Raw genomic sequence first — 72,089 nt, 5'->3', positions numbered from 1 at the left:
TCTATTTAATTGACAATATTTGTTTTAATTTAGCTTTACCAGACATGCAGTCCTCCCCGTGCTGCAAATATTTATGATTACATTTATTATCGTTATTACTATATAATATTATTTTTCGCACTGGCATTTTTATGAAATGAAACACATTTTTTTTATCTGTAAAGTTTCAGAAAACATATCTAAATACCCCTACACAGCATTGTCGTACTGAAATGCATAAACTGGCCATGACATTATTTTACTACCTGATGGAGGCTTGTTAAGAGAACATTGCGCCTGCAACACAAACAACATGTTGTCCATTACTCACTGGACTACAGGAGATCTAGTCTTGTTTGTCAGATAATGTCGTCCTACCTAAACCCTGAAATTTCTTTTTAAATACTTTTCATCTGAACATTTAAAACAATAACTTATTTTTAAGTAACAAAAGCCTAAAAAACAACATGGAAGGCAATAGAGAAGCAATTCCATTAAAAAAGAAAATTAAGATTCCCTTGTTGGCTTTGCATTTGTGCATCTCTACCGCGGTCTATTCCTGTCACATATCACTCATTGGTTTGTAGGCTTCTTTTTTTAATCCTAACATTGATTGACCTTTTGATACTTTAAGGCTTTGGATCTCTTAGTGATGTGTAAGGGATTGCTTGGGCTGATAACCAGAAGGTACTCTTTAATCCCACTGGGTCACAGGCAATACATACATCTGTCACTCAAATTGAACACGTTATTTAATTTAAATGAATGAGTCACCTTGTAATTAACCCTCATACAATTGTCATGAAGGAAAAAAGATTCAAGGAAATTTAAAGAAGATCAGACATTGTACAACAGCTGCTGTGAGACAGGCATAAAAATATGAAGAAAATAACAGATTTCTACAGTTCATATCACTGACATGAATAGCAGCATTTCAGAGAAGTCTTAAGGGAGTTTCTTAAGCTGTATACATTTCAGTTCATAACATGGTTATTTTCAAACTCTTTTACACCCTTCTTCAGTCATGCTCTCCGGCTCTTTGTCAGTAAGTTACTGAAATCATACAGTCTGAAAAATAGCCTCTCTGTTCATCTCTGGATTCAGAAACAACAAGCTTGAGGTGGCACTTGCAATACTAAATAAATTCAAAGATGAAAATATATCTGTATACACACACATATGCCGTCTTGGTCAAAAGTTCAACATTTGTTTCACGGATTATAAAGAGGGATTCCCCACTGTATCCCACAGTGTGGACATGTGGAAGAGAGCACACCTTTCTCAGAGTGATTTATGAACGACTGCAGGCCCAGATGTGGCTCTGTCGACGCTGGCAACCTGAAGGGAGGCAGACGTCTATGTATCAAAGGGAGGAGCTGAAGCAAGCTGCACCCGGGGAGACTCACCATTTTCACATCAATAGCTCAGTGTGGACGGCACTTTAAAGACACGTCAAGTCTTAAAAACTAGGGCTTGGACTTTCATGTTCTGCAGAATTTATTTGCTTCACTATCTTCGGTTTATGTGGTTCAGTTTCTAACCTTCACTTGCTGTGCAATAAGATGGTGTTCTGCAAAAATACTTGGTGTTGCAATATGAGGGCTCTTATGGCTATGTTTAAAAATGGTGTAAAAGCTTTGTTTTGTAGAGGCTGCTCTGTGTTATGAAGTATTTTCCTGATGGATTGCTTTTCTTTTTTTGCAGGTGTGGTTCCAGAATCGCAGAGCCAAGTGGAGGAAGCGAGAACGTTTCGGCCAGATGCAACAGGTTCGCACGCACTTCTCAACTGCCTATGAATTGCCTCTACTGACTCGGCCTGAGAACTATGCACAGGTACAGTAACATTACTGTCAACCTGCAGTAATGCAGTGGTTTTGAAGTTGCCCTGTTCATTGCCTTGAGAAATATTGCAGCAAACACATGCTATCAAAGTGTTTTACAAAGTGAATGCACGCCTGCATTCTGTCTGTTGTGTTTTCTTGTTTTTAATCAAAGACAGATATTTGCCAGCAAGAGAAGGTGTTATCTAAACAAAAAGAGAAAGCAGTATAAAAATGATGACCATGTGCCTGATAAAAGTGTATAGTTGACATACAATGTAGACCATAATCTTCTGAGAGGTGGTCCTCCATGCAGTAAGTCTCTGCTAGGGTCTAATCTTGTGTATTTTATTCTCATGAATAAATTATTTCAGCTGAAAGTCACTATAGATCTCATCAGTCATGGGTTGATTGGGTTTGATGGTACTTCGTTACTTAACCACTATCTAAATACACTATGACATGAGAAATGACAGTGATTTAGGACATAATCCCTGCTCTTGTCCAGATCCAGAATCCATCGTGGATTGGGAGCAGCAGCGGAGCATCTCCAGTGCCAGGCTGCGTTGTTCCTTGCGATTCCGTTCCCTCCTGCATGCCCCCTCACCCTCATGGTCCTGGAGGCGTCTCTGACTTCCTGGGTGTGCCCAGTCCAGGGAGCAGCCACATGGGACAGACACATATGGGCAGCCTGTTTGGGGGTGCAGGGATCAGTGGGGGAATCAATGGCTATGATCTCAATGTTGATCCAGACCGCAAGTCCTCCAGCATAGCTGCACTGCGTATGAAAGCCAAGGAACACAGTGCAGCCATCTCCTGGGCTACATGATGTCCCACCGTGGTTCCACCCTGCCCCCATATGGCCCCATCTCCGGAGCAGCCATCAGCAAGCACTGAGGGGGAGGAGAGGGTTTTCCTGAGAGCACTAATGATAACACAGGTCAAATGATCAGGGAGAGACTGTGGAGATAAGAGAAGCCTTAATAGCGGCCAATGCAAGCAAGATAGATGTGACTGACAATCAGCAGATGCTGAAAGTAAGAAAAATATCCCTGATTCCTTGATCTATCAGGTCTCAGTGCAAAATATGGGTTTTGACTCCAATAAACTGGGTAACATTTGTAATTATGAAAGGTTTCAGAAAAATATAAGAGAGAAAGCACCAGCATTGGTAACAAAATATCCTCATTAAAATTTATGACCTCTTTGCCAAAATCAGCCATATCATAAATTATCCGCATTTATAGCAATTAGCATAAATAGCATTATTTGACCTCCATACAGTCATGGTTTTTAAATTACCCATTCAGCCACAATCATGTCATTATGCGACTGCTACACTTTACAAATGCATAACGTGTTCGCATTGTGTTATTTGTCTTAAACAAGTCGACTCACTGTGAGCAATCCCAGATGCATACAAAAGGCTGAGCGTTTACTTTGTGTCACTTTCTATTGCAAACTACAGTCATGACAAGAAACAACTATTTTGTCTCAACATGTTGAAGGTAGTTTATGTCTCTGTAAACAGAGGCAGAAGTTTATTGCAATAAGTGAACCTAATCGAGCGAGAACACATTTGCTGAACCTATTTAGTCTGGGTAGCAGGCAGGTACTGGATTGGCAGTAATTTCAAACCAACTTGTCATTTCCCCTCCAGCAGCAGCCTCCACAGGTTCCTACGGCTAGGCTATGGCTTCAGGTTACAGGAAATGGTGTCTCCACTGGCAGACATGGTCCAGCGATGCACAGCAGCAACCTTCAACAAGCAACTAACCATGCCAGCTTCAATCAGCAGCCTACAGGAATAGACAAACTTAATTAGCATCAACGTGAGCCGCCTCTCCCTGTGAGCACCACAGTAAATCACAAGGTACATGGTGAGAACATTCTGCACTTGTACCTAAATAATCAATTTATTTTAATACATCAGTTTAGCAAGGATCGGTTTGTGATTTGTCACTTACTCAAAGAATGTGCCCATGACTGCAGGTTAAGTCAGCGGCCCTCCTGAAATATTTGAGTAACTTGAGGACATTTAAAACGGGATTGCAGGAATGTAGTGAGTGTGCTCAATGATCACAAGGGTATCTTTGCATGTTACCCCACGGCAGAAGTTTCTAACCAGAGCTGGGTTCCAGGATGGGGCTAGAGGCAAACTTGATTTGTCATTTTGGGTGATCTTGCTATGATGCCTGCTGGACTACATATCGGTTGGCCGTGGCAGGAAAACCCAACGTAATCTTTTCAGAAGTCTCACTGCCACAAGATCCAAAGATATCTAGTTTCTTACAACAAAAGATTAGAAAAAAAATAATGTGAGAGGTTTACTATCTAAAAACTAATTTTCTATTTTGCCATTTCTTCATCTCAACAGCATGAAAGCTTCTGACAGTTAGACAACCGAATGTTTAAATGAAGATCTTTCACTGAGTAACATATGCAATGACATGATTAATTCGTTCCTTACGTTCTACACAATGGATTCTTTGAAAGAGCTCAAACAAATATCATAAAATGAAAAAAAAAAGGCCAGTTAAAATGACTAAAAAACCAAAACATTCCCATCAAACAGATAAACAGGATGTGGGTGAAATAAATTTATGCCTGATTTCAGTTGTGATTCAGTTTTTCTCTGTCATGTTCACTGTGTCTCTCTGGTCCTTCCTCAGTGCTCTTCTCCTTTGCAGCTCCATTTACGTTGATACTACTGAAATAAAGCAATTAATAACGCGATAAATCCATGTTTATGATGTCATGTTGTATGAAGGGGAACAATGTAATGGACATTGTTCCTCTGCTTGTGCATTTCTTTTGCTTTTCTGCCAAATAATGGACCTCCAGTGATAAACCAAGTAAGTATTCCATTAATATTGCCAAGGAATGTAAAGCTCAGTGTGCTATTCTAAAAAGTAGCCCAATGACTTTTACCAAGAAAATTTCTTTTAAATGTTTAATTTTTATGGCTTTAAAACAGCATTTTGTTTATTAATCAAGTATTTCTGCTATTGATTGTGCCAAAATAAGCAATAAGTTATTGCACTTGTGTCCTTTTTTTAACATGTACTTGGACAGTTTTTCTAAAGTCTGAGGGTACACCGGTTTTATTCCCGGTGTTCAAGAACTGTTTTTTAAGCCCGTCCATATTTAGTACCACAAACAGCATCACTGAGGTTGCCTCAGGTGCTATGTTTTGTACAAAGTTAACTTGTTGTTTCTGTCTATGTTGGTTTTGAGTCAATTTTGAAATAAATGGATTTTAATTGACTGAATGACTGTGGACATTTTTTGTGTTTAATGATCCTGAAAGATTTTCCACTCGCTTTGCAATCAGTGGAATTTTAAATAATAGGACTTGTTTCAGTCGCAGCTGGGATATTTAGTTGCAGACCTCTTTCTGTAATGAACAGTGTGGGAACCAGGTGGGAAAAATGCCACATGCTTTCAGTGCACCAGAGGTAATTAAGCAACATTGGAAGATTCACTTTTACACTTAATAGTCTGTATTTGATTTTTGGTCAGGACCAGATAATTCTGATGAAACCACACCCACACAGAACTGTGAAATTGTATATATCCAAATTTACTTCACAATGGTCACTTCACTGACATCTACAGTAAGTATTTCTGTCATTTTCTCCTTGCAATATTGCAGGTTTCACAGTGCCACCTTTCACAAGAAAAAGTTCAAATGAACCTAACACAACTTTGTTTCTGCTGGATATTTATTTAGCTGTCATCCTTTCATGGCACTGACTGTTGAATAAATAACAAGAGAACATTTTAGAGTAACAGTGGCATTTTTCCTCATGACCTCTCATTTATCTGCAACTGTGTTAAAACAGTGTACTGATACTTTAATTGTCACTCAAATCTTTACTGTTTTTGTTTCAGAGATAGCTCCAAAAAATGTGTTTTTTGATGTGAGGACAAACTTACACGTTTTGGTTTCTTAAAGATGAGTGACGTTGCAGCAGTGGATGCAGTTTGGTTTTTCTGGCTAGCAAATTTGTGCAAATGTTAGGATTTGTTCACTACACTTCGTGTTTTTATGAATAGGTCCCAGTACGATGCTGGCTTTGCGGGAAGAGTGAAGATGAAAGTCAAAGCGGTTCTAACACTGAAAGGACATGAAGTCTAAACCTCAAGTGGTAAGGGAAACTGAGAAGTGTGTTGTGTTGGCAGTAGAGGGCATTTTAGAGCAAACATCATGGGTAAGTAAAAAGGGCTGAGGGAGATAACAGTACTTTCAGCAAATGCATTTATGTTCAGGGCAAGTAAAAGTATCCATTTGATTCTAAAACTGCTAAGACAGATAAAGTTACTCAAAGCAACAAGAGTTTGCATTTAACGACCTTCACACCTCACACAATTTTTACAAAGAACAGATATTAGCGGCTTATATGGGAGTGTGTACGTATCTTTCCCTTTCTGGTCCAGGACTAATCACTTAAAAGTGATACTGTTCAGATCCTGCCTATGAGCCTAAACAAAGACTAAAGAACAAATACAAAATCATATAACATTGAGGCAATGTGTTTTTTAATCCAAATTATATTTTCACGTAACTCTAAAATATATGACAACAAACACTTACATAGGATTTTCTAGATGTTCTCTTCAAGCTGGTACATTCAGTGTTAAGCCTAACATGTGCCGTACAGGTAACAATCAATCTGCACTTCAGTACCAGACAGCACATAAGATAGTTTTACTCAGGTGGCCCCTCTTTCTGACATAGCAACATCCATATTTCCAAAGAAATTTTGCAGAAAGCACTTAAGATATTTCATAGGATAGAGAAAAATGTTTGTGTGTGTGTATGTTGGGTGTGGGTGTGTATGTGTGTCGCAGGGCTGTCAAACTCCAGTCCTCAAGGGCCGATATCTGGCAGGTTTTTGTTGTTTCCCTCCACCAACTGATTCAAATCAAATGGATCCAGCAGCTTCTTATCGACCTATTTATGAATTTTGGTCAGGTGTGTTGGAGCATGTAGACAACAAAAGCCCTGTGGGATGCCGGTCCTCCAGAACTGGAGTTTGACACCTGTGTAAGTTTTAATTGTTGTTTTATATTTTTTGTATAGTTCAGATTCTTGTTTTTTTTTTTTTTTTTATCATGTAAATCACTTTGTGCTACTCATGTATAAAAATTATTTCTTATAAATTAAATTTAATTAATGTTAAATTAGAATTAAATTAGAATTAAAGTAATCAACAGAATGCCTTAACTACAGTCTTTGCCAAACAAAAATGCTGGTGATCCACTATTTGTGTACCGACAAATAGTGATACCGACCTAATAAAATATTATGTATAAAAAACCATTCCAATTAATAAGCATGAAACATTCAATCACAGTCACGGCTATGATAAAATGATAAAATATAAAACAAAAGAATTATTTTACTGAACAAAACACAAAAAAATGTTGAAACTATAATATAGATTTTTTTTTTAACAACAATAGATTATTTTGAATTTGATGTCATCACTAAATTAGTTTTTATTTACATTAGAGTGAGCATGTTTCAAGTCTGTTATTTTTGTATTGCTACATGAGAGCCTGTTTACATGTTTTCCTTTTTTAAGCTCTAAATTTATAACATCGAATGTAATTGGAAAGCCTGATAAGCACCTCAAACTTTTTAGTTCTGAATGACTTTTTTTTGCAACCCAAATGTGCAACTGAACTGTACTCAATTACTCTAATGAATTACACTATATTAATAGTCTATTTTTTATTTTGTGAATTTTAACACTAATTTAATATATTTTTCAAACTGCTTTTATTTATTTCTAAAGACGACAATAGAATACATTTCTTCAAACCAGCAGCACAAACTTTTACATTACTCTGACCATTTGCAGTGTGCAGGGTAAATAAATAACACCAGACTTTTCTATTCTTTAAAAAATTAAATAAGACAATGTTTTACTATTTAGGTTTCTGTAAAATGTAGCTTTTACTGGCTTGTCTGTCACCCAGTCTCTAATTTTCTAACAATGGAATGGAACAATGGAAGTCAGAAATCTTTACAAAAACATAGTACAATATGTTTCAAGACAAAGTTAAAACAAGTTATAATCAGCACAATACTGTTCAAAAAGAAAATACAAAATGGTAACAAACTTATTCTTCAACATCTCAATATTAACTTTTAGCCTTTCATCCTTAATTAGCATAATATCCCTAATTAGACCATGTAACTGATGCCAATCTGATCAGAAGAAAATGGATAGCTTGTTAAAGTCATCTTGCCCCTACAATTCCCTTCTGTCAAAAACACAGCTAGATGATAAATAAATACTCACAGAGGAAGAAGAGCAACCCGCTGTGCCCTGGGCAGGACTCATTATACCTAATGGGTCACGCTGCTCCAGCCAGGCTCCACTGACACCCCTAATAGAAGCCTGCATGGTTAAGGGACCATGAAGACCATTAGGGCACTTCAAAGTTCACCCCACAACATTAGGGCCTTGCTGATATGGCAAAGAGGGGACAGATCCGATTCCTCATTCGCTGCTTTATTTTTCCATCAGTTCACCTGTCAATCAGTCTGCTCCATAAACAAGTAGATGCTTGAGCTGCTCATTAAGGACCATCGTTAGCAAGACCAAAGCTGTAAATCAGTCCACATATCAGCTTTCAGCAAAAATTTCTTATGGGTCATATTTTAGAGCAGGCACTTTAGCTTACAGTGTTAAATGATCCTTCGAAAAGAAAGCTGCTGCCTGCGTTGTAAATCAAATTTCTCCACACACTTTTAGGCCAATGAAAGGACTTACAAGGACTGGAGCCAAATCAAAATGACACACATGCTGACAAGCCAAAAAGCAGTAAAAAGAAATCACATAAAGGACTCAAGCATATGAATAGACAAGGACTATGATGGCTACTGTAAAGCCAAAGTCCACCTCGCTCGTATAACTTCTAGTGACAAGTTCTCATAAATCAAAGTGCACTTGACATACTGATTCTGTCAGAAGTTACATCCAAGGAGGAGCAGTTTGACATTGTTGCCATCATGATCACTACAACCCATCTGCAGGGCCATGTGGAGAAGAGCGGACAGCTGAAGTGGAGTACTTCATACATCACTCTGCCTTGTAAAACATTCCTCATTATAAGCTCAGGAAGTGCAGATAAACACTGAGCATTAAGCTATAGATTTTTGACACAAATTAAAAACCTAAAGAGGATACATAATGAATTACCCAAAAGTTGTAGCATCTAATTTTAGAAGTGATCTGCAAAACTATCAAGAAACATGGACAAGATAAAGGACAGCATTGTATATTTGAAGAGTTACTTTCTGTGACAGTCAATGAAAATTTTAGCACTTAAATTTAGATGCCAAGACTAAATGTAGACTCCAGTGTGTGCCCTTTTTTTTGACATGTGGTTATGGGTAATCGTGTTTCTAGTAGGAAATAAGTAAAGGAGGGGGAAAAGGCTTGGAGGTGAGATCAAAGCAGAGGTTTACAGAGTAAAGAGCATGAACATCTTGATACCCTAAGCTCATTTTAACAGAGTCTCTGGTTCTGTCCCAACTGACACTATTATCTCAGTTTAATTATTTTAAGTGCCCATACTGTTGGAAATATCTGCAGTGTTATAAATGTGCAAATATTGTCGTCATACATGATCTAGTGTGTAACAAATGGAAATGTGTGAGATTATGCTTGAAACAGAAGTCTCCATATTGTGGGAAATGGCTTTTTAGAACATCTAAGGACTATGACTCTAATCATAATCATATAATTTAATGTGACATTATAGGTTATCGCTATGCTTACCACTCAGAACTTGATATTTTGTCTTTGCTACTTCTTTTCTTCAGCACTCTCTGTTGCCTCTGAAAAAGAGGAACAAGCATTTAGCCTGAAATCTGTGTGAAGTCTTAATCCGACCAAATTTATATGCACTAGATCAAATGCTGCAATTTATGGCAACTGTGCAAAGCCAAAACCCAACCTTAAAACATGCTTAAGTGGACTCTGTCCGAGCAAGCATCTTCAAAGCATGCTGCAACGGCAGCTAGCTTGTTTTGCAAATCTGCTGTCAGTCTCTGACCCAGGTTCCATTTTCCCATCAGCTGACAGAGGCCACTAAACAACAGAGGGCCTGCCAGCTGCCTGACAGTCATCTCTGTGGTCTGTTACCATAGAAACAGCCTCATGATGGCTCACATCACTTTCTTAACTCCCACTAATAAAACTCTACGTTCTAATAAAGTAGAAATGTTTAGTGTGGCTTTTTGACATGTAAACTTAAACAGTGAACAGGAAGTAATGTGGCACTGGCTCACAGGTCTGTTTGGTCAGAGTAGAAGAAGAAAATGGAGTTGGTGTAACTACTGGGTTGGTAGGTCTTAATATTTTCTATATATATATATATATATATATATATATATATATATGCATATTTGGAGGAAAATTATATACACTACATTATAAAAATTATATACACTACAAAATGTGCCTCTTTTTACTTCACCTGTGTGCAGCCCAGAAATCATCATGCAGCTAGCTTGTCTGCTGGTTCCATCTCAACACCCCGTCCAAGATGGCTCAGCCTGTGTTTTTAACCCCTCAACCTCTTTCCTTCTGAGCAGCCTTTTGCCCCTCCTCGCAGGAATATGCTTCCAATTATGAATCATGAGAATGAGGGGATGGTGAAGCGCCCTTCTGATTTATTGTGTACTTAAGTCTACTCTTGTTTGGAGCATTTGCACATGAAGGCCTCCTGTGGCAGAGCTCAAAGGTCAGACATACACAACTGTTGACCTCTTGCGGACACATGTGCAGCGTGTCACTCTGAAAGTGATTGACAGACAGAGATGATGGCTCGACAGTGAAGGCCACAGGGTGAGAAAAGCTGTTGTGCAATGAGTAGCTAAGCACTGCATTAGCCTCCAACTGCGAGGAAACTTTGAAACACAGACACATGGGGTGTAGTGGAAAAAAAAAATGAAGCAGACTCAAACAGTCGTCACTCAGCTCATCGCTGGTCATGTAACATAATTCTTCTGAAATGCAACCAAAAACAGCACTCTGTGGTTGTCTCACATGGGGCTCCCTGGTTTGAGTTTTAGTCATCAGCTATATTCAAGTCCTGTGGACTGAAAACAAATGCTTTACAAGTGAGTCACAGGGCACAAGAGCTCACTCAGTGGTGATGCTTGGCCCTAGAAACAGCTCATCCCTAAAGATTAATTTCCTGACTTTCCCAGCTCACTTCCTGTTTCACTTTGGGTCATGGGCACCACACTGTGTGTCACAATTGCTGCCTGGTTGAGTCCAAAGCTACTGGATCTGAGGGACTTCTATGGGACAACTCAGATGAACTACACCACAACTAGATTCATGTTACCATAAGCTGCTGTGTTATTTGGTCAGCTGTTTATATGATTATACATGCTGATGATTGTATTTTCTAGCTTCTCAAATTTCTAAATGATTTCGCACTTTTGTTGCAGCAGTTGTGAATCATCAGCTAATGTTTCTGCTTAATGCTCCTCAGGGGCTTCTCTGGGTGCTACAACTCCCCTTCAGACCTAACACCTTTTGCGATGGACAACCATGACACATAAGAGAAACCTAAGTTTCAGGTGAGATGCTGGGTTATGACATAGAGAGAAAATTACTCTCTTATCCCCCCCAGAGACTAACCACTCATAAATCATTAAACAATGAAAGCTTCCTCTCCAAACACAGGGTTAAAACAAACTAAACAGAACTCTGTGAGCCTCACATCTCCCCCATCCCTCGCGCCTTCTCTTTTTCCCTGGTAGGAATTTTTATGAGGAAAGAAGAGATGTGGTTGTGCAGAACTACATGAAAGCTAAGAGGTAAATACCACAACTTCAATCCTGTGCGTTGACATTGCATAAGAAAGAAAGCTTTTACACTATCTCCACTAACAGCAGTGGGAAACTACAAACCCAATCCCAGTAACGTGTAACATATTGAGAACAAAAGAGCATTCTGAAATGTACGTTTTCCAGCATTTGTTCTTCTGTAAGATCTATTTCTAAAGAGGGAATCCAAAAATTTCCTTCAAGGATATTCCTGGCAGCCACAATTAGAGTGGAAAATAATCAAAGACGCGCTGAAAGAAGTTTCACCACAAACTGTCACTTTGTATCACAAGTTCAAAGAAAATACTTTTCTTTTGGTTATCTTTAGCCTTTTCTAAAGAAGCCATTTTCTTATATGTTTAGTGTTTTCGTCAGGTTGATTTTTGCCAGATTTTCAAATTCAGCTGCTTTTAGTTTAACTTTATGGGTCAAATGTGAATAAAGCTTTAAACATCCTATAGAAAGAATGGCACCATTATTACCACATAACTGTCACAGCATATTGCATGCTACAATGCTACCAGGGAGGGTTGTGTTAACATATGAGGATGTGACCCAAGCATATCAGGACTGAGAGCTGCTCATGGTGACCACCTTTAAAAGTCAGCAGCTGTTTAGTTCTCAGTGAGATCAATCTAAACATTTTAACTGAGAAGCAATATGTCACACACAACGCTGTTTGCTTTGTGATCATGCTGGTCAAATGCATTCAGTCAAATGCAGCTCATGGTTTTTTTTCCCCTAATGAGAAGGACTGACTTCAGACTGCTTCAATATAAAATAAAATATAATCATAAAAATATGACTATTTAATAAAATCAGGACTTTTGACAGTTTGACATTTGATAGAATGTTTTGTCTATATTTTTAGAAATCAACACTAATCACCATTACCTTTAATTTATGAAACTCAAATTTACCTTAAAATTTTTCCTTTAAGATTATTACTTTTAGTTCTGGCATCAGTGTTTACGAGAAAAAAACAAAACAAACAAACAACAACAACAACAACAACAACAACAACAAACCGGAAGTGCCACACCTGAAAGAGCAGCAGGATGTTACTGCCCTCATGTGGCTGTTCACATTGTTTCAGTCTGGCAAATCAATACACATACTACTATACTATACTATACTACAAACAAAATGTTTACATACACACATACAAACAGGCCACCTTTCACATAATATGAAAAAAGCAAAAGTAATTCCACAGTTTAATACTGGAGAACAGCAACATTTCACTAATTGTTGACCCATTTCTCTTTCTGTACAAGTAGAGGGTGTTAATATAGAATGGGTTCAAGTTATTACTTTTTTAGGGGTGACAATAGATGACAAAAATTTGCTGCAAGTCACATATTAAATATTTTATTTACAAACTATTAAGAAGTATATCCATAATCTCTAAAGTGAGACACTTTATAAACCACAAATCACTCTGTTTCTGTCGGCTTGATAATCTCACCATACTTACATTACTGTGTTTGGGCAACATGTACAAAAGTTCACTGGAGACATTATTTCAACAAAACAAGGGCAATTTGAGTCATCCATAATGCATCTTATCTTGAACACAATAATCCCCATTTTGTTAAGTAAAAATAATTAAATTAAATAACATTATAGGAATTCACACTGCACTATTTCTATATAAAGTCAAGAACAAATTACTGCAATGTCACATGGAAACGATGTTCCAGGAAAAAAATGGGATATATATTAACAACAGATTAGAATAAAGATAAGGAAATGCCAAGTAAAAAAAATTTAAAAGAAAAGAATATTGTGAAATAGTTCATACAGTCAGACTCTGGAACAAATTGAATGTTGAGTTGAGACAATCTACCCATTTAAGAAAAATAAACAGATTAGTTTTATAATGTGTGGGACAGGGGACTTGACATGCATGTGGGATATGATGTATTCATTGTTGCATCAAAGCAGATATGTTGAGCCTATAGACATCATAGTAAATGCATGATTGCATTGGCAAAAATGTGCACAGCTGCATCCATACTAGTACATGGTGTGATGTGGATAGGCACAGATGGATTTTAAATTGTGGCAAAGATAAGAATAATTGTGCTTGTTGCACATATTTTGGATGGGTAATCTAGTGTAGAAGGAATATGTATCTGTTGCTTATGTGTTTGGAACAAGACTTTTCCTCTAAGATGGTTCATGTATTATATAAAAACTGACTTGTCAGGGACTATTTTTCCTGGCTGGAAGGATATAAGTTCACTTCTAAAAGTCTCTGGCAGACATTACCTAATGTTACTTCTGCTTCTGAAGAGTTAAATAAAATATCCCGAAGAGTTACTTGATCTCTGTATGCTGTGTTACACACAATCATCTGTGGACTTGTAACACAACACAACAAAACCAATGTGTGAGATATTCATATACATCTTGTATTTTGTATGCGATACATGAGCGATTAAGTGAATATGCGTATTTGGAAAATTTGTAGCTGCTCATGTTCTTATGTTTAGATTGACAGGCATAGTTAATGTCCTTTGTTTGACTTATGCTGAGTGTGGCAATGAAATCAATAAAAAGGGGTAGGACTTAATAAGTTTTGTACTTCTTTTAACATTTGGATTGCTCTTTTGCTTTTGTTTTTATTTCTGTGTAATCTTTCAATTTTGTTTGTTTTTGTTGTTTTGCTGCATTGCATTTTATTCATGATTTAAACTACTTGTTTAAAATAAAGGTATCATTAACTTTATCATCATTCTCATCAAGTTTTCATCTGGCGTTTAACATTTAAATTAAAACAAAATGGGAGACATCTGTGCACGGCATCACAGGCTAAATCCAGTTGACTAAATGCAACCAGTGAGAACATCAGGCTCATATAATACTAAACAAACAGATATAAAAAGTCGCTGAGAAAAAAACACTTAAGTCAATAATAAATTTTAGTTTCCACATAGACCCAAATAATGTCTTTGTGAACTCTAACAGCTTATAAAACTTAGATTGCATGACTTAGTTTAGCTTTATCTCACCTAACACCTCAAGTTATTGTCTTGTGACCATTATAAATTGCCTTCAGAGTATATGGCCCAGTACACAAAGCTGTAGTTTTCCTTTATTCAAGGTGACTGTAATGAGCTACAGCATATGGTAATAAGGCAGGGAAACTAAAAGAAGTCAGATGGTCGTTTTTCACTTTACTTTTAGTTTAACAGGGACACACACACATAATGAAAAGTGTTTCTGAAAACTCTTGGTAGGAAAATTGTGATCACATGTTCTTTTTTTTACTTTTTGAGAAAATTGCTGCATCCCATGAAACAGAAAGCAAAAACACACAAACAAATAATTATATCAAGGGAGTCTTTTGGAATTAATTTGCATCATATAAAGCCTGCTATATTATTTAACAAGTAAATAGAAATACTAAGAATTGTGTACAATGTTCCCATATATACATACATATCATTTAAAGGATCCCCTTTAATTTAGCTAAAATATCATTTTCATATTGCAGTAATGAAATATAGGCCAAGTCTTACTTGGTCTGGGTTTTCAGATATTGTTTTGAGTCAGTTTTAAAAACATTAACAGAGCCAGACAAATATTATGACAAAGTTAAGTATTTAAGTTAGGCTGATTATTTCTTCTTTTTAATAATACAAACATTTTCAGCTAGGCATAACTTATAAGGATTGTGTTTCGGTGGAATGAGCAACACAACTAAATGTGTCGGTGGTGCTCCTAAATATGTGCCAAAACCCCCACCTATTTTATTTTGTGATTCACTTGTTTTGAGTTTCTTGGTGAATTGGATGATTGCGCTTTCAGATAGTAATAATGAAAAAAAACAAAAAAAAAACCAAGTGGCTATTTTTATAATTGTATTAGTTTTATTCTGTTAAGAACCTTATTAGTTTCTAGAAAATCCCCACCGCCACAACAGCTTGTTCCACCTCCTCATGCTGGTCACCAGCCTGGTTATGTGTTGGTGTGTATGGTATCCTATTCCAGAACTAGCAGTTTTTGAAAGTCAACCAGTGGAGTTGTTTTTCCTACAATACACCCAAGTTAATCCAGTGAACTGGAATCAGACCATCCTGTCGTTTCCACTCCCAAATTATAGATGTTCTCTGATGTTCCTGACTCAGACTGATGGGACAGAATTATCAACCTGGAGGATGGAATTAGGTCCCAGATTGCCACTGTCCACATGTTTAGCTGGGATGCTCCCAACAGTCCTACAGGTTAGACCTTAATCTAATGGGGACCAATCAGGCTATCCACCTATATATGATTCAACACCAACTGTTATAATGAAAGAGGAGAAATAGTTGTACTAACAAAAACTTTTCTAAATTTTTGTGCAAAGATAAAAAAATATATATTTGTATATCTGTATGGTTTTATGGGGTTTCTACTGTGACACAGTCTTGTGATAAATATAGTTTAGCTTATAGAGGAAAGCTGTCCTATACTGTGCCTCTTAATCCTTTAATCTATTATTGATCATTCTTAACAGCATTCAACAAAAGCAAAAAATGTATTTCTATGCACTACTTCTTATGAATATTACTGCAGCTTAAGAATTTTATTTATTTGGTGTCAAGAAGTAGGATTGAAGTTAAAAACTAACCATTTAGACATTTTAATCCTGATACTTTTAAGGTTTTTCTTTAGTATCGTGTAGCATTATCAGCATTTTTTTTGGGATCAATTTCCACACACATTTTTTGCACATTTTACTGTTTATTATAGTCTTGTTCACACTTGATCTTTTCTTGCAAGAAAAAAAATATCAATTTCACCACTGAGGCATTCACACAGAGGTACTGATTTAATTATATTGTCAGCAAAAGCCAATGACTGTTGGTATTTATCGTCTTTTGGCTCATTAACAAATGTCACCGCACATCCTTTGTATTTCCATGTTTTAAATGTCAGGAGACAGAGAGGAGAGTTTTCTTAAAAACGCAGACAAATCCCTTACAAAAAAACTAAACTAAAAACTAAAAAAAGAAGTGACTTTCATTTCTGACAAATGTTTTGGTTTTACCCTTGAAATTGTAAAGTGTCTTTTTTGCTGTGTTTCCTAAAAAAAATAAAGAAAATGACAAATAATTTTGTATTTTTGAGCTAAACAGTAACTGTAAGTAATGGATCATAATGCAACTGATCTTAGATCAGGAGAATGAAAAAAGGTACAAATGTTATACCTTTCTACAAGCTTGCTAGCATGCATCATCATCATCATCATCATCATCATCATCACCTCCATCTCCTCCTGTAAATGGAATATTGCAATCAGGGTTTTCCAAAGAAACTTTCCGGTCGGTATAAAAACCACACAGAAGCGGTCATTTAAAATGCCATTTATGTCACTGACTTTCAAGAATCTAATACAAATGCAAACACATACATGTCACCAGCTAAAACCACATTTAACCACTAATGCAAGAAACCATTAGATCACCATACTAACAGAAAAAGAATTATGTTGTTGCCTTTTAAGCTTGGGAAGTTACATCAAGAGCAAAAAGCTCACATGCTCACAAACTACACATTCATAAAAAGTATCCAGCAAACACACACACCCACGCACGCATACACGCACATCTTATAAGATACAGTATTTGAGAAGTGTGGCTGTAAAAAAAGGCATGTGGAGCGAGGGGATATTTACAGCATATATTATGACAGTAAAATAGGTTACCACCAGAGTGTACATGAAACACAGTTTGTACAGTTAAGCCAACTTTACTTAATATAAATATTCTTCATCCAAAAGTCAGTGCAGTGCCTTCTGCTCAGGCTTCACCTGGTCCTCAGCCCCCATCCACATTACACCCAGTCAGTTAGACCTGGTCCACAAGTTTCATCTTTACACACAAATCTTTTTACATCAGCTCTGTCTTTTATTGCAGACTTTCTAAGGTTGTGGTTTTTTTTCTTGCTCATTTTTTTAAACCCAGTACCTCAAAAGTCCAGCTGTGAAGTACAAGAGTTTTCTTTTTCAATTTCTTTTTTTTTTTTTTTAAACCAATTAGATTATAGAAAAAGAGATCCACAAATTTACATTTGTCCATTTTGACCTTTTCTCCTGAATTCCCTTTCTTCCCCCCCTCCCAAAAAAAAAGAAGAAAAAAGTTCACAAATGGCCACTTCTACTGGATTCCTCGAAAGAGGCACATTGCAAAGACCATGGCAAAAAGCTGAGGGAAAAGAAAAGAAATGAAAGAAAAATAATTATTATTCACAAAGACAGAGTTATCTCAATAATGACAAATTAAAACAAAAATCATATTTCGCCTGCATCACTGAATGTACTTTCATTTTTACACAAAACATATGACATGAGCACATTTCAGGTTCTCTTTTTCTGCCATTCAACATCTTTACATGGTATTTCAGTCTAAATTACTCTAAAAACTGTCTGAAGAGTTGGGCTGAGGTGAGAAAATGGGCCAAAAATATATCCAGACATTTCTGACTTGTGCTTAATACAGGGATCGTAACTGTGGCCTGATGTGTGCGCTGTTGTCTAGGTTTGCTCTGCATTGCGTTACTCTAAGAATGTAAACCACACTAAACATTATTGCAGTCTCAAATGAAACATCACAATTATACTTTTAAAATGCATTATTGTAACTAAACTTCCTTGTAAAATAAAATCCTAAATAAAAAAATGAAACTGCAAGAATTGTGATGCCAAACTTTACCACAAGATGGCGATCTTGCTGTACCAAAAGCTTTCAGACAACACTACCATGTTAGGTCAAATAGTTTTTTCTCCCCATACTTGTAGAATTCCACATTTCTGAAATAAATATCCAGATTACTGGAGAGTTAATGCAGCAGAACGGCCCCTTACCTCAATGGTTAGCACCACAATAGCCAGGGCTCCAGCCACATAGATGTATAGTTCAAAGTAGTCAACGACTGCAGAATAACAGCCCTGTGGACAGAAAGGTAAAATGCTCAGCAGAGAATCAATAAGCTACAAATCTGTCCAATAATAGCGACATCATCACAGTTACAGTTTAGCAAAGCTTGGAACAAAGGTTTGGCTGAGTGAGTGGGAAGCCGTGTCTGCAGTCTTACTGCATTTTAATGAGCATTCTCGGTGTGAATGAACAGAGAAAAGCACATACTTGATGAATAACAAAATGGGGCAAAGTGCTCTTTAAATGTCTTCCTATAGACTGTAATTACACTCAAGTCTTGACATGTACACATTGAAAAAAGGATGTGGATGTGTGCAACTGTGAAGTATTTCATTTTAACATTTTCATATATCTGTTGTACTCAAATTTAAAGAATGTGTGTTACACAAAAACTGCAATTTACCCATGTATGCACTCACACACATAAGACATCTCTGTGCTACAACATGGAGTAAGATGATCAGCAATGACATCCATAACACAGAAGAACACAAATCAGCCATGGCAGACACAGCCAGGTTTTGGACGTCCCCCCTCAATTGTCATCTGGCCTAATTAAGCCTGGAGGAGTTTCAGAAGGAGGGTGGAAGGAAGAAGCAAGGAGGCTGGCGGAGCAGGTGTCAGAAGTTACCTTGTTATAGCGGAGCATCATATTGCCTGCTAAGCACTGCTCCTTGTCGGTATAGTCCAGCTCTCCGCTCTGACTGGCACGCTGACAGCAGGCTTCTGGCACCACATGATTCTGGTTGATCAGCCTGAACAGGCTGTCCTTAAAGTCCTCGGGGCTGTTCACTCCGCAGCAGTCAAACTAAAAGGAGGAGATGAGAGAATGGGAGAAGTTCTTCATGCTGAGTGCCTATTAGTGCACTGACCTGTGGTCCCCTGTGTGCATGCACTAAGCCACCATGAATATTGACCTAAATATCAAGGCTCTATGTATAAAATATATCCTCTTGACACCTAACAAAACTTTTATGTTTGCAGAAACTGTTGGTGGATGCAATGAGTTGGTAAAAGCTACAGTACACATGCTCTTTGCTGTGTGTACTCTGGGCTTACTGTAGTCATGATGGCGTTCCATGTGGAGGTGAAAACATCACTGTTGTTGTAGCCCTGATAATGCCTCTTCAGCTCCTTGGTGAAGTACTCTCTGGTCAGCTAAATCAGAACAGACATAATATTTATAACAAATACCAACAAAGGACTCATTATATTCATTCTAAGTTTAGAATTAAACTCACTTGCAAACATAAACAGAAAGCTGTGGGCAACATGGTCAAGTTCTAAATTTACTACTTTCTATTTTGTGAATGATGCCTTGCATACATGTGCAGAAGGATGGCGTCTAGACTTCTACCATCAGATACTTTATACTGGGACGTCTACAAATTATTGCACATAAGATTTTAGTTATATCCCCATACAGATAATCATGCATACTAGGGTTTCTTCAAACTCTGTGCTGTTGCATGCACGTTTTAGATGAGCAATGGTTCAAGTGTGTTCAACCTGGCTGTTAAACTGGACCATTTTCCTTGTCAAAGAACACATGTATGGGAAAGGAAACAAGATATTGACTGACGTACATCTAATATTGCAGAGTCATGGATTGTGGAAGAAATCTTTAGGTTTATTTAAGTATAACCAAATTCACTGCACAGATCTGTCTGAAATCTTGGAATAGTCATGTTTTTTAATAGATGAGGCTGCAGTTATAGAATCAGGACTTTATTGGAGCAAAGCGACAGTCTGGAAATACTTTACACAAATGCAACTCGCCACAAAGCGTTAAACAGCTTTTGAGTGACAATTTCAACTTTCAGGTTGGATGAAAAAAATCTTTTTTTATTCTTGTGTGAAATAAACTTGCTGACTACCTCAACGCACCATCTGTTCCCTTGTGGTGGTGACTGGCAAACAAATTGCTCGGTCACAATAAGTTTCTGGCGTTTGACTGCAGGCTGGAAATAACTCCCATCTAAAAGATTTCTGAGAAAAAATGTTATATTGCCAAAAGTTGTGTAACTTGAGACAACATTGGCTGGGACTTGAGAACAAGTTTGAAAATCTCACCAGCAGACCAGTTCTTTGTGCTTGGGGCTCATGACTGGAAGTTACACTTGCTGCTAAATCTGTTGGTACCCGAGTCACAGTTGAGGCATATGCATGCAGAGCAAATCGATTTGCACCTAAAACAGCTTTTTCTGATTAATTTTACCTCAATAAAGTCATGTTACGATTAAGATATGAGGAGCATTACAATCTTACTCAGATTATTTGGACCTAATAAAACCTCACAACCACACAATATTTCATCCCACCAGCCAATCCCAGCATCTTTTGACCTTTGTTGTTACTGAATGATCCATGCTCAAGGCTCCCAAGCAGGTCAGCCTGTTAGATGCATCTTTTGGATTGTTCCTTACAAAAACCCTTGCATGCTATGGACTTATTCTCATAGACTGGGCTGCTTGTTTATGTCACAAGATCTGGCAACGCTTGATGTTTAGTGTATAAAAAGAAGCCTGTAGTGAAAAGAAAAAACATTTTTGGGATGAGGGAGAAGCCCAAGTTGGCTTACGTTCTGCAATTTGAGGGATAAGGATATAATTAACTTGTTATAATTAAGGATCTTTAAAAATATTACAGTTGCTTTGGATGATGTAGTGGGATATGAGTCATTAATTGTAGTATTTTCTTTACCATATAAACATGAACGTGAGCGGAGTATACTTCCTGAAACCTATATGAAAGACCAAATCTATTTTTTTTAGATAAAGATCAAATGTCAGAATACTACTGTTTGCAACGTTATTAAGAAGACTAGCTATGTGAGCTGTACATTTGAGCCTCTATTCGATATATAAACAAATATGGTGTGAATACTTAAGACAACTTACGTGCTCCCGGAATATGAAAGCTAGGATGGCAGCTGCCAGCTCTGCTAAGAAGATGAGGAGGATGAGCATGAAGAACTGCAATGAGACAAAAAGAAGAGAGAAAAAAAAAAAGCACAGAGTCTGAGGGAGTTTGACAGGGTGGCTGAAAGTCAGCATGTCAGCTCTGAAAAATCACAGTTTGTGCCCATTTCACTCAGCATTAAATATGCATGAGGCTTGAGGCACTACAACAAATAGGAAGGCATTTTGCTCCTCCGGCTTCCTTTTTTTTAAAAAAGCAGTGTAATCTAATAAAATACAGACAGAGAATATTTACACACATGCACACATGAAAGATCAGTGAGAGAAATCCATGTCAAATTTGTCAGCCGACTCACAAAGAGGAGCAGACACTTGTTTTCACGGATGGCTCCACAGCATCCCAGAAAGCCCAGAAGGAAGAGCATGCCGCCCATTCCCAGAATGATGTAGACACCAGTGAATAGTAAGGGGTTGGCTGCTACAATTTCTCTGAACCCTGTTGGGTCCACCAGCACCCATACTCCCACTCCTAGGAGGAAGGAACCCCCGAGCTGGTGGAGAAAAGAAAAGAGGTACACTTGTTAGACTAAACAGAAACTACTTGCTTTTATAAGCATGAATGGGAATTCAAAAGCACATGTATCCACAGCAACAGCACAACTTTAACAAGAGATGGAAAATTTTTTTCAAGACAACATTTTAAAAAATGCAAATGTCTGACAGATTGGACTGAGGTTGGGGGGGGGGGGGGGGGGGGGGGGGGTATAAAAGACTGGTTTCAGGACTATAGTGCCTTTGTGGGGGTGTGGGTGGAGATGCTTACGTATCCACTCACCACACAACTTTGCAGCTTCCATCCTCTCCCATCCTCCCTTTCACTAAAACCCTGTCTGCTGCCACCATGGGGTGACTCATGTGATTAAGAAAAGAAGATACTGAGGATGGGGGAAGAGATCTAAGCCTCCAACATTTCTATCGCAATCCCCTTCCTCCTGTCACAGGAAAAAAATAACTGAGAATACTCAAAAGGACATCATCTCATCTAGGAGTCAGGAAGCATAAGGAGAGGAAGCAGTCATTTTGAAAGCTTTGGAGTTTAAAAAATATGTTGAAATAAAGAGCACTGGTTTGAAATGACTAAACACACAGAAAGAATAAAACCCTTAAAAACAAGCACCGCATTGTTCATTCTTTGCTCCATTGGTTGCATTATCACCCCAGTCTTGAACAAGCATGGCCAAGTGGAGTCTTTAAACGGTTTGGTTGTGCCTAATAAAGCAGGAAAAGAGACAAACCTTATCACTCTGACCCTCCCCCCTTTTGTGAGCTCAGACTAACAGGATTACCCTTGATTGTCTGATCAAGACTGATAAACTCAGGTGCCAGTCACAAACTCCACATGGCTCAGTGTGCCTCAGATGTGTGTCAGCACACTAAAATTTAATCAAAAGAGAATTTGATAGAATCAAGATTGCTTCATCTAATGAAATGCAAATGTGGCTCCATTAGCCAGTCAGGCATGGAGCAGGCAGAAGCCCATCTTAAATCATTAGATTGACACTAACTTCAGAGGTAGCCAGATTAAGTGTCTTTTAGAAAGAGACGAAAAGTACTCACAAAGATGAGGAAATTGAAGACAAACATAAGGTACTTGATGCAGCTGAGACAGTCTCCCTCCATAGTCGTCCCCCGAGCTGAAGCTTCTCCCTGCCCCTGAAAGAAGAAAAGATGCCACTTTAATCCCTCCTGCATCCTAGATAGGCTTCTTTTTCCCCATTTTGTAGTTTATTTGTTTACTTTTTGCTTTTAAACTGCTCACTCATATTTTGAACGCATTTTACAAATCAAACATAAAACAGACATAAACACAAGCCAGTTCGCTGATTCTGACATAATAACATGCCTATTTTAAGATTTGACAACACAATGTCAAGCATTTTGATGGAAAAGTATTAAAAAATCAGACTTTTTGACAAGCTGAGAGTCAAAATTCTTAGTTGCACTTCCAGGTTGTGGAAATATAGTACATCGGTTCAATATGACTTGACAGCCTTATCTTAGATCAGGATATGAGTCCTGACAGAGGCTCCTTGCATTAACCAACAGGGGATGGCCTTAAATACTGAGCTTCCTTTTCTTCTTAATGTAATGAGAGGCAGAAGCCCTGTGCCCTGTCAGCTAGCCCTCAATCTGACATTATACACTTTACTTGATGAAGACCCGTCCTTGAAGCACTCCTGCTTAATGAAGAACACCTTCACTGCATTAAGAGACAACATGAATCCATGACCCTGTACACCTATATATAAGCCACAAGAAGTTGGACACTGTAAATAAAATAAACAAAAGTAAATTGTTTAACATATGTTACTTAAAAGGTGGTAATACAAGGATAGCAAAGAAGATGCACAAGACTAGAAAGTCTAATGGATTCAATAATTTGGTGCGAACAGGATTTTTCAAAAACACTTAAAGTTGGAGAAGTTGCAACATTAATACATGCAGAAAGCAGTTGGTGTTTTGGTGATAAAAAAAAAAAGCAAAAATAACAAGGTTGCCTCTGAAACAGAAGTCAGCTGTGTGTGCTGCATTCCTCTTAGATGAAACCTGCGAAAAGCAGAATTCATGATTCCCCAAAAGTGTGTATCATTTTTATTTGAAGGAAAACAGCTATATTTAAAATGTCTGAGCTGAGAGAAGACGGGATAGTTTCTGGATTCGTTCTTTCATTTCTTTTGATCCATTGCTGAGTTTTAACGTCCATTTGTGGATTCAGTGCTGCAGTGTTTCATGAAACAAGTTATTTATCCCAGAAAATCATATCTGCTTTAAATACAGAAATACCTGAGAGCCTCAAGATTTGGCTCTGTCCCAGTTTTGTATTAAGAAATGCTATTTATTGATCTGTTGAGCTATTTGCTCAGTCTGTGGAGCTTCCCTTCAACTATGTTGACAGCCGCAGCCTTTCTAGGACACTTGTTCTTTTGTTTTTTTTTTATATTCAAACGTGTTAAGAGCAACCAATTGCCAGTTAATATAATTAGTTATAAAGTTAGCAAGATGTTTAGTTTATATTTGTTCTTGTTTATATCTGATATTGCATAATATTTCCAATATTTATTTATTCATTAAATATGCAGAATGGACACTTAAAATGTGCATCCAGGCTTTAAAATATAAACCAATCAATTCATCAGTCACTGAAAAGCAAATTATTTTGTTATTCTACCGGTAGTAATATCCCTGGTGAAAAAAAGTCAACAGGTTTTATTTATTTGCACTATTTTCTACTAAAACAGATTTATTTAACTGTTTTCAAAGCAGTGTGTTGTTTCTTGTTTGTTTGTTTTTACACTCTGCCTCTTGCAATTGGCTTGATGTATCTGATGCAACACAAAACATTCAATGAAGCTCACTTTTAACCTTTCAAGCTGTAAGTGAACCAACATTTTTCCCTTCAGGGAGGACTGGAACTGTCGAAGGAATTATCTCTACTTTTACAGCAGAAACAGAAGTGGAAACAATCTCGAGGGCAGTTATAATTGCGGTCTCAGTGAAGGAAGAAAATGAATTATTTGGCAGAAATGAACCAGCGCTCTTTGCTTTGTACCACTGATTATTAATTTGCTCCCTCGTAGTAATGGCAAAGATTGAGGCTGTGTAACAAGCAGATTAAAACCTAATTTCTCGAAGGAATTGTAAATAGTTTTGTACAACTACACAGTGGCCACCTTTAGAATAAATACATAGGAGTTAAAAAAAAAAAAGTCTTCCTTTCTCCTTTTAGGTGTAATCTCATGATCTTTAGTCTTTCAACTACTTAACATTCTGTCAGTGCACTCCTTTTGGCAATCTTTCTGCTCCTCTGAGGCTGTAACAAAAGCTGGGTTATGATTGATGCCAGGTTAGACTCCAGTCTATCTTTAAAAGGACTCTGGTGTTGCTCAGATGTGATTCTACTTTGACCCTTTTCACCCCAATCCTGCATACAATCAAGTCAGAAATGCACTTTCTAGGTCAAATATACAAATGTTTGTTTGCGTTGACAAACTCTAACACAAGTACCGTTCATAAGCTGCAGTTACTTTACAGAAAGTTATAAGCCGTGTGAATAATTAAGCCAGAACAGAAGCCTTATCTTTGTCTAATCTCTTTTTTTCTTTTAAATCAGAGCATGCTTGCAGTGGTTTGCCTTTTATTCTGCTACTAATCTTTATTCATTGTGAGCAACAGAGGAAGCCTTTTTTTTTTTGTCTCACGGTAGTTTCATGTAAGTTGCTGTGACAATGAAATTAAACAATACAAAAAGATATGAAGGTCCTCTTTGTCTGCTGTGGGAGCAATTTTATGAGAATTTCTTTCCTTTTCACATTAGCCAGAGGGTGCATTACTTTTCCCCTTTCCTCCCAAGACCCAGGGAATTGATTTAGGACTATGGTTAAACACTTTCCGTAAATTATAATGATATGCTGAGGTATTGATTACCATCCTAGAGGTACCATGAGAGCTACCAATAGGCTCATTGAGTGAGATGGTTTTTAATTAATCTCACTCTTTCCTAAACCTCACTGAAAGGCCTAATGAGGTCACAGTAGGTTTTAATTGAGATTTGCATACATTATAGTCTTACAGAAAAGCAGAAATGGTGTGTTCTCATCACTCCAGCTCTTCACTGTCACCCTAGGAGCAGAAAATGCATTTACTGGAGCAGGAGATGAAACGGCAGAAAACGGAGGATGAGGAGGAGGAGGAGGAGGAGGAGGAGTAGTGAGAGGAACAGGGTCGGCTGGAAAAACTTTCAGGGCACAGCTCACTTCTTCTAACCCAAAAAACAAAATATCTGATCTCTTTTCCAGCCTCACCCTCTTGCTCTGCACTTCCATCTCAGGGTCAAACCAACTGTCAGATGTAGAGCCAATTTTCTTTTGTGCATTAAAATTCATTGCTCAAAGATGAAATGGGCTGGACTGTACTTGCCTAGCCAGACTCCAAATAACAAACCTATGGTGCAAACCAGCACTGTATAAATCAAACTGCCACAGAGAAGCCGGAGAAAGTGCAGAGTAAACAATCTGGTCTTTCCCATGACTTCCGTGAGATCACAGGTCCTCATCGATCACAGTCCAGCCGTACAGATCAGACCACAAGTCTCTGAATATTCTGCAGAGTATGTAATGTAGACAAGGGCTACATGGTTCACACCCCAGGAAGCAGTCTTGCAATAACTCAGGTCTTCCTCAGGTGTACTGAAATGCTAAGCTAGCAACATTTTTAAACAATGAATTGTTCGGCTTCATGTTTGTTCATAGTGGCAAAAAAGCCATTGTAATTAAGCATGAGACACAGCAGTACGCAATACCACACTGCAGTGAATGCAGAAGTGTTTTCCTTGAAAGAAATACTGTGTATTGTTATTGTGACAATTTAACTGGCAGTCTTTGCCCCGAGGTATCCTGTAAACGTCAACTTCGTCTGTGTCTGCAACATCTTCCATTACCGACATCATTAAAAGCCAAAAAGGCACTAAGATCCCAATGTTTACTCTCGAAGTTCCCCAGCCAGCTTGGGCTGCTCAGCATACTGGAGTTTGATAGTAGATTAATGAGAGTTGATCCCAAATCAACTTCACGATACCAACAGAAGCCAGACCTCCGTAACGAGGACAAACCCATCTGACCTACATTCTTCTCAGTATATGCATGAGGAAATCTGAGACATTGCTAGAAGCCTTTTTTTTAATGCTCATCTCAGAAATCCAGACCCGTGTTTGGTCTATATCGGATTGATCAACTACTATCATCGTGTCAACTCACTATAATTAAAAGATAAGGAAGAAATAGATCCACATTAAGGGTGCTCTACATATAAATAGCCCACCCTTCAGTGCTTCCCCTTGAAGATGTCACTTTTGGCGTAATTAATGAGTCCATATTCCCCTGTTCACCAACCATCAGCCTGGACAAATGGATCACAACAGCAAGGACACTTTGTCTGCTCCTCGCCAAACTGTTGTCACCTTCCACCGCCCACAGGACCTGCTAGTTCACTCCATTTTGAACATGAGCCTGCATATCAAATAACCATTAATACCGAAACCCTCTTGAGATAGTAAGAGTTGAAATTTGGCCCCTTTAAATGTCATTGACCCTCTAAGTGATCACCTGTAATTGAACCCTGGGGACAGAACACTTGCTCAAGGCATCCCTATGTAGCCGGAGCAGGTGTATGCCACTCTAAAGCTCTTTGTGTGCATACACTAATACTCTGTGAAAATGACACCAAGGGACCACACACGCCACATCACCCTTTATCTCAATTAAAAACCTATTTTCATGTTTCTCCATGCATTCCTAAATCAACCACAGCAAGTAAACACCCCAAAATCCTCTAGCAATGAACAGGGTCCCCTTGAGGGGCACTATGTCCCTTAATGAACCTCCAATTAAGTGAGAATGAGCCCTGGGCTGCGCCGTCACACCAAGGAGCTTTGAAGTGCACTGAATGCAGAGCAGCTATAGTACTGTATGTTTTCAGGGCATACAGATTGGAGACAACAAGAAAAAACCATAGAGGGAACGAGTACAACTTTAGCTTTAAGGTAAGAAAGCTAAGCGAAGTGTGGCTGAGAGCAGAGACAGCAGAAGCATACACGGATGAGCAAGTGTAGAAAAGTGCCAAAGTAGCAAAGGTCCCAACCTAGATTAAATGCTTAGGTGGACACACAATAGTTTATCCGCAGGCAAACTCAAACCTCATGAGTTTGCATAGTTTTTACAAAAGAAAAGCTGTGAATCCTCTTAGCTGCTGAACATTATGAGCAATGTGGTTTCACCACAGAAGGAAGATGGTCTCTAATGAAAAAGCTCCATCTTGCAAACTCATTTATCATTAAGTTTTTGTAGTGTGTGCTGTGAATCTAAAGCAGTTCATCTCTGTGTGTAAGTGGCAACCCCCCTGACCCTCCCCTCACTTATATTGTGCAAAACCCAGAGGGCAGAAATCCTCTGACCAGGCAGCTGACACAGTCCTGAACAACAGGCTGATTAACTAAAGAAGACTCCCAGAGCACGGACAAATGCACAGTCAGAAACAGACTGACCATGTGTTGTCAACATCACTGCAGGCCACATTCCTGACATCCCAACTGGGCACACGTCCAGCTGTTAGTTCAGTACAAACAGTTGCTCCGGCTTTATCAGTGAAATCAATTCTCTTGCGTGTTACATTAAAAAGGTTGTCAAAGAGAATGGCGCTGATAACAACTTGGTATTTAACTTGAGCAGGAGATCTGTGAGGAAGATGAGCTGGTTTTGTTCTATGGTGAACATGCGTGTATGTGTGTGTGTGTGTGTGTGTGTGTGTGAGAGAGACTCTCTCACACCAGAGACTTTTACTTAATTGTTTCAGCACCTCTATCCATCTGAGTGAAGATACAAACTGCCTGTATGGGGAAGAATCAATACTAGAGCCAAGCACATGGTCATTGATGCATTGATCCCCTGGAGTTTCAGCTCTCAGTCCTCTGGTTGTCTGGTAGCAAGGGCATGTGGTAGCAGCACACAATGAACACATAAACACTTCTGCACTGCCGCTTGTTAGGACCCAGCTTGGGTTTTTCCCACGCTGTTTTGGGGTATGACACATCGGCATGGGGCTTTCCACAAAAATGGGTTATAACTCAATTCAAAACTAAACGCTTCAAAATTATAGCAGCAAGAACAGGGGAATTATTTCCTCGCAGATACTTCTGCAGCTTACTGCTTCAGCTGTTTTTTGTTTTTTTTAAACTATATTTTCCTTTTAGTGAGTAAATCAGCAAAGTTATTGGAATATTATTTTTCTTCTTATTCAGTCAATCTCCAATCCTCCTTTAACTTTAACAAAGTTTAAAACTTCAAAATAAAAAAAATCTCACCAAATTTAAAAAATAAAATATTTTAAACAAAAGACTATTCAAATGTTAATAATGTTCCTATTCGTCATTAATTTGAATAGTGTTTACGTCAGGGTTGCCGTCTGGTTAAACGCTCACATAAAGCGAGTTTACATCACAGATGGCTTCAGCAGAACAGCACAATGGAAGTTTTAAAGACAGACAAATCTCACAGCCTCAGGGGGCTAAACAAAGAAGGTCACGCCAGACCAAAGATATCCATGAAAGAAAAAGGAAAAGAAAGAAAGTCACTAAACTTGGCTAAAGCGGGAGAGATAACAAAAACAAGAAACCGTTTTGACTTTCTTTAGGATTAAATGTTCATTTTTGTCAAATCTGTGGTGCCAGCATTTCCTGGAATCTTTCCAGTTCTCCTAAAAAAAGAATGATGGTCTCTTAGGCAACCTGGACACAGTGTGAGAGTGGCCTTTGTTTGCAGAGGAGTGTTTGGCATCTCCTCTGAGCACTGGTTCCTGTTGGAAAACAAAGGGGAGTGCAGCCGAGCACTTTACAACAGGGGGGACAGTTTGGCCAGCCATTTGTCTAATGAGCAATCACTCACACTGTTGCAAGGCCATATGTTAGTTTGAGTACAGCTCGCTCCCCTGTGTAGAAAGACTAAAAGCTGTTTCACCACTTACTGATGGCTCCAGTGAACACACACACATCCAGCTCTACTCAAATGTGGACGAAGGTTCAGAAGACAAGGAAAAAAAACAACAGAAATTAAATGTAACACAGTACAAGTTGGAGTTTAAAGTGCAGTTTAAAGATCAAGACAAGGCTTTGAGGAGGATCCATTTAAATGTGTTCTTGTGAGAAGTGGAAGAGATAACTACACGTTTCCAAGTCCCCATAACAAATTAAGTAATCTGAAAAAGAAATTAATTGTGTGATTGACTGAGTGAACACTTTGAAAGTACTTTGTCAGACACAGATAAATCTGTCTTTGGTATTTTGAAATATTCTGATGTTGGAGCACCTGGTTAGCAATATAAATCCTTCACGTGTCACAAAAATGGTCTTTCAACAAAACTTCCAAAAAAGAGCATTAAACATCTACAGCTCATCCAGAAGCTGGTGCAAGAGCTTTAACTGGGACTAAGAGGTCTGGCCACATCACACCAGTTTTAAATTCTTTACACCGGCTTCCAGTTAGATTTTAAAACCGTTTAAAACCGAGATTGTTTGCAAATCCCAGAACGCTTTAGGAACAGAATACATATGTGATATGTTCAGAGAATATAAACCAAGCAGAGCTCTTCGATCCAAAACCTCTGGTCAACTAGTCCAGACCAGAGTCCAGACTAAACATGGAGGAGCAGCATTTAGCTGTTATGCTGCAAACAAGTGGAACAAACTGCCAGTGGAGATTAAACTCACCAAATGTAGAAACTTTTAATTAACCTTGCTTTTAAATATTTTTAATTCACGATTTTGTTATATGTGTTTTTTTTATATGCTTTTATACAGCATCTGTAATGATTTAATGTTTCATGTAAACCATTTAGAATTGTCTTGTACATGAAATGTGATATACATATAAACTTGTCTTTCCCAAAATGCCTGAAACTTCCTCTTTAAAAAATGTCCAGTAAGGGGAGATTCACCTGCTTGCAAGAGGTCTACTTACATCAAAGTCTATTGGAAAGATGAATCTTATATATTTAATGTATTAATTGCTTTAATTGTGGGATTATATTGCATTTAATATAGCAAATGCTAACATTGAGCACATTTATGTGTAAAATTGAGTTAATTTTAGCTCAGCCTGACCTTTCAATAGTAACACGGTCCCTGTCATGGTATACTTGCATCAGAGCAGCACAGAGCCATGAATTCAGGTATGCTCAATGTCACATGCTTTAGACTAAATGTACAAGCCTGTGAAAAAGAGTCACTTTATTAAGAATTTGGGAATTTACTTTTACATAGGAAAAAAAAAAAAAAAAAAAAAAAAAAGCAAAAACGTGAAACTTAAGAGCATGGGCAACCTGCCTGCGCCCTCATTGTCCTCGTTGTTGAATCTCGTTGCCCTATGCAATCTCACAACCAATTTTATATAGGTGTGTTAGTCCAGTTATCCAAGCTTTTATTTTGCATGATTTCAGTTGGACTAACATTGTCAAATCCATTGTAAAAGTGTGGTTTTGGTCAGACTAGCATAGCAAATTTTTATCATATAAAATGGGCTTATATGACAAGCCACTACCCCATGGGTGTTCCTATTTTTCACTCTCCTCAGCCAGCTCCATCCCTGGTCCAGTCACGCAGTTTAAAAGCATAAAGATGATGACAAAATGTAAAACTCAGAACTGGAGTTCTCAAATCAGTAAGGCCACAGAGACTGAGTTAGTCAGTCTATAGAGTCTAAAAAATTAATTACCTAATCCAATAAGGGACACAAAGTTGTCAAACAATCAATAATAGTTTGTGTGGTTTCAAGACCTTGTGTTTAAACCGTTTCCAGCATCATATCTTTGCTTCTGAGTCGGTCAATGATTGCATCAAGAACATTACTAATAAATAAAAAAATAATTAGAAAAATCAAAATTACAATCAAACTTTTTCAAGTTACATGTACATGAAACACATAACTTTATTTGTCTGGTCGACCGTTTTCATGGTTATGTTTCCTGACTGTTTATAGCTGATGTGTCTGGGTCTAAACACCCCTTTAACCTCTCAATCTATACATGTCTGCTGCTCAGCCATGCCTAGAATACTAATGTTACAAATGCAAATCAGAGCCTAACAAAGACCAGTGCAAGCCTGCTGTGATGGTTAAAGGACAAAAGCCTGTCTGCCTGTCTGCAGGACCAGCTTCATGCACCAGCTCTCAAACAGCACTCTGCCTCCTGTTAAAGGTAACAACAGCTTTGCACCCGTGCTGTCAGCATCTTACTGAAAAGAGTCCATCAACAAGCTCTCTCTGCTGTGACTCTCACTGATTTAACATGTACGTGTTGAGGTGGAAACCTCTCACAGTGAAGCTGCACATTACAGATGTGTGAAATCAAAGAGTGGAAGCATGTTTCATACAGGAATATTTGTTAAAGATGAAAGCTGTTTAAACATGAAGGGTTACATTTGAAATTAAATCACTGCCATACCATGTGTATCCGCTTGTTGCTTATTTTGGTTCAGGTGAAGTTGATGACTTCTTCTGCTTTCCTCGCCTCTCCTGTATTCATGGGCTGTTGGAAAGAAGAACAGAATAGGAAGGAAGAGGTCAAGACTGAGCAAATGACGTGAAATAACGGGATCAAAATCAAAGGGAAAATAAAAGTAGCACATTTGTCTCTATATGTGTAATGCATTGAGCTGAATATGACGAGCTATGAAAAAAAAAACACAAAAATGAAATTCTAGGACACTTAAAATGACAGAGTTTTCATTTATTATGTATGAAGTGCTTGCTCCCAGCAGTGCACTAATCTAAGGCTGCAAAAGTGTTTTATCTCTGAATATTTTACTTTTCAGCTGTAAGGCAAAATTAATAGGGACGGAACAAAAAAGAAGAACATATGAATTATATATATATATATATATATATATATATATATATATATATATATATATATATATATATATATATATATATATATATATATATATACACACACACACACACACACACACAGAGACAGACGCAATATATTTCCTGATACACTGATTACACTGATGTACACATTACACAACTTAGTACTGTAGTAATTTTTCTACAGTACTAGTTGCCTATTTAAAGATAAGGCAACTAATAACTTGGGTAGCAGCTTCTTTGGTGATGTTGGAGACTTATGGTGAGTAATGTGAAAGAGCGTGTAGTTTACTCTCTGTGAGCAGCAGCTGTATGCAACACACAGGAGACTTGGTTGCTGCAGCCAGCTTCAAGCTGCAGTCAGAGCAGGTGATCACATCTGCTGCAAGACCAAACTGAAGTTGACACTGCAGATGTCAGATATTTATGCCTATTAATAAAGAATGTGGATTAAAACCTATTAAAAGTTAAAATTACTGTAACATATGACTTTTATTTTAGAAGAGCAGGAGCAGTTAGTTAAAGCACTTAAAATGACTAACTTTAGCTTTGTTCAGTTCAATGATATTTGACTTTTTCACTGTTTTAAAATTAAATATAGTTTCCCAGATATTAATAGAGCTTGAGTTTACAATATTAATGTCAGCATTTATTAGCTAAATTTGTCAGCTGCTAAAAGCTATTTAATTTAAAAAATCTTGCTTTTTGCGGGAAATAGTGTTACGAGATTAAAATGTTTAATTAATTACAAATACATATTTAAATATACATATATAAATACATGTAACTATGTATAACTATGTATATATATATATATATATATATATATATATATATATATATATATATATATATATATATATATATATATATATATATATATATATATATATATATATATATATATATGTGTGTGTGTGTGTGTGTGTGTGTGCTCTGGGATGTAAAATTTTAATATCTACTTTAAGGTAATGAAATCTTTTAACCTTCTCTCTTGGTTAGTTGCCTTCTATTAGAAATGTCAACACGCTACTCTCTCTGCATGCAGTTTCTGACTTGACCTTGAAGAACATCTGAACTCATGCATTATTCACTGAAAGTAGAATACCTTGCTTTCTTACCACATATTGCTGGCTTTAACTGTCAATGTAAGATATGTCCCCAGCCAAGTGTGTCTAATGAGCATAAACGCTTTAAACCTTTCCTGTCTCCAAATTGCTTTACCACAACTGTCTCCCAGCTGAAAATAACGATATAGCAATGAGGGCCAATTAAACTGCTGGTTCTCCAGTCTCCATGTACAAAAATAGTCAGCAGCATGATTTTGACTGACAATACTTTGGAGCTTGTTTCAAAGCACTGGCACTGACAACTTGCACCAAATATGGGGAGAACTGCCTATGAAGACATGAGCAACATTCAGCTTTTGCCACATTAGCAGGGTGCTAGAAGCAGATGGGTATTCTTATTCTGACAAGGACTTGGGATGGAGAAAATCCCTGGAGTATTCTGGCTGATGGAGCCAGCCACATCATCCCGCCGACAAACCATATTGCCAGCAGACATCACATTCACCAGGACATAAAACTCTTGTGACAGTGGCAACAAGACATCCTCCCCCATACAGAATACAGGACTGATTGCATCTGGAAAAGGCAATCAAAGCCTGAGTGAGGAAAAAGGGCTAATCTGAGAAGTGAGAAGATGCAGTAGTGTGATACACTGCCTTATCTTGGAGGCTTGAACTCAGGCACTGCAGAGCACACACTCAGGGAATCAATAACTATGGATACACACACACATGCAGCAAAAAGCCTGAAAGTGTTTGTTGAGTCTTTTGCAAAATATTCGCCATATGACTTTGCAAGCATATCCTCAAGGCAATGCTACAGAGTAATCCTTTTTTATTTCATTTAAGAATATCACAGAAGCTACAGATTAGCCCGTGATTGTCATTATCATGCTGTGTAATGTAGTTCTAGGAAGTGAGTGGTCAAATTTTACCCTGAAGCCTGTTGCAAAACTAGTCTCTTTTGAACCCCTGTTTAGAGAGCTATTAGCTGGTGGAGAGTAACAGTGTTGAGGGGCTGCATTATTATTGGTTTCCATGGAAACCCTTTCATTGGAAACTGGAGCACCAATAGGATGCGGGAGCATTGAATCGGTTATGGGGGTGCGAATAGAGACCAGCGCTTACGGCTGAGAAAGCTCAACAATAGGACGAACCCTCAAGGGGTACTAGAAAGGCCAGGCCACTGAGGGTCCAACAAAGCGAGGGATGGCTCCGTACGAGAGAAAAGGCTAAATCCACTCCATGGCTCTCCTTCTATAGAAATTGCTCTAGCCTATTTGTCACTGACATTTAAGCTCACGAGCACTGTGGACAATTTAAACATAAAGGCAGCGGCTAATTGATTATCGTACGCTGTTATTTCAGGTTCTGACAATATTATTACATCAGCAGCATCCGTCTTATGTGTAAGGAAGATGCACACTGTTGAATCTCGTGCTTCCACAGTATCTTCTACAATTATTCCTCACAATTCAATTCACAGCAGATAAAACTACAGTAACTGCAAGGTAATAAGAGTATACCCTAACCTCTCACTATGAGTGCCTTACTTTTCCAGTCAGAAACTAATCCACCTATTGAGACAGAAAATCAAGCAAATCAGGACTTAATAGACATAGAAGACATTTTTCTAGGATAAAACAATCGTATTTTCAACTCAGAAAGCGACTGGATTATTCCATGATTTATGAGGTGAGATAAAAGCTATAAGATTTAAACTTGTGGCTGAAGCAAATTGGTTCAGACCAGAAAGCATCCTTCAAATTATTCGCCCCATTTGCATTGGAATCCCTGTACAATGGTGGCTGAATAATCTAATTATAGTGATTGTATAGTGGCAACTACAGGTTTTAGATACGACAGCAGTCAATATCAGCAGCTTTTAAAGAGGTTTGCAAAGACACTGAAGGAGTCATACTGCACACTAACTAGAAAACAGAACAAAGTTCACTTGTGATTGACAGGTGGTTCATCCAATTACATCGAATTACCTAGCTTTTTTTTTTTTTTTTTTTTTTTTTTTTTTTTTTTTAAGTACCTGCTATTAAGAAAAGAAAAAAAGATATCCTCAGAGGAATTCCCAGATGGCTCTGTGTAAGCAACCATCTGACCTGTCATCTTAACCATACACCACATACCATGATGCAACATATTGAAACAAGACTGGAGCTTCCCTCTATGTATGATGGTTTCATTTACACATACACTTACCAGTATAATTATTCAAACCGTGTCCCACTGGGGTGCCCATGTTATGGAAGTTGAATAATTTTGCAGCTGTAAGTATGACCACACTGGTCCACTGAACTGGTATCAGGACGATTCTACTCTTTCCTTTTTTTTGTTGTTGTTTAAGCGACTACTTTTTATGTGCTCAAGATGAATGTCTTATAAAAGAAGTTCTGAAGTCCTGTGTGTTTTATTGTCATTTTTATATTTTGCATCTCACTCCAATGGCAAACCTCTTAAGAAGGTCAAGTTCATTTAACAGCACAATATAAATGGTGGTAGTTGCCAGGACCCAAGGCCAAAACCTCAGTGCAACACTGGATAAGGTTGATAAGACAGACAGTTGTTTGTTTTTCTCTAGGTCTTCACTAATCCCCTTCTTTTAGGCTGAAACTATCTAAAATGTCAGAGGTCAGAGTGCAGCAGGCAGCTTAGTCAGTAACACTTCCTCTGGTGACAGGAAATGGAGAAAAACAAGCAGGAAGTGACAACTCTTCCATCTACACTTCACAGTAGAGCCTGACAACTGGTGTTGACAAAAGCAAACCTGAGCTTTGATGACTAGCAGGGCTAATGGCTGACGGTCCTTGTGCACCCTGAATCGGAGCTTTGTAACTACACCTACAAATGGGGGAAAAGCTAAACCTCTGGATGACATCTCTCTAACCAACCTCTGGCAGTCCATATACATCATGCTGTAATATTATAGAAATGAGAAAGAGGACATTTGCCGGCAGCTATACATCTCCTGAATGTCCGCTTTAATGAGGGCAATCCTGAGGCAGAATTATCACCTTTCTCCATCTAGATTTATTGATCTAACAGTGTGAGTCAACCACCAGAGATAAAGATAAACCACCACGATGGAGAAACAATCCCCAGTCTGATCAGAGGGCACCACACATCTAATCACTCATCCTTTCCTCTCCGGCCACTGCTAACACACTATTTTCTTTGTTCTCTGCACCACACTAGGTGATCTGAGGTAGAGTTACAAACAGACACGGGTATCTACAGTGTTTGGGATACAGAATTATTCTAGCTGAAAGATGCAGACTGAACTCATTAAGCACTCTCGTGTTTTCTCACTGCTAATCGTTTGGGGCCAAATGGAAACCTGACGAGAATGCAGCCCGTGGAAGTGTGTTCTGAGGGTGCGATTTTGATGGCGATGAAAGATGACATTATGTCAACCTCTTTGTGGCAAACATTAGCCAGGCCTCTTCTCTGTGCAGCAGGTTTCTCAGGCAGCGGCTTGTATATTTCACCTCTGCAAAGACGCTCTCATCAAAGCAGAGTCTTGCAGATTCTTTCGAACATGTGCAACCTCATTCTGTAATTACAGCAACTTCTCTCTGGTGACGCTCTAATGAAGAAGAGCAACCAAGCTACTTGTTGTTATTTGCTTTAATTCATGGCAGTAAAACTTAACCAACTGCATCATGCACCAGTACAGTTTCACCCTACTTCCCAGGCCTGCAAGTCTCGCCCTCGGTCTCTGAAGAGCTAAGGGCCTGGGGGGCACCGCAATGCTGCTTTGAAGTCAAACGATTAAAGAGGAAAGACCTGTCGAAATAGGGTGATGAGACTAAGGTTGGCAGAGGAGTAGGATCAGTGTGAGGGACAGGAAGACTGTGAATACTGAGTGCTCAGGACCCGTGGGACACAATTAAGACAGAGCTTTTTAGTGAGGGTTACAAAAACACAGCAAGGATATCAGCAGCACAGTCTTCCAAGCCAAGGTAAGAGTTCATTACTACGCACACAGAGGGGGCTATTAAACCCAGTTTGTTCACCCACTCCTCCACCCACAGGCCCTGCAAGCTGTCGAACAACCACATGATAACCATTTCCATTCCAGTTTAATCCTGAAGCCAGTAAAGCTTGAGATTTGCGCAGTGTATAGCTCAGGGAGCTTCAGGGAGTGGGACTAGGATAAATATCCAGGCTGTCTATACAAAGAGGAAGTCTGTAGTCTTCCTCGAGGATGTTTTTTTAAACTGTACAATCTGAGCGCAACGCCACAACACAACAGATTTGTACAGAAAAATTTGAGGTCTTAAAAAATGAGGAAAAATGTACTTGAAATGACAAGAGTTGCAGAAAATTACAACTCCTTTCACTTGTTTACCTTCTGATTATTTTGTCAGTTTTTAAAGTCTCTTTTGTCTAATGTCAGACTTTAAAAGGCCAAAAAAAGCTTTTAAAGAACCTAAAAAGAATTGGTTCTGCTTGTGACTACAGTAAGTATGATCTGCCACTGAACTGCTGAAAAACACTGGAAATCAACTAAGACATGGTGTCCTGTTAAAATGTTTCACAAGACACCAACTGTAGAGATATACGGCCACAGTCAACCTGAAATTTAAACAAGCCACTTAAACATGTGTTAAGAGCACATCTGGTAACCATTTCTAGGCCTCATTTAAATTTTGCTAAAATACCAAAGAGCAGTAGGTTTTCCTGTATAGCTGCTGAAGTCAGATTCTGCAGCAAAGAACGGAAAGTAATGATTGTTATCACAAAGTCTTCAGTGGAGAAAAAAAAGTTATTTACCTGTAGCAATAGCTGTAATTTGGATATAACCTTACTTTACCCCCTTCTTGACTTCCCTGTAAGGCTACAATTCATGAGGTGTGCTGACAAACAATGCAGTAAACATCTGAGAGCAGAAGATGCACGTAAAGTGAAAATAGAGATTTTACACAATGCCACCAGATGCATCCTATTTCCAATTAAAACTAGTGGAGGGCCTTGAGTGTTGACTGCGGCACATCAAAATTCCTCTTCTGAAATGATTGTGTGCTCATCTGGCACTGCCAAAGGAGTGATGTTTTTCCTCCATTAATTTCATATCCCCTCCGTGACCACTTTGTGATAGAGTGAATATCAAGTAGCAGGTACGCCAGAAACTATGATTAGGAACAAAAAAAAAGAACACTTTGCTCACTGCATAACACAAACCTTCCAAAATTCAAGCCTTAGTTTAAAGTGCCGCTTGTTTTTATCTGCAAATCAAATGCAGCTTACTACTGCCTTTACAAATCATTCCAAAATCAGATGATGGTGGTGAGTGTTCAGGATTGGCAGCTGTTTTCAGCTGGCACAAATAAAGCTCAGAATAGTTGTTTTCAGCTGTGTTTTAAACAGCTAAAACAAAAGCTTGGTTGAATGAACCTGTACATGATTGTGCTTCCTAATACACAAACACGTGGACCTCATTTCTAGAAAAAAAAAAAATACATAAACAAACCCAGAGGAAGACAGTGGAACAAGGACCCAGTTTATATTCAAGGCCTGCTGGGGGATTAGTTTTCACAATGTAACATTAGGAGAGGAAAGAATTATAATGCAACAACAAACAAAAAGTAAAAAAAAAAAAAAAAAAAAGGCCTCTTGTTGCTTAATTTGCATCACAGACTCCAGAAAACATGTAATTATCTGTTTTATAGCAAAGATGAACAACAGCTAATGATGCAAACAGAAAAAATACACTTATAGGAAATGGTGGTTTTGCCAAACCGCTGTGTGTAGGGCTGAAACTGAAAGGGATGAAACTATTTCATTTAATTGATTACAAAAATATTCGATACGTATTCCAGATGATGAATAAAAATTAAAATGTCACTTTCAGCCTTCATAACTTACTTCCAGTATTACCTGCCAGCAAGTGAGAGGCACTCTTGTTTGATGGTAACAGGAAGTGATGGAATCCGAAGAGTAAGGAGGAAAGCGACAGAGCGAGAGAAAATAGGAAGACAGCCACAGAAAAGGTCAAAACGTGCCAAGGAAGCGAGGACTTCAAACCCTAGCCAAGTGAAGAGATGGTACAGTTCATTCACTGTTAAAGCTGAGAAAGCATGTGGGCTTGTGAGAAAGCTTGAAAGCTGAAAAGCACAGCACTGTGCTGATCTATGGCACATTATGGTCGCAGCACCACTGCCACCGCCACTGAAACTGGGGTTTGAGGGTTTTCTCTTATTAAATGAAATAAAAATATGAGAGAGCATTATAAAATGGATAAATATTGATAAGTTATGCTGCATCAAGAATTGAGAAAACAGACAATCCAGATACTTCAGGAAATGGCTAATGCAAGTTAAATATAGGAGGTGGAGACTCCCGCTAAAGACAATTAATATATGTAAATATTTTGAGTAGAGGGACAAAAATGTTGTCTAGTCATGGTATTGAAATACCGTATGTTTTATATTTCCAGTTGTATTTTTTTTATTTAGCACATTTTTGTTTTATCTGTTAACGTCCAAAAGATAAAATAATTGAAGAAACCTTTTTATTTAATGTTGTGTATTTATTTGATTGGTTTGTTATATTTATTATAATGTGCACATTGTTATATATTATCCTGTAGTAATATTACCAGGGTGTGTCATTACTGGTGAAATTGTCTATTTTTTATTGCCATTGTTTATACAGTGCAGAATCTGCAAATAAAGTCAGATGCGATAGTTTATTGCAGTATATATTTACTGAATTTATAGTTTCTTTTCTGTTGCATTTCAGTCACAACATCTTCAAGGGAAATTAATTGATATATTACTTGATGTATCACAAGTATCATTAATTGATATATTACAGATATTTTACAATTGAATAATTAATTATTAACATAATTGATAGTAGCAACCCTAGCAGCTTGCATAAGGTCTATTTCTTCTGCCCAATACATATAATCCCCCAAATAAATGAAAACACTTCCAACTAACATTTAGGTGGTGAGTACTCTTGATTTGTTTCCTTTTAAATCAACATACAGAAAGTATGTAAAAGTAAAATTTGTGGATAAAAGTAAAATTTGTGGATAGCAACCATAAATGTATTTACTGATACTGAACTTTAAAAATCTTTTAAACTGCAGCTGCTTTTTCCAGACTGTCTCCAGTTTCGTCCAACCAAATGTGCCACAACACTTTATAAAAGAAAAAAAGAAAACACCACCTCAAAGAGGAAAAATGTTGCTTTTACTGAGTATACTTTCCATTTTTTCATCAAACTTTATTCATACGCAACTTGAAAATGCCCATCAAAAAACATTCAATAAAACCAAACCACACTGCGTGTGAGTGTGTCTGTGTGTGTGTTTGTGTGAGGGCGCAGCAGCCAGAGCCCTGCCAACAGTTAAGTGACTCAAAAAGGATGTCAGAACTTGCTCCAACTTTTTTTCCTGTACAATCAGCTGAAACTTTGCCTTTTTTCCTGGCATTTATACGTTATGTTAAATTGTTGGAGATATTGTTCACATATAATACAAAGGGCGGGTCTGCAAAAAGCACTTTGGTGAAGCGCAAATATGGTGTAATAAGTTGATAATATATCATGACAGACCTGTAAAGCGTTTCAGTGGTTAGGTAAAGTTAGAATAAACTGATGTAACCGACACAGTCAAACAGCTTGATTGGAGCAAAGGAGTAACTCTCTTCAATGGAAACTCTTAAACAGAAATTTCAATATCTAAACAAAAAGCAAGACAGAAGAACTGCACACAGAACCGTATACGTAGAAAAGCCATGTGCGAGCAGCACGTCGGAACATTCCTCTGCTCACTGAGATGCCTGTCTTTGTGGATTTTGCAGGAGAGGTTGCACGGGAGCAGCAGCACAGGTGTCCCACTGGGTTACAACAGCCAGAAGCTTTGCATCTGGATCGTTTCCTCAACACAAAGACTCCACGCTGGGACCTGCTCATAAAGCTGTGCATATGCTACAGAGCCCCAAATCCCTCCGAATCCACCATCCATGACAGGATGAATGTGGGAGGGGTTCTGGTAACAAGCAGTAGGTAACAAACTGTGACACAACATCACAGAAAGAAGGAGGATTGCTTTTTGTTTCTTACTGTCAAATATGCCAGTGCAAATGGCTAAATAAACTTTAAATGTGTTTCCGCAAAAGGAGCAAGAAACATGGTTTCATCACTTGTGCAGCATGTGAAAGGATCAATCATGAGGCTGATGAATGATTAAATCCGGACAGAGTAGGTTTCAAAACCATGTGGGTATGAACTCTGCTCTCTCCAAAAACCTTACGATACATTCCTCTCCTCACCACCAAGCTCCATTCCCCATGCTGAAGAGTTGAAAGATTTTCTTTAAGGAGATATCCTGCTTAAAGTGAGTCCCAAGAGGAAGCCAGGCAGGGACTGAAATCTGAAAAAAAGAAAAGGGTGGAGGGATGGGGGAAGTTCAATCTCGTGAAAATAGAGGAGTGCTTTAAGAAACATTTGTTCAAAAGGCTGAAGGAGCCGCAAGCGAGGAGATGTCAGGAGAAATCATGCTTGGCTCAACACAAAAAGCACTCAGAGAAATGAGATTTAATCTGCTGAGTTTAGAGCATATTAGTGAGATGTAAACAGTTGGTGTCAGCTGTGAGAAAGTTCACTTTTGGAGGCCTGAAACTTAGAAAAACAACACATGAAGTTCAACCATTAGATCTTAAAAGAAACACAACAAATATAGAAATTTACAGCCCAACCTTTAAGGCTGGGGACAAAACAATTGTGGGAATCAGTGGGTTAAAGGTAACTGGCCACTCTCTGAGAATATTGTGCCTCCAGTCCCGAGCTGTGGGAAAGGGAGTTTGTGCAATTACATCACATTGATTTATAGGAGCGAAAGGAAGGACGGGGAGAGGATGGAAACTGAGCTGCTTGGAGAGGGTCCAAAATTAAGTCCCTTAAGAAACACAAGTCAATAGATTTACACCACAAAACATGATGGATTTGAGACAATGCTGTGGCCAGAGAAACACAGGCAATGCAATGATGTCAAACTTAGTCTTAAATTATTTTACTGGTTTTACTCTAAGATCTAAAAATATGAGCACAGACATTTCTGCAACGCAGAAGTTTCTCCATCAACTTGTTCATGAGGTGCACACGGAACAAGAAACTCCGGCAGCAACAATAATGCTGCTGATTTACTTTCAGTTGTCTCAGCTGAGGCAAGTGATGACAGTTGTCATGCTTGAGCAGATGCTGCTGATGCTGCCGATACTGTCTTGTGTATTAATTGGGGCAGTGATGAAATTCTGAGCAATGCACCGCAGCTTGCAACAAGACATCAGTGGGATAGCATATCTAAATCAGCCCACCAGAGTCTTTAACTTCTAAATGAACAGTCTCGCAGTGCTCTGAGCCTCCGTGAAAGGACCACAGAGTGACCACAAGCATATTTATGGTGAAACATGGGACAGAGCTTCGTTTAAAAAAATGATTATAACTTGAGTTTAAATGCAAATAAAAAAGTCTCCCACTTGTCTTTCACATGCAAATTAAAAAATATTATATTTTCCAAGTTCTTTTTAGTTTGCCTGCAGTTTTTTTTTCCATGTTCTGCCTGTGAAACTCTGCCATGATGCGTAAATTATGAGAAGTGCATCATATGAAAGTGAAATGGCTGAATCCCTATGTAGAAAAAATAATAAATGAAAGTAAGTCTGGCTGAGTTGTTTTAAAATAAAAGTAACATTCACATATCTTACATTTGAAAACTGCTCTCTTAGATATTGGCATTCACAGAGAAAAATATAAACATCCTGACCTACATGCGCATCACAAGCTAGTTGCCTTTTTTTCCTGAGTCCTTCAATTTTCCCATCAATGTTTATGTGGAAAAATGAGCTGCACTTTCCTTGAAATCCGTTCTATGAGACACTGTGCCCATTACTATTTTAACAAATAGGTCATACAATGATATACAATCTTGTCACAAGACTGCACTGCATTTGTATCGACAGTAGAAGATGTCCTGAAAATAGATGACAAGAATATACACTTCCATGGTGGATAACACGGTTGATCTTTAAAAGCACTTCTAATCTGATCCTATATTAAGAAACCAAATAAAATGTGTAAAAATGAGATAATAGATTCATGGAATTCTCAGTTTACTGTTTGCATGCTGTACAATGCTGCCCAAATGGACAAAGGAGAATACATATGATTTATCATATCATCTTAAATCAAGAATACTTGATACTCATCCCCGAGGAGAAGTTCGGGAATATACTACACTATATTGTATGGTATAAAATGGCTTGTTTAAAAGTCTGTCTTAAAGCTAACAGCCATCAAGGAAACCAGGTTTGTTACTGCATATAATCATAATACATACTAAAACAACATACTGGCCGACACAAAAGAGATCAAATTTTACTCATCAATTTCCACAGCATGAGATGCCAAGCAGTGAGAACATGAATGGATTGAAATAAGGGATGAAATTATGCATAAAGAACAGGAGTGTTACAGCTGAAGATGTTAAATGTAATTTTTTTTCTGTTTTTTTTTCCCTAGCGTTTCTAAATCTTGAGCAAAGTCTCAAACCTCTTGGAAGAACAACAGACCAAAAGGTTGAAGCCAAAAGCAACAGAATAAGTACACAGAAATAAAGAGCTGGCCAAATATTTGAAGTGGGTGTTTTGGAAGCTGGCTGTATAGACTACGTGGCTGCTGTAGACAAGGCAAATGTAAGGAAGCTTAACCAAAGATGTTTTGAGACAGGAAAGGATAGACATCTGTTCCATATTAAATAAATAGCGGCTTGTCCATTTCCAAGCTGCCTGCAGAGATACGGAAAAGTGCTTTTGATAATTATTAGCGTCGCATTTCTCCACCTTTTTACGTTTCTTTTGTGCAAATGGTTACGTCCAGTTACTGTTTTGAAAATGAAAAAACAGTCATCTGTGTTAAATCCTGTTTTCTCACCTTTAATTAAAAATCGGTAATTTGAAGCCTCAAGTGCATGAGGTGGATGATTTTTTTTAATGCATTGCCTCACAGTTAGAAAGCCAAAATAACCTCTCTGCAGTCAGGGGGTTTAAAAAAAAAAAAAAAAAAAAGAAACACCCACAAAATTACTTTGGCTTCAGCATTGACGCCGAGACATTTCATATGGGATCTGTCTCCTTCCAAATGTTATCGGGAAACATAATCTGGGCCCGTTTCTCCAGGGTGTACACTCTTGGAGAATTGCCTGTGCTGTGTGTTTTGTTCCCAAGCATTTCTGAGTGCTACAACCAGGTGGTCAAGATCACACTGAATGACTCAGAGGCCTGACGTGTGGCAGGTGACAAATCAGTGGGAAAGCAGCCAAAAATCACCTGATGTTCCACTAAAAAGCACCTCTCCAAGTGTGAGCACCGTTTTTCCCCATTTTTGAACAGTTAAATCAAACAGCACTGCGGCCAATTTAATTGTGCATGCTGGAGACACCTGCTGTGCCTGTGCAATCTCTGGCTAAACACATTTGAGGGCGATCGCTGGATTCTGCAGTCCAAAATGTTGGACTCCAACACATTTTCATGATACATATCAAAGTGTTAAACAGCGGTTACATTTCCAATGCAATGAATTTTTCTTCTTCCCTGAGCTTCGAAGACAACAGGGCGCAGCAGATTATGGATTAAGGAACAAATATGTAGCCTTCATGGTTTGTCTGCATTCACTAAAATAACTATTAGTGAAGAAATTTAAAACTCTTAAACCAAAAAAGACTGATCTATTTTTTGACCTGCTTTTCTTTAAAAAGCGCAGCTTCTTAACGACTCCTTGGAGAAGCTCCAAAACCCTCCAAGTACATAAGACGCAACACATTCCTTCCACACTGCTGGCGTGGTTTGCTTGTGGCTGCAACACATCGGCTGGCATTGCCCGAATGTTTGCCCGAAGGATAGGAGCTGTGTTTTAGTGCAATGACCCATGAATGCTGTCTTGAGTACCTCACTTTTAAAGTGGCATTCGGTTAAAAATTTCATAAGGCGCCATCAAAAAAGCATGAGGCTATGTGGTGCTTCATCTTTGCTGCCTAATTGTTTTCCCCTATGAAAAGGGGGAAATAACCATCTACAACACGTGTAGGCACTGTTAAAAGGCACAAGCTATTCATTAGTCCGACTACACAGACACGCAAGTTCACGTTGGAAGGTTTTCCAAGAATCATCGGTGCAGACATCACATAAACAGCCCCAAATCACTGGAGGATGCTGTTTAACTTTAGCTAACCTAAATCAGCACCTTTTGAGCTCCCATTTTCCACCACATGCTGTCTAATCGTGTGGCTGTGGGCAATAAACAAGGAAACATTGACTGGCGAAAAATCTTGCTAAAAGCACACCTGCACGACACCCTTACCACATGCCTCCATCTCAGCAATCATCGCTGAAACAAAGCAAAGCTCAACTTTAGACTTTAAATACAAACAATATAATGCTGAGGCAGGGGGTCCTCACCCTAAACACACTGCTACCAGTTTATTTTATTTTTTAGCAGCTGTTCCTTAACAAGCTGAAGTCCAGTTCAGGCAGAGGCTTGTGATCCTGGCAGGGGAATGATCATTAGTTGGCTCTTACCCCTAGTTTTCCTATGTAGAAGCAGTAACCTGCTGCAGATCTTTGTTTTAAAACATCTAAGTCTGATTTATCCCTCTAATGATGCAGAAGCTGACAAGTAGACCAAATCTCCAAGGGACATGTGGCTAGTCTCACTCAGTGGGAGGGACAATAACTTTACTGTTATCCCACAGGCACTGCAGGGGTCCATGCTGTGGACAAGGTGTGTGGGCTCCAAAGCCAACCTAGAAGCAGGGGAATGTAGAGCCAATTGTTGAGGTGGTTCCTCTCTCATACTGGCATCGCGTGTGAAAAACAAATGTGCATAATTCATTTGCAAAGAGAAAGAACCAGAATAAAATTAGCCCAATTATATCTGCTGAGGTCTACAACTTCCACGACCAAATTAAAATACAGAAATCTCTGCTTAGTTTAGCTCTTTTCTGTGCTACACTAAACACAGAACCGAGATTTACGCTTCTATGAGATTCATATTCTGTAATTACACAGCTGTGTGAGGGAGAACTTCATGTTGAAGTATTAGAGGTTTAAAACTTTATCACTGACTGAAACTGCAAGGTGTTATTAACAGACTGGGATACAAACCCCAAGTCATGCTGGAAATAAATCTCTTAGAGATACTCTATAATTCACCCACAGTGGAAAAGCCAAGACAGCAAATAAAAACTACGTCACATGCACGAAGCAACTGCCCTCCCTGTGTCTATAAATCTGAAGCAACCGCAACCTCCTAGATCCTCATCACGACTTCCAATCATATTCTAAATGTTTGCGAGAGAGTGAGTTAATGAGCGAACATCCAGCTCCAACATGCATTTAATTTGCTCACAATGATAACCGCCTCATTATCTAGGTCACCATTAATAAACTCCTGTCCATCCCCACAGTAATGTGTGCACTCCAAATTACCAAATCAATTTGTGACTAGAGCAACTGTGTTTGTAACAATTATCATATCACATAATGCTATGTCGCCCATCATTCGCGATGAACAACAAACAGGATATTTACCGGAGCTCAGATCCCATGTAGGCAGAGGACATAAAAGCAAAGCGCTCACTGTGGAATAAAATAGGGCACATGCCTGATGACTAATAAATGGCATTGCTGTAATGTTTTAGAACGTAAAGTTATAGAAAAAAAACATGGATGGAAAGAGCAGGAGCACTGGAGGAGATGAGCCAGAGCACAGAGAGAAGAGCTGAGACACAGTTGCAGCTGAGGCAACAGTAAAATAGAAAGATCAGAAGCTGGAAGAGAGTCCCATTTCATCTGAAAAATGCCTGAGTCAGGAGATGAGAGAACCATTAGGCCCAATGAGTCACAGGGAGAGGCTGCGTGAACAGATCTGAACTGAGCACAGCTCACAGCACCATCCTAAAAAAACAGCCGTAGAACAGTAGGACGCTGGCCCAAAATGAAGCCTGAAGATTTTCATGCTCAGTGGTGTCTCTTTCTCAGGACATCAGCAAATGTTCATGCAAACCTCCAAAAGCTCTTTTCAGAAAGGTTTTTCATTGGCAACCATTACATCTTGCAAAAAATGATAATGAAACTTGACTAAACAGACATTTGCAACAGCACCCATACCAAAATGTACCATCTTCACATCTTCCAGCTGAAACACAGTTTCACAGACCAGCAGAAACTTTAAAGTTATCTTACAGGATTTTATCGCCCACCACATCAGGCAAATAAGGTCTATAGTCTTCCATGTTACTGTTTATATTTTAATAATCCTTAATAAACACTGGTATTTCCCCCCTTTCCATTGTACTGAAAACGACATTTCTTCCACGAGTCAAACTGCAAAGAATGAAATATCATTAAAACTCAAATGTACACCAGTTCCAGATGCGTTATACAAGAAGAAAGCAGCCACATTAACTATCACAAGCATGCCAGCAGGCTGCTGAACTGGGAATCATGACACGTCTGTGTTTCACGAATGCCAGTTGCTCAACAGTTATTAAGGCGAGGAGCAAAGGTCCAGGCAGACAGAGAAGCTGGTCTGAATAAGCATGAAAGAGGAGGATTTCCTGTGTGTGTGTGTGTGTGTGTGGGGGTGGGGGGGGTGGGTGGGTGGGGGGGGGGGGGGGTGGGGCGGGGGTTTACAGAGGTATGTGAGAACATGGCAATGACCACTTCACAAGGTTGTTGACTGGTGATGCTGCAGAAAAGGGGTGGTAAAAAAAGTTTTAAATGTAGCTCAGGAGGAATGGCAGTCGTCTTTCAACTCGAAAGTTAGGGGATCAATTTCAGGCTACCCCTGACTGCGTGCTGAAGTGTCCTTGGGCAAGACACTGAACCCCAAGTTTCCCCCCGGTGTGCCTATCGCTTTGGATAAAAGCATCTGCTAAATGACTGTAGAATAAAATAGAATGTTTTATCTGTTTTAGCAAAGAATCTGATTCATGCAGGTTTTTAGGTTTTGGTGATTGTTGGAACATCATGTAAGGTTGCCTCTTCACTCATCAAGATAAGAATCTATCAGAAGTATTCCTGATTGGTTCTAAGAGACAAGATATTACGACAAGGAATTTGTTATTATACATTGTGAAATAAGATGAACTCTGAGGGCAAGGATGTTTTCTATTCACACTATTTACTGTGAATTACACAAACCACGGTGTTTCTTATTGAACAACAATTCATTGATTCATCATATGTTATGTGAAGGGTAAAACCAATTAATTTAAGTAAAAAAGCAAGGCAAGAAGTGAGTCTAAACAATGCCCCCAAAGTATATCTGGATCTAATTTCCTCCAGTTCAGTTCTGTGGGGTGAACTCCACCAAAGAAATTGGAACTGCTTCCTTTTACACAAATAAATCATAAAACCGAGTTGGTCTCTGTTGCATGTTATGTTCAATACTATTCAATGCTGCTAAACTTCAGCATCATTCAGTGTATCAGACCCACGCTCCAGTCTCTCTGAAGCCAGGTAGGTAATCTCTCCAAACATTCGCCCCGTGTCACAGAGCTAGACAGCTGGACAGCATAAGCCCCACTCGGAGCTTTGAATACATCTGGAGGATAAAAAGAGCAAAAGGTGATGAAGAAACCTCCTGGCAAATGCACGGAGATTTACTGAGCGTGCTCACTCTGTGTTATGACCTCACCACTGGCTTTTAATGGACACCTGAGTAAAAAGGTTTATTAGTTCAGAAAAACGTTATGCAGAAGGAAGATGGCTGGGGGGGAGGATTTCAGATCATTTCGAACATCCTGAGTTGGAGTTGAGTGTAGCCTCATCGAAGAGCCGAGCCATAAGCCTATTGCACTGCCCGCTATCTCACAAGCCCAGCTTGTCAAATACCTACCTTTTACCTCATTACCTGCTCAGCACAGCCATTATTGAGGGAAAAGGGGTGAACACAAGATAAGCACAAAGAATTCTTGGGTTGAGCACAAACAGCCATCCTGCTTCCTCCTGATAAAAAGGAAGAGAGGCCCCTCAGCTTCCTGTTCTCTGTGAACTCTGGAGCTGACAGCTGCCCCAGGTTGAGGTCACTCACAACTTCCTGGCCCATATGGAGACACGCATGGGACATAAGCGTGAATAACATGTGATTATGCAAAAACACACCTTAGAGTTCAACTGAAATTCATCTTATGAAACAGAAGTCCAATAGTTGCCATTTATAAATGTTATACTACAGCATGAAGTTGTTGTGCGAGACTCTAAGTTTCCATCCATCCATTTTCTATGCCAACATGTTCCAGTTGGTTGTGGCGAGCTGGAGACAAAACCCAGCAGCTACCAGGCAGGTGGCAGGTTACACCGTGGACAGACTGCCAGTCTGTCGCAACTCTGGATGGATTTTTGTGTATTAAATAAAACTACTAGTTGTTGTTGTGTTTTGAAAACCTGCAACTGTGTTTGCAAATGAACAGAGAAGAAATTAAAAAGTTGTTAACACTTGTTTAAACACTGTGCCTCAATGAATCCATGAAAACTAGCTAGTGTGCTTATAGTTTTATCATTTTATATCCTGCTAGGAATCTGGCCATGGACAGGCAACTTGTTCAGGGTGTGTTCTGCCTCTCGTCTGCTAATGGCTGGGATAAGCTCCAGCTTCCCGCGTGACTCTGAACTGGACTAAACGGTATAGAAAATGAATGAACAAATTAGTTTAAGAACCTTTGAAGCCCCCCCGGTTAACATTACAGCAACACTAAATAGATATATCACATGGTCTAATTGTTCTTTAATTACATTATATAATGCTAATCAGGACCGTTTCCTACATTTCTCACATTATGCTTTGTCCTTCAACGAGGCAGAGCAACAAAGTCTGCATGTAGAAGCTCTGTGTTGGATCTGCATGAACAAGTTACTGACAGGTGGAAGATACGGTAACAACTTCATTTGGATTCCTCCATGAGTTCCTCTATTTTAAAAAGTTTGTGATCAATGCAGGTCTGGGGTCATATTTATCTTACAGATTCATAAATATATTATTTAAATTTGTACAATCAGGATGTTTTGTAGCAAATTAACCCTTAAAGTTGGTGCTAGCTCTTTGTAGAAGATAAAAAGTTATTCACAACAATTATTGTTATTTAGAGTGTTTCTGTTTTAAGAAGTGGAGGATGAATTTTAAGAATATTGTCGGAGCAGAAGAAAACATTTCTGGCAGAATAGAGTCTGAAGAAACATTCTCCAAACACTGAATGACAGTGAGATAATGAAATGCAACAGATAAGATAACGTAGGGATAATGTTTGCGGTGGATTTCATTAGAAATGTACACACATCTCCCGCCCAACACCATACAACTCCAAACCCAGTACAGGAATTCATATTTATATTCATATATATCAAACTAACAATACAAACAAAACATAATTAGTACAACTGAAAAAAATCAAATAAAAACACTGCAAATCACCTAAAAATGCTAAATACAAAATATTCCAATACTGACAAGATGTATCTGCCAGTGTTAAACTTCATTTGTGTTACAAGCCTGTTTATATTGTATTGACTTTTTATCGATACATAAACCTCTTCACCTGAGCGTAAAAACTTTCTGTTCCAATATTTCAACACAAACCTCTCGTTTTTTTTTATATGGTGTCCTATTTAAAAAGCTAATACTGGGCAGGCACCAGACCAGCAACAAAGCTTTAATCCAGGCCAACTTTTAACAAAGAAACAGCTTTGACTTGATGACATCAAGCCACACTGGCTGGACATTCAGCAGTCCCAAAACACAGTGCAGATGTGCAGAATATATTTTTAATAATACACAACCTTGTGGCTTTTAAACAGCTGATGAAAAATATACCTTTCACATAGTAAATTATTTCTGCCAGCTGAAAAGCAAATTTCATTTTCTCATGTCTCCTGACAACAAAGATGCTGAACCCATTACAGGCTGAGGCTCGCGCATCACACACATTAAATGAGGGGTCCTTTAGCAATCGAAAAAAGCAATTTTCTCATTGAGCCAATAGATACTCCATTTAGTTTCGGGCTCTCTACGGACCACTGCTGCTGTAGTGGGGCTGATACAGGTGAAAACGAGTGTTGAGCAATGACCCAGCCTCGTTTTTTTTTATTTTTTTTTTTATTATCCTTGTGCCTTTTCTGTTCTGAACCCACTGATATGGATACCTTTGTGTTTTGTGTGTTGGATGAGTGAGGAACATATATGGGGAAGATGAGAAAAGATGGGGACAAGAGGAAGAAGGAATAATAGATGATATGATACACAGGCGGAGATGGAGAGGGAAGGTGACGGGAGGTTATGGTGATGCAGGAAGACTCAGGGACGTAAACTGAAGACGAGCACTCAATAGACTGGCCCCCAAAAAAAGGCAGCAGCCTCATTTGCATGCATGTCAGCAGATATTAAGGAAGAAAAGAGTGAAAGTGTGAGTGTGAGAGGGAAACGGAGGCACCCAACCATGTGGAACCACAGACTGATTAATTTCAGGTCTTTAATGAGTGATGCTTTGCCAGGCCAGGCGGCATTAAGTCACTCACCCCAACTTCTCAGCAGGAGCTGCCGTACACCACAATTCACACTTTTTCTCCCTGCCAAGTACTGGATGACACAGGAGCATTGAACTCACCACGCAGGCTTTCCTATTAACGTCTCTTTTTTTTTTTCTTTTTTTCTTTTTGGTTCTCTACTGGCAACGTCAATGTGTGATTAAAAGCAACCTATTATTAAAAACTATATCAAAAGAATCTCGCACCAGGTGTCCTCTGTGTAGGCGGAGTAAAAACTCATAATTAACTGAAACATAAAACTCATATTTACTTACTGCCCTCCATCCAGCAAGGCAATGCATTGTAGCTGCGATATTCCATAACGCAGCAGGTCTGCAAAGCCTGTTGTTGGCATTTGTGTTTATCCTCAAATCATCACTGAGCTTAAAAAATATTTCCACCTCCCCAACACTCATGTGAATCAAGTGGAGGAGAGAATGGCTTCAGGCAGAGTTTAGTCATCTGTGTTGGCAGCTGCTCTGAGAGCATCAATACTACTAGTTCTTTTCTTTTTCATTTTTGGCCTTGACAAGGCAAATGTACCCGCGCAACATGGAGAACAAACATTTCTCTGTTTCCAGTTTGTGCGTGATTCTCTTTACCAACTTTCATTCATTTCGTTTGGGGGAGAGAAATAATGCTATTAAAGAAAAAGAGGGTGGAACAAAGAGCAGAGAGAGAAGGAGAGAGAGAACGCTACACATGATCCAGCAGTGGTAGCTGCGCTTATTCATCAGGACAGAAGCGGATTTGTTTATCTGCCAAAGCTGACTTGGTGTGATATAATTCTCCTGTTTTCTGACAACTCTCTGTACAAGCCTCGGGGCGATGGAGGGCCAGTCGTCTGGACACTGCTGTGTTAACAGACCCCTTGGAGACAATCTCCTGAGGCAAAATATGATTATAACCAGAGTCCAGCTGTTGTGCAAAACAAAAGTAAATAAACTTTTTACTCTGAATCTGTACTTTTGTCCCTTTTCTTTTCTTTTTTAAGTTTGTAGTTCAACTTGAGCTGCTAACTTCTCACCAATAAAAATCTGTCTTAATGAACTTGGATACTTGCAGTTACGTGATCAAGTCCTTTATAATAAAGCATGTGACTGTGTTCTCTAAGTATCAAAGACTTTTCCTCTTTGGAGTCACTGAATGCATCATCTTCGCTCCAGAGGAGACGTGACAGGACAGAGGCGGGTCGTTGAGGTGTGTTTTTTTGGATGATGCATCTCTCTGATTAATGCAAACTGACGGTGACTTTCTGCCCTACAGCAAAAGCAGTGACGTCCGAGACATCCATCTGGTGACCCCGTACATCTCTACAGACAGACTCCCCGGGTTTGGCAGAGCCCCCCGTGGGAAGGGGGCCAGCCTGGAGACACACACACAAACACACACGCCACTCCACACTGCCCGTGATGCAAGGCTTCTCATAACCTCATTTAAAACGGCTCATAAAACATATCTTCACCAGGAAGTGCTTAACTGATGGTGAATCTTTTATTTCTGTAGGAACAAGAGGAATAATCAAGTTACAATGCATGAGATCTTACTAATACAACAGTGGACAGCAGGGGCCAGCAGTATGTCTTAAATAACCACTAAAGTCCTTGCTTTAAAAAAAAAAAAAAAAAAAAAAAAAAAAAAAAAAAGAGTTCTTTTTGGACACTTTAAAGATAATGTGTGAATAAAACGCAACTTGCTCCAACAAAGTAGCAGGAATGAAACATTGCGCACAGCAACACCACCACCAAACAAGCTCTCCTGCAAATAACCAGTTCACAGGCACGAAAACAAGCAAACGCTTCCAAATGTGCTTACAAATTTGTTTTTCTTTTATTTCAACACACAACATTTAAGTTGGGGATAGTTCTGCAAGACGGTGACTCGTTTCTTACCTCAGGGCGCAGCTCGGAGCAGAAACCTCAGTCTGTGAGCTGGTTTTCCTTTAGAAAATGTCACTAAAACAGTCTATTCAGACGCCTGGTCGCTACTACTGGATGTGCGTTTTTCGGGTATAACTAAACATACGCCGATCAGCTGGGATGTCCACTGGACTGAGTCGTGCCCTACAGCGTCCAACTGGTACAATCCACTGCTCCCAGATCTGCGATCCCAATTTAGACAAGCATGCAGCGCAGAGAGGAGACTGGTATGCAAACAGTTTAGTGAACTCACTGAAAGCTGAGCGGCTGATCCAAACAGCCTGCTCTGCTCCGGAGGGCGGAGACTCTCCCTCACGCCTCCGCTTTACCTCCTTCTATTGTCACTCCGGTGCTATATTTGAGCAGGAAAAATATGTATTTGGCTTTAATTTAGATCAGTATCAGACTCCAAGGGTCATATGAATATAAAACTGTCACAGCAAAAAGTCATGAATGGGAGCACTGCATTTACCAAGAACCAACCAAAACATTCTGGAGATTTTATTTACATATTTGTAGATTCTTAGAAATTAGGAGACAATTAATTTCTAAATAAACCAGAGGTGTAGCTTAGCAACAAGTCCTTCAATCAATAAGGTCAGTTAGGTCACTTGTAAATACATCTCTCTGGGGCACATGAAGCCTCTATAGGTGGCAGGAGGGTGTTTCTTTTAATTTGGCACCAGGTCATCGTCAGGAGGGTACATGGCCCTCTGAGGATAGGACAAGGCTTTAGCACACATATAACAACTGCTTATTCTTAGTTATGTTCATTCTATGATCATTCTTTTTTTTTTTTTTAACATCACTTCATTAGAGTGAGAAATATAAAGTTCTGAACTTGTTTAGGATACCAAATCAATCCTGAATAAGACTACATACTACATGACCCCCATGTACTGCCATTTCTACACTCCACATGCAGTTGCTCACCTCGCAACATATTCAACAACATGGTGTTATAGCTATCCTTTTGCCTTCATGAATAAAAGATCCAATGGGGTTATTTTCAGGAGGAGGTCTGCCTCATTTTGAAGTGCCCTGATGCATCACAGCATTTAGAAACTTCATATCACCACAATATACGGTGAAAGGAATAAGGAATTAAATGTAAAGTCAGTCTTTTTGCTTGCTAATTTGTTCCAGTGTATCAATACATAAAGCTCTTTTTAACTTTCCTAACATTAAAAAGGAGGTAGCCTATTAAACCAAGCAGGGCTTAAGATGTATATTTTTCAATAATATTTAGACCAGACAGGTCATAACTTGACAAAAAGGTTCTACAGCACAGAGAAAACGCCTGTTCCCGAAGAGTTTGTTTTCATTTATTCATTCATTTTTTACATTCAGTAATTTTGTCTGTGGAAGAGAAAGGCTTTATCAGGTCCGATTCAGCCAACATATAAGCAACAACTTTCCAATTTGTCAAGTGATAGATATTGTTTGTCCCCTGTTGATCATTCACGCTGTGTGTCTTTCTCTGGAGCCGAAGACAAGAGGAGTGCTTTTGTTCATTGTTAGGAGTGGGCTCGCAGTGTTTTCCATCCCTCTCTGCTCCTCGTGTCACAAAATCTACTACAGATGGAGAGCAAGATAAGCACTCCAGAGACTGATCTTTTTGCTTTCTCCTCCGAGGTCGTGACACTGACATTCTCACTGGCATACGTGATACATTCAACCCCCAGTCTTCTTGTGTTTTTTTTTTTTTTTTTTTTGATCACTTTCTTATTGGCCCTCAGGAACCCCCTGCAATTTAACATGTATTTCTTGAGTCACAGAAAAGAAAGAAAGCAAGCCTTGCAGTATCCTGAAGTAAGGTTCAGAACAAGCAAAGAGCTTCGAGAAAGTTCGGATTGAAAATCCTGTCAAAGTTCAGACACAGGGCCTCTGCCCTAGTAAAGCAACACATCGGAGGAATGGCTTGGCAGCAGAAAGAACAGCTGTGAGGTATTTTCTTTTTGGCTCCTTGGGTATTTTCAGAGGGCTGAGAGTGTAAAGAAAGGCTGAGGTGACCAAACTGCCTCCCCCCATCCACCCCCAACCTCCCAACCCCAAATGCACACACACTTTCCCCGTTAAGCACTCACATGGATCACTGGTCTTCGGAGAAGTCCTCTCTCAACATTCTTTAGCAGCTCTTTACTTTATCGGTGATCGATCAACAACTGTAGTTATTTGTGACCCGTGAGGTGAAATATTCCACCAACAAAGACAGTTTAGAGTTTTCTAGTTTAGACTTTAAGGTGACAGATGTAAACACTGTCAACAAAAGGCCTTTTTTTTCTTACAGCTGATCAGCCTTTTTGTTGAAAAGGTGAAATGACCTCGTCTACACACTGGACTCACATCTCATTAGGTGCTTGTCAGGTGTATGTAAATACACACTCATGTCTAAACCACATCAACATCTGTTTGGCATGTGTGAAACAGGATGAGGACTAGCAATACTCAATTCTCTTTTTAGAGATTTTTTTTTTTTTTAAATCTTTTTTGCTCTTTTTTTTTGGATGTTTCACCACCAACAGTTAGCTGAAATATCCTCCCCTCTTTTTTTAACAAAATATTTAAATACATCTTTTCTTTATTTATCAGCCTAAAATGACAGAGTGCTAATGTTCAGAAGAAGTGTGGATTGTGTAAATTTGGTTTGCTATGGCTTTCAGAGGCAACAGGGAAAAAGAATTAACCTCGACTGAGAGTGAATTCCTGAAAGATAGATCAGAAGCCAAACCATGTGACAAAGATGCATCAAGTGACTTTTAGGTAGCCCTATTTATAAACACTGATTTAATCATCTGTGGTAAACAATGGCATTATAAGTTCCCAAGAAAGCCAGACGGACAAAACTGAAAATCAATTCTGAATGGATGTGATCTCTGATCCTTCAGGGAGCACAGTATTAAAAATCGACAAGATCCTGTATTTCAAATCACTGCATAGGTTCAGCAATGCTACTAAAACGTCAGCTGAAACCATGTACACAGTCTAAAAGCCAGAATCTACAGGGTGTATTAGCCCACAAACCTGAAGTAACTTGTGTATCTAGAAGGTAACATCAAAGCCAAACACACAGCTGTGGTGCGAAACATGCCGGCATCCAGATGACTTCTTTTGTTTGGAAAAACACTGAATATTATCAATAAATTTGATTTAAAAAAAAAAAAAAAAAAAAAAAAAAAAAAAAAAAGAGTCCAGGTGTTAAATTGGCTTTCCGCAGCCCTACCATTTACAAAGATTTGTTAAAGCTACCGTGCGTAACAAAACCAAAGGTCGTTGGCAGAAATATGTAATCTATCATTTGTTTACAATAAAATATCATAGTAAGCTGTTTCTATTGCTATTTACTAAAATAACTGGTGTGTTTTTATTATCTTCCAATGAGTCATTTATATCTACTGCTATGGCTCCACACAAATGAATAGACAAACAATTCTTTGTGTGATGTGAGAACCCTTTGAGCTTTAAAACTGTAGTACTGGGGTAGTTTGATAAGTGGTAAAGCCCATGAATAAACGTTTATGTCTAGAGGAATTTTGGCCGCTATAGGCCCCCATCTGTTCACAACTGTGTATAGCATTCAAAGCAATCTGCAGTTTCTTATACACTTCACACTTAGGGCCCATTTATCCTCCCTTAGTTGTTAGGTTAGTTCATCCACTAGTGATTGGTGCTGACTTCTGAGTTCATTCCAAGTTTTGAGGCAGGTTGGTAGAAGTTTACAAATGCCCAAAAACATCTGGAGTAAAAGAATAAAATCACATAGTTTTTGCTGTACTCCTCAAATTCTTCTGTTTTTTTTCTTCTTCAGGTGATTTATATTTGGCGTTTTCTGCGTCATCTTCTGCCTGATCCTCTTCTTCTTTGTTTTGTTTTTTTGCTGTGGTTTATTTCTGGTTTGTTGCATGTCAGGTATACAACTCAACACTGCCCACTGGTAGTATTCCATATTTATTGCGAGTAGATGTTTCCAACCAACGGAAGAGGATTCAGATTTCTTGCAGAGTTTATTATTCTATATTCCAGGGTGTGATTTGGTCTTCTGACCCCCCCCCCCCCCCCCCCCCCTCATGCAAGCTGTGGTTGATGAAATATTCGCCTTTGTCCATATCTAACAAATAAGAAACACAAGCACATCCAGAGACACAGACTGCTATCTCACACACTCCCTCATATGCACATTCTTATGGCACACTAACCTGTTTAATTCAATTTACACTGCCAGCGCTTCATTTTCACACACATAGCATCAAACCACATGCTATTTCATTAAACAGGCCACGGTCATGCCTCACAAGTTCTCACACAGTAGCCCTTATTGTTGCATTCGCATGCACACAGAAACACACATACACTCGAGGGACACGGTCTTGAGGAATTTCCCTGGCAACAGCATAGGAATAATTTAATATAAAGCATTTTGCGTAATGTGATGCTGGATTGTTTTGTGTCTAAATGCTTTTTAATGTGTAAATATGCGGCCCATGTTGACGCAGGATAAAATTAGACTGTTCTATAGTTCTTGCACCAAGATAAATATTATCTCCCTCACAATGAAATGCAAAACATTTGAGGGAATAAAATAAAAATAGAACTGTAACATTTATGATAATTTAAAAAAAAACAAAAGAGATGAAACAGCTTGAAACTGGAAAAGGTGACGAATGTTCAGCTATTATATTTGATGAATAATGTGAAATAATTTAGGTCTAGGCATTAGTCAGTGGGTCTACTGCTTCAGTTATTGTGTTGTAAATATACCAACTAATTTCAAGAGACATCTTTAAGTACCTCAGATTGTGACCAGAACAGTCTCAGGGCTTCCTTGTTTCTAAGCTTCATGTCTCTGGAAGTCTACTGGAGAGAAGAAAGATCAGATTCTCCTGTAAGTCTTCTGCTTGGCGACTGAACTGTCATCGACCTTTTGTGCTGTATTTATGATGGTGCTGACATCGTGGAAGAGAAAAAACATTTTATGATAGATGAAAGGCTATCATTTAGAGCATATTTGTGTTTGTTTGTTATGATGGTCCTTTTTTGGGGGGCAAGTGGACACTCTTAAAACCAACAAAATACATTGAAATTAAACTGATTCTCCAGATGCCCACGTGTCGTGCTTCAAGGTTTCAGACGTGTTTCTTTAAAGAACAGAACAGGGTGCAAATTACCTTTACTTTGGAGACACACAGGAAGCAAGGAGCAACAGCCAACTTGGTCCAAACAACTTTAACTTTTTTGAAACTGCATTTATGACGTTTTAGAGAAAATATTTAAACAGAAATGGTATTTTTGTTATCTAATTTGTTATTTGGGGTATGAACAGAGACTTTAAGATGTCATGCACTGTCCATGTGATTTCCTGTGAATCCACAACTTCTCACAAATTTATGCCAAACTAATTTCCATTTTAAATCACACGCTTCCTGCAGGAATCAGAAACAAGCCCAGATATTACACAGAAAGTGAGTGGATCAGGTTTACTCTCAGTTAAAACCAATTAAAAAGTGATTTGGCAGCTTTGAAGACAAACAGCAGAGCTTATAGAAGAGTGATCAGTTTCAAAGCTTTGATAATTTGCTTTTAATGACTAATTTATTTTCGACTTTTCATCAGATTTACTTGAACAAACAAACAAAGCTGCACTGGGTTTGTTTCCAACTGCACAGTTTGTCTCCCATTATTCTGATTTACATAAAATCCCGATGACACGGAGAAATACAGTAGGGTAAACACACACATAGACAGTGAACGCATCCTTGCAGCCTCAATCTGTCAGGGGGCATCAGTCAGCGCCCTGGGGAGATGTGACACGCTCCTGGCCCCGTCATGACTCTTTGAGCTCCTGTGTGCCCTGTAGGGCAGTGTAAAACACATTTAGTGACGCTACCACCTAATAGGCTTTCTGTTTTAATTTTAATTTTCCATTGTATGACATGAGTCATAATCCAGTTTTCTTCACTTCAACTTCTGCATGCATTTTTCTTGAGGCTTTTGGAAAAGGTTCTTCTTAATCCAGATGATATTTTGGTTGAAACTGTTCTCAAGAAGCAAGTGCTGAACATCCATCCCCCACAAGACTTTGTTAAAACACCATTTAAAATCAGTGTGCTTTCACATGAAATTAAGTGTGAATTCATGCAGCTCCATCTGGCTGACTGAGTCTGTGTGCATCTGTCACTTTAACCAAGCTGATGGAAGAAGGTGACAGCATTGTGTACATGACAGTTTCACTCATATTTGCACGCTAAAAAAAATCGTCTTTATTTGGAAGCACCTTCATGTTAACAAGTCTGCCGTAACTGTACCTGTTGGTAACCTAGCAACAAGCCTACAGCGCTGTTTAGAGGAGTAATTGGATAAATCTAAAGGAAGAGGCATAAATCCCAAAAAAAAAAAAAAAAAAAAAAAAAGCATTACTGCACTAAATCTGGACTTAGCTTTTAGAGGTCGAAATAAGGCTTAATGTATTGAAAATGCTGCAGATGGAGCTTGCTTTCTCTATTTCCATGTGCATTCCTTTGCATTAAAAAACACCTGTAGGCAATCTAGTGTGAGGCTTTCCTCCAACATAATAATTACAGATGTCTACCTGCTATGGCTCAGTCGGTGACAGGAGCCCGAGGATATGAGAGTTGGTGAGGGAGGAAGAGCAGAAGGGAAAGTGGAAGAGCAGAGCAGTGTGTCAATCTATCCAGATATTTTATACACCTCTTCCGGGAATCCACACAGGAGAAACATCTGCAGGGTCTGAATTCAGCCGAGTGGAAAAATGAAAAAAAAAAAAAACAACAGAACACACACAATGCACCAGGGCAGCAGGGTAAGAGGAAATGGAAGGTGTTAAGATGGAAACAAGAAATGACTGAGCGCGGACTCATCATTGTGCAGTGACTCTCCACACATTCCCCTGACCCTCCTTGAGTGCAGCCATTTTAGTGGTGTCTTATGGTGACAGTCCAAGCGTGGCTGAACTCCCTGCATATACTATACCTCAGTGTTCCCAGGAGGGTGAACTAGCTGATGAATGGAGGAAAGTAGGCCAAGCGAGCCAGCGCTGCCCCTCCATCCCCCTCACCCCCCTCTCCTTCTTCTTCCTCCTCCAGAAATTTTGTTCACTGAGAAGGAACGATCTATTTGTGTGTCACACCAAATTTTTCAGCTCCTTTTTCTCACAAGGTTTTGGTTTATCTCAGTGTGTTCTTCCTCTGGGTGTCTGCGGCACAGTGTATGTTTTGACAGGCTTCATTCAAACAAATTCAGAGCACAGTGGTTTTAAGGAGCTTTGCGGTTACTGGTGTAGCCCAGACAAATTTTCTCTTTTGGAAGTTTTGGAAAGATGAAGTTGTGGGCGATGAAAGAATTTAAAAAGTTTAATCAGAATTTGTGGTGTTGAGACAACAACATTGTTGAATATTTGTGTTCTTTAATCTCTTAAAATCCTTCAATTTTTGCCTAAAACAGTTTTTTATGGCTAAAAAACTTGTTGTAGGTCAGCTTTTTTACTGGACTGCAAAAAACTGGACTCTTGCCGATCATCTGCCACTGGAGTACAGTGTGGTTCCAAAGAAAAACTGCATTGATGACTGGTCAGACATAAGTGCGTACTTTATATACAGATATTATTGTAGCCTGGAAAGGTATACATCATTCACGTAGCAAGAATCTTAGCCTCCCAACAGTGTATAACATGTGTGAGAACTTGGAAGGGAGGCTGAATATAATACATATTTATTTGTCATGTCCTGCCCACGATATGTCTAATTCCAACTGGTTAAACTAAGATTTTATGTTAAATAAGTTTAGTAACATGAACATCTCTTTGTTTGTGGTCAGATTTTCTCCTCATAACAGGTGATTTCTTCATTTTGCACAGTTGAATTTAAAAGGGCAGACGTCATCAGCTGAACATCAGACAAGGATGTGCATCACACCATACTGCATTTTTAGATCTGAGTTCAAACTATAGACTGACCAAGATACTTAAGCTAGTTGTTATAAATATGAAAACACAGTTCAAAAGAAGAATATTGTTTGAACTAACTTTGGTAGGAAGCATCAGGATAAAGCAGTTTGTTCTTTATCCTCTTTCCTCTGTACCATGTTGGATCATCCTACGTGTGATATTTGAAGCTTCCAGCCATATTGCATTTCACCTACATGTAACATCACCTCCAAGCGCTGTGCGGCTTTTTGGAGACTTGAGCACCACTTCGGCAGCAGCTGCACAACCTGAAATATTTCACTCTTAGATCAGTGGGATCAAGAGTTGTGAATTTGTTGCTACCATGCATTGACCATGCTGATTTATCCTGCTTTCCATTAATTGATTACCCCTCCATGTATGCAAACAAGGTCTGGACAAGGTCAAGGTTTATGCTACATATATTTCACGCCTTACCTGCATATCTTGAATATCCTGCATGTCCAAATACATTACCAGTCAAATGCCTGGACACTGATTTCCATCAGTTTTATAGGGGTAGGTGTCCATTATACCTCATAGCAGTCTACTTACAGAAATGAGTTAAAATCTTGCTGGTCACAACAAAACAATGTATCAAAGTCATATTAGTTCAAGTTCTGATGAGCTACTAGTTAAAATACCAGTCCAATGCTAATAACAATAGTACTATTAGACCATACAGATTATCCATAAAGCTACTGTAGTTGAAACTTTGTGTGCTAAACACATGCAGTTTGGCCCAGCTTCTCTCAGTAACATTAACAGCTATCCTGATATTATCTTAAACAAAATTTTTGTTGTTGATGTATTAAAGTAGCAATATGTAACTGTATTACTTTAAATATATGTATTTTTGACTCATATTAGTAGCACAGTGACATTTATTATATACATTCCTGGAGCCACCATTGCACAGCAGTGTCTGAAGGCTGAGACGCTAAGAAAATGCACTTTGCTGCTTTAGATTCTGGCATGGAAACCCACAGGAACTTAGTTTTATACTGAGTTTAGCTTTTGCACCACGTTACATGCTAGCAAATGAATATCAACAGACTTTGACTTGTCAAAGAAAGACAAGAGTGCATCATAGGAGGAAGTAAGAAAAAAGAGAAAAAGGGACAGAGCAAGAAAAAAAGGCAAGAGTCAACATCAGACTGACTTTTGCTCGCTGATGAGTGTTCAGTGTGCAGATAGGATGCAAAGTAGATGGCAAAGTCGTAATCATCAGGGGGCACATCTCTAAGAAAATCTAACAAAGTTCAGTAGTGCATTATCTGTAGGACACGGTAATAAAATATTAATGTGTTGTAATTTTTAATTGTATTTGCTTTGAATGAACACAAAGCTGCCTTTTGAAGTTTTATATTTTGCTTGTGTCTCATATCTGCCACAGTCTGGATGTCTGGGTTTGAATGAAGCATAGTATGTTAGTATAGATACAATACTACCACAGTGGTCATTATTATTTATGTCTCCAGTCACTTGAAGTGTATCTTGACCATAACTAATGTGAAAACCCATTGAACCATTTGAAATAAAGTCTTTCAGGGCCATAATCTATTACTGCCCTATGTCCTGTGACATGTCCTGTGAGCTAATAATGGCTTTTCCAGAATTGTTTTTTGTTTTGTTTTTTTGGTTGTGCTACACTTAACATTGCAACCATTTCACAGATATTGGGCACATTCTCTGTTTTCCTACAAAAAAAACCCCAAGCTTGTATAAATATTTGAAATATGGATTAAGCTCCAAATCAACTCAACCAGCATCCAATCTCTTGAATCAACTTTAGGGATGTTTGCTTGCCAATTTCTGCTTGGATACCAGCACTTCCTTAGCAACTGCATGGCCAGTGGCTATATATGTGCATTAAATGCTGACAGGAGCTGCAGGGCTCAGCTGTTGATGGAACACAGTTATCCTTTTTCTCATTACTGTCTGCTCTATGTGAGATTCACCAGGACTCAGAGAAACCATCAGGGACTTGTGTGTATGTGTGTGTTTGCACATTGTGGCCAATAAGGAGAACAGTTTGGCTCCTTGGAAACACCTGTCTTATTCTATAAGCAGAAATTTGAGTAGACAAACTGGGAATTTTTCCATAGTTCACACTCCAGATGTCTGCAGATGCATCTAAACACAACTTCCGGAGAGAAACTACTCATATGTTCAAAGTGCTGGAACTTGCATACATGATTTTATTTGAGAGGATAAAACACAAGTTAGATGCTCCTCTTGAGACAGTAGTATTTGCTGCCTTGTTTCTCCATGCAGAGGACCTTCTGTTTAGCCCATTGATCTGCTCCTGCAGATAAATGGGGGGAAAAAAAGGCTAAATGAGACATTATGATATTAAATGGTTTTTCTGGATACCTTTTTTTTAACCTGAACAACAAGTTGCACCTCAACACTTCTTCAATCAAATATTTATACAAAACCAGAAGTAAAATCCCAGATGACACTGGAAAAATTGGAAATGAAAAGAAATTTATAATCTATTGACATTACCTGTTTCCCACAATGTTTATTTTACAATCAATATTATGCTGCCTCAATAATTTTTAAAATGCAAAATAAGATATAGAATTGATACAAAATAAACATCAGTATGAGCATTAAATTAAGCGAACTGGTATGGGCCTCCCAATGGAAAATGACTGAAACAAGTAATAGGATGCAGCCTGAATAAGTTGATGCATTTAGTTGCTCCTCTTCCCTTAAGAAACCAATCACATCATATTTAACTCTTATGCAGTCTTACATTAGTCCAGAGTGATGGAGGGTCATATGAGCTGCAGCTGAAGCTGCAATGCTTATTGTGAAAGTCTGAGGGGCCAACAATGTCATAAGGGAAGGCTTCAGTTGGTCAGAGTGACATCCGACACCATGTGACTGAAACATGTGTCCATCTGACAACCTGATTGCACAGAATAATCACTTTTATCCATCATCGAATTGTTTTTCTTCCATTGTTGTCTAAGATGACAATGACAAGAGTCACAGGCTCATACTGTGAAGAATAGAAACCCTTAAAACCTTAAAACATCTCTGTTGAACTTCAGGCAGATATTGTCAGTGAGGTCTCCCTTAAAAAGACAATTTAGCATCCATTTTGCATCTTACCTGTAGTCTGAGATTTCTCCAGTCAGTAAAAGTCAGTCCATTCTTGAGTCATGTGTTATCTCTTGCTCTGTCCCTTCCTCTCTGTCCTTTATTTGCTTCCAGCGTTAATGTTCTTATGCGTTTCTTTGATGAATGTTCAAAACAGCTTGTGTGTTGATATGTAGTTGCTGGACTTGGACACAGAGTGAAAGTGAAACTTAGCTGTAAGGTAGGCAGGGTCCCAGAAGAAAAGCTGTGATGTGCTGGGACGTTACTGGGCAATGACGGCTCCAGAAATGGAAAAAATAAACGTCACTGTGCTGCTAAAATGAGCCAGAAACACACACCAGACAGTAAAGTGCTACTTTAAATCCACTGAGTCTTTGGGTGTGCAGGAGAAGACTAAGCAGTGACTGTTTCATGATTAATATAAGATTAAGACTGACATAAAATAATAGAATTGTATTCATTTTTAGTGCATTCAGGGATTACTCGACTTGGACTGCAGATTGTTTTTTATGTCTCCAACTGGCTTCATACAGAAAGTTGTGAAGACATGTTTTTATCTAAACAATGAACACGCAATGAACACTGTGTAACAACTGTCACAAAGGAATGAAGGCAATCAACACAATTTACAGCTGGAAAAGCTTATCAACTTTTTATATTGCTATATAATTCTGATACATTATTTGCTTCTGTAATTTAAGAAATCACATCAAGCTCAACATCTGTATGTTCTGTTGACACTTTTAAAAGCAGCTTATTAATATCTATTTTAACAGTGTTTACTTTGTATGTGTGTTTTTATTTGATTTAATTTAATTTGCTCTTGAAATTATGTTAAAGTAATTTTGTCATTGAATGGCTGTTTTTCTTTTTTTTTTCTTTCTTTCTTTTTGAAGAACTTTGTGACATTTACCCCTGAAAAGTGCTGCATGAATAAAATGTACAAACTTACAGCTGGTACCAGTGGGCAACATGAAGATAGCTGAATCCATCTCTCTTTTACAGTTTATTTTCCAGACTTTCATCTTTTACTCACAACAATATTCAGCTATGATCCAGTTAATTCCACAAACTCTGTCCTTGTTTGTAAACTGCAGGTATTATCATTTAAAGATTAAGAACACTGAAAAAGATGACAGTGATTACTGTGTAGTCACTTGCCTTGTCCAGGGAAAATGAACCGGACAGGAAGTAGAGAGTTACATTTCCATCAGGGCCAAAACCATTCCCAGTGAGTCAGAGTGATGTGACACATTCATTTACAGATGCTGCAGGGATAATGCAGGTGAGTGACTGGAGCAGTCCATCAAGAGAAACTAATCTTCTTGGTGCAAATCAAACAGAATCAACAAGGTAAAGAAGAGGCAGGACATTTAACCTCAAAATGCCATCAGTGGTGATGAATTACAGCTAAGCCAATTATGTAACCGCACCTTAAGGAAACACTTTTATATATTGCTTATGTTTTTTCATATTTGAGTCTTTAATCAGACCCAACTGTTGCAAGTCTCATAGTAAACGACAATCACTTGACACGTTTTGCATGTGGGGGGTTTAATGAAATAAGAATTGGGGAATTTTTAAAAATCGGAGACGCTTTTTCATTTTTCCCTTCCCGACAAAAGTCAGCAGGTATTTTCAAGGGAAACACGACTTCTAAGCTTCATAAAAAGGCTCATTTTTAAATCATAAACCTGTGAACTGGAATCTGTCGGGGGAAAGTTGAGGATTTTGTCAGTTGGCAGTGTAAATATCCTTAATAAAAAAGATTTTGGTCTTTGATGTCATATTCACATTCCCTTTAGTGTGATTTTTCAGTTTGTTCTGACAGGAACATGAAACTTTAAAGTGAAATGTAGATTCAGGGAATATAGTGCGTGTGGAGAAAACACGAACCTCCTGCCTCAGCCTTCGTTGTTTTTTAGCTTCACAGGAAAACTTGTAAATCAGTTCCAGCCACTCACCTTGAATCAGGAGCTTCATATTCAGCTGTTTTCCTTTTGGAAAACTTTCATCCTGAAGGAAAGTGCCTTGTTAATTTCTTCTAACAATGCAGACGTTTGGCGCCGGAGGGCCTTGGGTAATAATGAATGCATTTTCCTGTTCCTGGAGGGGATGTGACACACTGCACGCTGCTGATAAACTGGAAGAAATTAGTGTATGCTTTCTTCCAGGACAACATTGGTTAAATGATACCATTCATATGTCAAACCAAGATTGAAGTGAGATATCCTCACTAATGAGTGTCTTTATTTGTATAACATTGTTTCTGTAACAGTTAGTACTTTCATTTCCAGGCAAAAAAGACTTCTGCAGAACGTGAGGTGGTCCTCTCAGAGGACAAACTGAAAAGAGAAAAAAAGGGAATGACTTATAATAATTAACCTGCTATTTAACAGAAGTAAACTGATTTCTTTGTCTGCGCTCTGGAACCAGTCTGCAGTATCGAGATAAAACAGTGTTAAAAGCTGAGGACAGTAACAAATCTCAAACAGCACTTTTAATAAAGAGCAGTTAAGCATTTTGGGGAAGCACTTATTCTCCAAACTCCAACCCAGAGCCGTCTCTGTGGGCGTTCATACAACCCCAACCCTAAGAAGCTATGACAGTAAAAGCTACAAAAACACTGAAAGTCAAGCAGAGAAGCTCAAACTGTGTACTTATATTTCTGTATGTATATTACACTATATAAGCAACTTCCCCTTGTTCAGAAGAGTGTCCTACTTTTGTCTCAGCAACGACACTCCTCACATCATGCTGCTGTGCTGATGTCACAGTTTGCTCATACAATGACCAATTCCACAAACCCTACCTTCACTGTACCCCTCTAGACCCATCCGCAAAGTTTGGTCATGTTAAAGGAAACACACTTGAGACGGGTGTTTGCTCTGATGTTGATTTCAGAGTCAGAAGATTCCCCCCTCATTTGTTTGAAAAGGTGTTACTTGATGCAATTAAGTCTAATATTTAAGACATATTTAAGACATATTTGGTGGTTTAAATTGTACTTGTTTATTATTAGAAATCTAAAAGTAAAACTGTTGTTACCAAAATCTTATTATCTTGTTTAAAAGAGTATTATTGTTATAAAAGATGGGAGATTATAAGAGCTGTCTTCAATTATCAGATAGCATAACTGGACTGTAAATGACAAAAACAGTCAGATTTTGGGTCAAATTATAAGTTTAGGGTGAATTTCTCATAAATGATTTGAGATCCTGTTGAATCAAGTTTTTATAAGGACTTTGGATAATCAATGAATTTCCATACTTTTGAACTGAGGAATATCTACAGACGAAAACAAGAACAAACAAAACACAGACATCTTCAAATGTTCAGGATACACTGATTTCTGAAAAAGCGACCAAACTAAATCAGTGTTTTACATATGTTTTAAGTAGGCGAGGACTTTTCCTCAGAGTGTAAGGTGACGTGGAAAGGACACTGTCCTCAGCTCTCCTGTGAAGCCTCCTCTAATGGCTGTTTAATGTCAAAGTACTAAAGGATTATCAAAGCCATTTAAATTAGTCATTATAGGGAGGGTGAGACAGCTATGAGAGGTGGGCCACATTAACCAAAAGGCCTGGAGGAAAGATGAGGAAAGCATGCAAATGAAATATAAAAGGGATGATTCTTTCTCCCTTCCCTGCAGATTCCATGTGTTCTACTCATGATTTAATCTGCTGTAAATCTGAGGCCCCTGTGGAAGCCTCCGTGCTGCATTTTCACCAGAAAAGAGTCACAGATTTGAAAGAGTCTCAAAAGAGAGGGGATAGACAAAAGAGGATGTGTGTGACAGAGAGCCTGGGTGAGAAATAGAAGAACAAGGTGACAGTGTGAAAATCTGGCAACACAGAAGCAAATAAAATATAAATCGTATGTATCGCTGAAGAGACAGCATGACCTTGTAACAAAAGAATGCCATCAATGGAAGACTAAGGAGAGGAAAAGAGAGTAAACACAGTTCAGCTGGTCTGTATTTATTTAATTTAACTGTTTGATGCATGAATTATTAAATAATCAAGCCACTTTTTTACATACAATATTTTATTTCTAGACATGAACAGAAGCACTTTTCTTTGTCTTTAATATAATTTGACTTTTTATTTAGTTTATCAATTTGATCTATTCTATATAAATATTTATGAAATTATATATTGTCATATTTATATAACAGAAATATTCTATAAAAATAGACTAGTATTATTTTCTTGTCGTCTTTATCACTGAGGTGAAGTTGGTGATTATGTGTTTGTGTATATATGAAATTTAATACTATATTTGTTTATTCTTCAGTGAGTGGCAGTGTGTTGGTGACTCTCCTGATGTCCTCTAAAGTGGAAAAACTGCAAATATATCATCATAAACTATGTCATAAACTCTTTTTCAAATATGGTTTTACGTCTCTCACAGTCACAAGACACAAAACGCAACAAGAAAATGAAGCAGGCAGGTACAAAATGGCCAAGCGTCTCTATATAATGAAAAATAAGACATAAAAAGACCACAAAGAGGAAAAAGGTGGGCATAAAGAGACAGAAAATTTAGGAAATAAGATGAAAATAAAGTTTAGGAAACACAATGACCTAAAATATGACAAAGCCATGAAAAGATATAAAATTACCACGAACAGCAAAACAGCCATAAATAGAGAAAATCAATGAGATGCCAAATCACCGCAAAATTATAGTGAATTATTATGACATTACCCCAAAGACTCACAAAATGAACCAACAAAGAGATGCAGCATTACCTGCAGTCTCGTGCAATGAAGAGAAACAAAATAACCCCAGAACAGCAAAAGCATTCTGAACTGTACAAAATTACCAAAAAGAAATGTAAAATTACAAAATATCATATGAAAGTATTGTCACATTCTTATAAAGTGATGTTAAATGCCTCTGAATAACATGATACAAGTCTGCATGAAAAGACACAGATCTCACAAAGACTTGATGCAACATGACCAAAAACAGTCGCAAATACGTACAAACTAAAATCTCATTGGCATGTTAGTTGCTTTGATTAGCGCGAGGCTGAGAAGTCCAAAATCTTTGACATGATCTGTTGCAGTTTTCAATTAAAATGTCTCCAATTGTAGGTGTCAGCATGGAAAACAACAAAGGAAACATGTCTGAGCTTAGACAGGTATTTTGGGTAAATTGCCTAATTCATTAGTTAATCATGATTTATTCCCCGCCCCCCATTCTATGTATTTACTCGCTTGTTTCTATTTCAATCAATACACTGTAGCAGTGCAACAGTCAAAGAATATTATTATTGATTTAGTAGGGCTCTTTGGCAGAGATTAATGATTCAATTTTGCAGCACCACTAAAGATGAGAGATGGATTTAAAAGTATGTCAAGCCCGATGAAAGCCCAGTCTGGATTTTTATGTTAAATCCAACATTTTCTTGCACAGGGTGGTGGAGGTGCAGTTGCGCATCTTCATAAGAGCAGATGATCGCAAATGTCTGACAAAGACCACTTCATCAGCTCATGTCTCTGCACACCACAGGCCACTGGCTCTCCTCCACTGTGAAAATATCTTCCAAACCACATAAATATTTATGTCCATTAATAGTAAAGAGGCAGCATGAGTAGATGCATAATGCTCTGTGCTGGTCTTATTTTCGAGGGAGATGCACTCCAACTGCCGCGATGTCTCTGTCGCCATGACAACAGAGTTTGGTGCATGAGCCAAGCAGGACTTGGCCCTGTCAGTCTGCTGAGGCAAAAGTAGCATGATTCTCATATCAGAGGGAAACAGTGTGCAAGTACAATGTGCTCCACGCAGCAGCAACATGCATGTGAATTCTAACTTGTAACATCACAAGGTCTTGTTCAGGAGAGGGGCTCAACCACTGATGTCACACATGTAGATTGGCACACAATTAGATGATCCCAGACCTTTTGTAGATTTCATAGCCAAATAGCGGGAGCCGCTGAAAATACTTTGACCATATAAAGCTGTGGATGCTTATGAGGAAAGCAGATGTGAGGAATTACGAGCTATCACATTTACATTCCACAGGCCAGCCTGTGTCAGAGCCAAAACATTGTCTTAACAAGCAACCACAGTTTCTTTGTCCTTTTGCTATTGCAAGTGAGTCAGTGGGAGAATTTTGATATGAACTCTTTGGACCGTACCTACAAACAAACAAACAAACAATTCAGCTTTATTTTACCCTTCTCCATCACTGTCTTTCTCACACACAGGCAAGATGCTGCAGCTCTGAGCTTTATCTCGTCAAAACACTGAAGTTTCGCGTACACAGACATGATTTCTCTTTGCACTGACACCTCCCATGGGAGCAGCAACCGTTCCAGGTTAGGAGATGGATGGAAAATGAAGGGAGATTCTTTCAGGCTACAGCTGGTGAATCAGACACAATTGAAAGACAGGAAACACCAATAAAGCTGAAGCATTTGTCAGAAAACA

At 38.6% G+C, this 72,089-nt stretch overlaps 2 protein-coding genes across 2 annotated transcripts in view; one reads left to right on the top strand and one right to left on the bottom strand.

Annotated features, from left to right (window-relative positions):
• The window catches only part of alx4b (ALX homeobox 4b), a gene marked incomplete at both ends in the record, with an annotated part of 18,411 nt that extends 15,783 nt beyond the window's left edge, over positions 1 to 2,628 (top strand). Inside the window, 3 exon segments of the mRNA XM_079249527.1 lie at positions 1,684 to 1,703; positions 1,705 to 1,812; positions 2,308 to 2,628. Of these exon segments, the coding sequence (XP_079105653.1) occupies positions 1,684 to 1,703; positions 1,705 to 1,812; positions 2,308 to 2,628 (449 nt within the window).
• A 15,135-nt stretch (positions 2,629 to 17,763) lies between these two features.
• Positions 17,764 to 54,803, bottom strand: tspan18b (tetraspanin 18b). Its single transcript, XM_079259173.1, has 9 exons — positions 54,549 to 54,803; positions 32,558 to 32,641; positions 23,129 to 23,224; positions 21,868 to 22,062; positions 21,491 to 21,565; positions 19,650 to 19,748; positions 19,222 to 19,398; positions 18,518 to 18,601; positions 17,764 to 17,858 (listed from the first exon to the last, which is right to left on the bottom strand). The coding sequence occupies exons 2-9, from the start codon at positions 32,558 to 32,560 to the stop codon at positions 17,811 to 17,813; spliced, it is 777 nt and encodes a 258-aa protein (XP_079115299.1). The 5' UTR covers positions 32,561 to 32,641; positions 54,549 to 54,803; the 3' UTR covers positions 17,764 to 17,810.
• Positions 54,804 to 72,089: the final 17,286 nt, after the last annotated feature.

Source organism: Telmatherina bonti (genome assembly GCF_933228915.1).
Source record: "Telmatherina bonti genome assembly, chromosome: 2".
NCBI lineage: Eukaryota > Metazoa > Chordata > Actinopteri > Atheriniformes > Telmatherinidae > Telmatherina > Telmatherina bonti.
Note: the sequence above shows the minus strand (reverse complement) of the source record. Positions and strands in the feature narration are given on the sequence as shown.

What these genes read in the sequence shown, in the direction of transcription:
- tspan18b (XM_079259173.1), bottom strand. An exon ending in CTTTCATATTCCGGGAGCAC is followed by an intron (nt 19,749 to 21,490) that starts GTAAGTTGTCTT and finishes GTTCTGATTTAG; the next exon opens with CTGACCAGAGAGTACTTCAC. An exon ending in GGAACGCCATCATGACTACA is followed by an intron (nt 19,399 to 19,649) that starts GTAAGCCCAGAG and finishes TCCTCCTTTTAG; the next exon opens with TTTGACTGCTGCGGAGTGAA.